We start from the raw sequence: 72,089 nt of genomic DNA, 5'->3' as shown, positions 1-72,089 counted from the left end.
TCACATGTACCCAACGCCAGAACCTCATCCAAAAATCACCCCGCTATGTTATCATAGCCAATACCCTATATCGTCAGGGTTATCATGATACTCTCTCTCGATGTTTAGATGAAAATGAGGCCGCGATGGCATTAAAAGAAGTACATTCTAGACTTTGTGCTACCCACACGAGTGGTATTGTCCTAGCACAACAAATCCTTAGAGTAGGCTACTATTGGCCTACCATTGAAGAAGACTCCTATGACTTTGTCAAAAAGTGTCTCCCATGTCAGTAGCATGCGAATCTCGTGCACGCTCCAGCACAGGATCTACAGCCTATTGCACCACCTTGGCCTTTCGCTTGTTCGGGCCTTGATCTAGTTGGAACTATCATACCTCTCTCATCTGATGGACATAAATGGATAATAATAGCTACAGACTATTTCACTAAGTGGGTCGAAGCAGTCCCCCTAGTCTCAACTATAGGAGTTCAGGTCTCCAAGTTCATCTTGTACCACATTGTTTGCCGCTTTGGCATCCCATCCACCATCTTCACCAACCATGGAGGTAACTTTGAAAATCTCAACATGGAAGAATTATGCACTTCCCTCCACATCCGTCACCACTTTTCTAACCCATATTTCCCACAGGGTAACGGCCAGGCAGAGGCAACTAACAAAACCCTCCTCAAAATCCTAAAGAAAGTTGTCAATGATTTCGGCCGTGATTGGCACCTACAAATAAATCCATCCCTATGGGCCTATTGAACCTCCTTTCGTAGATCCACAGGAACAACTCCATACTCCCTAGTCTATGGTGCCGAAGCAGTACTACCCATAGAGGTTGAACTTCCCTCCTTGCGTATATCTTTGCAGGGGCAAATATCAGATGAAGAATACAAAGTAGCTTGGCTCACCCAGCTAGATCTCTTAGATGAGAAGTGAGAACAAGCCTATGATCATATCATAGTCTATCAAACTCATCTCAAAAGGAATTTCAACAAGAAGGTGCTCCCATGACACTTTTAGCTAGGCGACATGGTCCTCAAAGAAAATATGAAAGTCCAAGCTGATCAAGAAAAGAAAGGCAAGTTTGAACCTACATGGCTTGGTCCTTATGTTGTCACTGCATCCTTTGGCTCCGGAGCCTTTCAGCTATCTACACCAGAAGGAGAACTCTTGAATGATCCTACTAACATCATTCATCTCAAGAAGTTCTATGCTTGAAGATCCTTGGTATACCCAGCTTTTGAAAAATACAAAAAAATAGTAAAGAGAAATAAGCGTCCAATGGTGAAAACTTGGCAATTCAAGTGCCTTGGATAGGTACTTTGGTGAAAACCTGGTAATTTAGGCACCTTGTGTACTAAGACTAATCCATTATCTATCACTATCCTATCCCTCATCCATTCACCCACCATCCCATAACACATCTGCTTGTTCCCTTGGTGTTCCAACCAAATATCCAAAATCTAATGAATCTTGTAAATACCTCATGTACAGCTTGTAAATCTTGTACCTCAGCTTGTAAATCTTGTACCCCAACTTGTAAATCTTGTATCATCCCTTGTACCATAGCTTGTATATCCAAATTTTGTCCAAAGCTTGTACCATATTCCAGCTTGTATTATATGCCAAATTTTGTATCCTAGCTTGTATCCTATCACATGCACACAAAGAATCCCATTTTCCTTAAGCTTTTTGCAAACCATCTACCTATCGTCCTATCAACTATTGTAGACATCCCACCCTTCACGAACATTTCCATCTCACAAAAACAAAAACATGAAAAAACCTTGTACATTTGTAACATATCTTGGTCTGTCAGCTTGTACATCCTCTTTAGCTTAGTACCATTGTATCTATCTAGCTTTGGTGTCAATTCCTCCTTGTGCATCTTGCACACATCACACAACCCTTGGTTAGCTATTCCAATGCATCCTTTAGCTAGATCTCCTGTCACCAAAGTGTTATCCTTCTTAGTTCAGCTTGCCAGATACATCACTCATCCAAATCCATCAGCTTAGGTGCTCTCCGATAGATCCTTGTAAGATATAGCTTTCCTCATGTCTGATCTTGGTCCATTAATACCTCGTCCCACCCATCTTGCTGGCAAACGGTTCTCTTTTGAATTTTCACTTTCTTTTGATTTGGAATCTTCCCTTTTGGGTCTTAAAGTATCTTTTCAAACAATCTTTTTGTTCCCTCCTCAAGGTTGCCACGATCTTCCATATCATGGTATACCCCGAATGGGGCAATCTGAGCATAAGGTCTTGATCAGGTCTTTTGTTTGTTTTTCTTTTCTGCTTGCGGGTTACCCAGTGTCAGTTCCACGTTGCTTCCTCTGGGATTCATGTGTGATGCTGGGGCAATCCTTGCGTGTTTGTTTTGAGTCAGTCCGTCAGTCCTCTAGACAGTTGGTAAAAAGGCCTTGATGTTCTTGGTAACCTTGGCAATTAACCAACAGTCCTATAGCAAATCTAGTGCTCAACTACATGGTGGTACTTCTCTTTGAAGTATCCCCCTGCTCAAAAGAAAAACTTCAATGGTTTCCCTTCATCTCCATTATCCCCCATCCATATCCAGCATCTGTCTCTCCTACCCCAACTTATGCATCAGTGTCTCTTTGAATCAATCTGCACTTTTAGCTTTAGGGATCCACAATCCTAGTCTTAGGGATCCACCAAGCCTCATCTTTCGAGCTCCACAATCCTAGTCCTAGGGATCTCTGAAACCCATCTTTTGCCAATCTGACTCTTTGAAATCCTGTTGCATCAGCTTTATCATCCCATCATCCATCTGCCTATCTTGGATTCCTTTTTATAACGTTCTGCTCCTTCATCCTCTGCAATCCTTAAGATCTTAAGCTTGCTTCCTCTTGTGCCTTTGATTTTCCCTTTATCATTCTCCCGTAGTGAGAGTTTGAGCTAACTAAACTTGTTCTCTTAAGCCAATTTGAGTCTCCTTGCTCATCTTGGATTCTTGTACTTTTGAAGAAGCCGTCGAGCCTCGCTTTCTCTCCCCGCCACCTTCTTGAAGGGGCATCTCGCAATTCATTCTCTCCTCTTTTGGTCTAACCTTGGGCATCTTATTTTCTTATCTTTGATGCTATGCCACTTGCAGCATCACATCAAAGAGGGGCAAAATGTAGACACCTAAATCCTTTAGAAAATAAAGTTTTTTTTTTTTAAAATTTCTGATGACATCATCATTTATTAATTAATTAATTATTTTATTTATTTATTTATTTTTATGCTATTAAATCCCTTTATCTTAATTAAAAATATTTAATTAAGGAATCCCTCCCAAAAATGTTTAAATCTTATTTAAACATTATTTCCTTATTTATTAATTATTTAATTAATAAATTGACCAAAAAACCCAAAAAAAATTTTGCCCAAAACTTGGCCAATTTCCTTAAGACCACTAACCTCTTCCAAAATCTTCTAATCCTTCTTTAATTTTGATCAAAGGCTAATCCCATCATTTCTTACCCCTAATCCCAACTCAAAATATTTAATTAAGATTAAATATTAATCCTCATGTTTATTAAAAAAGTTTTAATAAATATCTCCTCAACCCAAACCCTTGAAATAAATAAAACTTTATTTATTTCTTAAAATCTAATTTATCCTCATCCTAAGAAGTTGTAGACTCTTCTAGAATATATCTTTAAACCTAATCCTAATCCCCTCCTAACCTTGTCACATTCCCTAAACATGGGTTAAGACTTACTAACCCAAGCCAAAGTTAAAAAATATCTCCTCCTTCACCCACCCTCATTAAATGCCATCCACTTTCCTTTCCCTAAGCTAATCCTAAACCATCCTAATCCATCCTCTAATCATTTGCACAATCCTAAGAAAGCTTAAAACCTTCCTAATCAAGCCCAAGTCGAAATTCCTCTCATCTCCCTCAAAATATTCCAACTATAAAACTTTATGAAGCCCACTAGGCCATAAATGACTCTTCCAAGCCCTTTCATTGCTCTTACAAGCCATTATGAGGGTCTTTATGAAGATTTTATCCCTTGAGCCTCCTTTGTTGACTCATCCTTCCCCTTTCCTCCATCCTCTCACCCTGTGACATGTGTCACTCCCTGATTGGTTGTAAGGAAGCACAATCCATGTGCTCTTCTCTCATGCAATCTGAGCCCTCTATGAGCTTTTCCCCATTCTTGCATCTTAGCCCTCAATCCCTCAAGCCTCTTGCCTATAAATTGGATCCTTCCCCTTTTCAAAACAACACAATCCATGAAGTAAAGTCATAATTCCATTTTAAGAAGCCATTTTACATCAAAACCATACACTCACACCCAAATTTCAACTCCATTTGAAGCCCTTTTTGAAGCATAAGCTTGAGCATACATCCTATCTATTTAGACAAAGCCACTCAACAAGAGAGCTTCTTATTGAGAGAGTCCATTAATGGCTCATATTCTCAATTGAGAGCTCATCTTAGTCTATCTTGAAGTTTATGAATTTTGTTTAGTTTGTAGAAGCTTTATTTAAATTTGGTTTCTATTAGCATACTAACATTTCTCATATACACAAATTACCTCACTTTTAAAGATCCATATGCAATGTGCAGAGATGCAATTCTCCCTGACAGAAATGAGTATGAATTGTTTTGGTTTTTCTATAAGAATAGAGTGAAAGAAGTTCCAATTTGTAACACTTGGGTAAGAAATTTGGGAAAATTGATAATGTTAGAGGTATTTGTAGACATGGATTTGATCAAAACATTAATCAAATGTTATAATCCTATAAATAAGTCATTTCATAGGAAGGATAGAAGTGTTTTTCTAGCATTCGATAAAGATATGTTCTTAGAAGCATTTGATTTGGGTGGACCTATGTCATTGCCCATTGATATTAAAGATTTGAATGAGAATTTTAAAAAACATAAGAATTTTTATATGGGTAAAAACATGACCCAACACATTCCCAAGGTGAAGAAGGATGTAGGAGAAGTTCCAAAGAGGAAAGATATTGATGAAGTCATGCCCTTGGATTTCTTTTAAAGACATTTTCATAATACTGTTTTGGTATTGACAAAGTCCTAGGTATAGATGGGATCGTGAATGCTTTAAGGGCATATTATGTCATGGCTTTAAATATTCAAGACCCAAATCACTACATAGGTTATGATTTTGTAGAATACATCATGTTGAGAGTATTCATAAAGAAATTTCTACTATCCAACAAGGAGAACTGAAGGATTTTAAGTTCCTTCATTACTCCCTCCTCGTGCACCTGATTTTGTCAAAGAATGTTGAAATATTTGACCAAAGATTTTTTGAGTCAACACAAGAATGGGGACATAAGTTGCCAGTGCAAAGATGGACACGGGTATGGAAATTATATTATCCATATTCAAATGTTATCTCTTTCTATAATGACTTTGCTTATCCAATTCCGAAGATGATAGGTTGTATAATTGAAAGAGTTCCTAGAAATGTTAGGAAGATTGTTAGACCTAAATGGTGCTTTGATTTAAAAATAAATTGACTCATGATTGGGGTATTTTTTTCTTGTTTGAAGAATTGTTAGTGAACAGATTATCTTCCAAGAAAATACATACAAATCAACTCTAAATGCCTAGATAAGAAGACTTAATTAGCACTAATAGTTGGATAGGTTATCATTGGATTGATAACCTTCCTCTAAATTTTATCGGGTACAACTCCCTATGTAGGATATACAATGAATTTACAAAAATATAAATACAAATGCTTTTAAAAAGAAAGCACAAAAGGCATACAAACATCTATCTGTATACACAACATAGATGCGGAAAGACTAAGTGATTGAAAAGGAAATGAATAGCAAATGACACAAAGTTCATTTTCCTAAATGCTACATTACAAAGAGAATGAAACAAAGAATGTATCTTCCATCCTTCTGAGAAAATGAAGGATTAGAGCTTCAAAGATATCTTGAAACCAATATGTATTCAAGAAATCGAAACATTTAAATACATTTAGAGAAAACTAAAAGCTATACAAAGATCACAATCAGTGGGAAGAAAATTGTCCAAACCCAAAGTTTTGATGTACAGTTATCTTCCAAATCTCCCTTCTCTAAAGTGTAAAAGATAACAAAGATCTTATTAAACATTGCATCAAAATCACAATCTAAAGGAAACACAAATCCCCTCCCCTAAATTACATTTAAAATCAAAATTTCCCCTCTTTTTCTAACACACAGTTCAAAAAAAGGAATGAAGACTATGTTCTTCAATAGCCCCAAAGTCCCCTCTCTCAAAAAAGAAGAACTGAAAAACTCCCTCTAATGTAGCACCAAGTCTATCCTTTCAAAAAGAAAAGTGGAACCCTCAGCATCTCTCCAACTTTGCAATAAATATCCTTAGTTTTTATTCATATTGTGATAACTGTTTCTGGAAACTCAATCCCATCCTTTGCTTCATAAAGTCTTTTTTAGTTATTAAAACTAACTTTTGAAATTCAGTGCATTACATTTAAATTTTTATAAAGGTTTTCTTTTTCAAAAACCCATTTGGAAATTCTAAGTGTCTTTATAATGTTTGTATTAATCAAAACATTATAAGTGGTGCTTGTCTCTCAAATATCATATTCATTTCACTTCTTGAATTCTATGAGTCAAAACTAATGATTGTTGTGTTATTATCTTCACCTTTTGTCTAAACTTGGAGATCTATGTTTGATACTTGAGTGAAAGGCTCAGCTCGAGGGTGTTCATAGGGCATATGTGTGTGTTAAAAACCTTCCATTATTAAAATTTTTGATAAGCAATCTGTGACCATCTTGTCAAGTAGTTCACATGGGGCTTTAATGTATTCACTATCATGTACGGATTCAAAATGTTAGTTACTATACGAAGAAAACCTGATAGGACAATTTGAGATGCAATTCTCCAAATCTCACTTCGATGAACCTTCATAAGTGTTAAAGAGTGGTGTTTTAAGATTACAAAAAATAGTATTATCATCTTACCAAATACTTTACGACATCCTCCATATCCACATACCTGGGCTTGGGCATATGAGAAATAGGTTTTGATGACAAATTCGCCATCAAACAGCACATATTTAATTTGTCATGTGACTCCCTTTGGCTATCACATATACACCGGCGGGTTTTCTTTAATTCACTTATTAAAATGATGAGTGTTGGGTAACATATTTTTTATTGCTTAGATGCTCAGATTGATGGAGTGGTCTCTTTTTCATATTGAATCAAATCAACCTTGAACCATTCTTCTAGTAATCGCCAATGTCATGTAGAAGAAAACTTTTACAACTTTGTGACTTTGGCACATAGGCTCGTCTCGATATCTTTATCCTTGCCGAGAGGAATCATTAGTTTCATTAGAATCATTAATTATGTGATTGCATATAGACCCGACCTAAACTATCACAATTAAACTAATTCATGAGAAAACCATTCAAATGACAACTTTCCCTTAGATTAATGTGTGGCTTTTCTCTTCCATACTGTTTGTGTAATTAGAGGTTGTCTGTTGTGTGTGCTTGCACCCGAGCCTTGCTTTCTCACAAGAGATTCGATGGCATGAGGGAAACTTAGAATTGGAATGCGCCACCTTGGAATTGGATGGAGTCGTGTTGGCTTTGTATTTGACTCATCATTGTAATAGATAGTTTCACCATCTAAAACATGGCTTTCCTTATCACCATGTAATTGAGCTTCTTACAAGACCCTCAACTATTATCTTCCTATTTGACTAGTATAGAATCAAAACTAGAAGCATGAAGGCTTTAGTTTGGCATGTGGCATGGTGAAGGTATCATCTTTCATGATTCAAGATTAGTGAGCTTGTGTTTGAAGATGTGAAAGAGTATGGAGATCGAACATTTTTCATTATGAAATTTGATCAACCAATCATCATACTAAGTTGGGTTTGGCAACTGTGGTGCTTTTCAGGTTCTCCATCCCTTCAAAAATCTTGAGATTTCTCCTTCAATGCATATCCACATGAGATTTTCATGGAGATATGCTCATTGGAATTTTTTCCAATAGTTCATTTATGTTGTTTGTGTCTCTGAGATAAATCTCATGTCCAATATGTTGGTCAAACTATTCCCATCAGTGCCATGCACATAGACTATCCATGTCATTCATACTTGATGATACTCCAAGTTACATAAGTATCCTATTTGGGTTATTTGTTGATGTTGTGGATTGGGGGCGGCATGACTCATTTGATGTAAACCTTGACTCGTTGCTAATGTCAACGAGCCTATATATATCATGAGTGTTTATAATAACACAATTTTCATTTATGAATAACATGACCTTTTAGATTCAAATTGCCACACATTTGAAATGGACACATTAGAATTTCTACTTTTGAATCTACACCACCAAATTTTGGACCTACACTTCTAAGAAAATGGATGTGTCTTTGAGTCCAAACACAAACTTTGAGCCTTTTGAACTTTGAATCATGGATTTGGAGTGTTTGAAACTACATGCTAAAACCTTGAACTTGAAAACTAAACATTGTTGGGCTCTTTGAACATATGGACTTTGAGGTCTTGATCAATGATGGGGTCAATATAAACCTAAATGCTTGAAGCACTAAACTATATTTCAAACTTCACAATGTGAACCTCTGAACCTTTGAATCCTCTCATGTAGATTGAACCACTTTGAACCTTAGTTCAAAGAGGTTCGAGACTCCACATTAAAAGTTTTAATACTAGGTCCTTATTGGATACTAACAGGGGCTCTAACTATAGGACTATTTTTGATGCAAAAACAAAGAACTCTAGCAATCTCTAGCAAAAGACAAGTGCCTTATTCATGCGCAATAGAGTTAACAAGAAGAGAAAACTAGGAGCTTCTTTCAAAGAGGGTGGAGGGGAGAAGGACAAAGACAACCAACCAAAAACACCTAAGCTACTAGCAAGCACAAAGCTTGCACATTATTCAAACTAACACTACGCACACCAAAAACATATTTATAAGGTATATACAAAGGTAGGAAAAGGGCCTACCATAGGAGCCCAAAGTAAGAAAATGAATCACATGAATCCATTTACCAATTGGGAGAAGTAGGAGCCTTTCCACATCAACAAACCATGCCTCAATAGAGCAGCTCCAAACCACTATCTTCTAGCATTATCTTCAATGTTGAAACTCAAGCTCAAGGTATGCAAAATTTTGGCAACCCAACATTTTGTCCTGAACAGCCAAAGCTCATCATAGCATTCTTCTTCTTCATATGGCTTTTCTATATCAACTTTCAAATGAAGAAAGGTTTTGTATTGGAAAGAACAATAATCAGGAAATTCTTCATTAGCTTCTTGACTATAATTTACAATGACCTGCTCATTCTCATAATCTTGAGAACTATGCTTCACATTGACAAACAAATAGAATTCATCTAACATGGGGATCAAATTTATCAAAGCAAATGTCTCCAACTCTATCAAGAATTAGGGCATCATCAAATATGTAAAACATTTGATCTTTCTTTTCTCCCAATGCATCTTCAGATTTCACAATATTATCTTGAGTAGAATCACACCCCAAAGAAAGAAATGAATCACCAAACAAACTCTCACAGCCTATTTGTCTTGTATTCATACCTTGACTATCTAAAGAGAAATCTTTTTGCCCAAGAGATGATAAAAATCTTCTTATGATGTCTTCTTCTTCCTTGTAGATGAGAGTATCACCCAATGTTTCAACAGAGTTGCCAACTAGTTGGGAACCAACTCTAACCTTTCCTCTTTCCATCAATGTTTCAGCATTTTCTAAGGATAGATTTTCATCATTTAATGGTGAATCTTGAGGCTGAAATAGAAGATTTTCCTTGATAGTAGCATTTTCACAAAACCCCACGGGCAAGAAAAGTGGATTGAGTTCACTCCAAGTGACTTTATCTTCCAGATTTTTAGACTTCTTTTCACTCGTTCTTGCTGTTGTTGAATTTGGTTGAAGTCAGATTACCTCCACTTGAAGTGCAACATGATCATCTTCTTGAAAGTTGCCCAACTCTGAAGTGTGTAGATCTATCTTTGTTTCAGCATTATCATCATTTTGAATGAAGGTCTCATGCTGAAACTTATCATCTTCATATTCAGCCGGTGATTCTTGCTTCTCAAAAATAGTGGAAGAATCTTCTCTTTTCTCATCTTCTATGCATGATGTAAGAGACTTTAGCTCTTTACTTTCAGTTGGATCTAAATCAATAACTGAAACATGCTTGAAGGGATTCTCTTAATGACGAAACATTTCCTCTTCTTTATCAAGAAGGAAAATATTAAACATTTCCAACAAGTTATCTATAGGTTGGAAGTTAGTTTTAAGATTTATTTCCTTCTCTTTGATGTCCCGGTTGCTACAAATTTTGCTCTTAGCCCAAGTATTCTCATTATCCCATTTCTGATTTTCTTGTGGATGGGCTATGGTTGTTTGGATTCCTTTCTCACCCAGAACTGAATAATTCATGAGATGAAATGTGAAGATATAACTAGGGCTTCATCATCATCCACCTCTAAATGTGTTCTCAACCGTGATACTTTCTTCTCAAGCTCTTGCAAGTCTTTCAACTTGTGAAATCTTGTGCAGAGGCTTTTCCATAGCAACCAAGATGAGGCATCATCTTCAGACTTATATTATTTTGGATAGATTGAGAAATATTTTCTTTGAAGCTATCCACAAATTCATGAAGTAGTTTATCATCAATTTGAAAAAGTTCTAGGAGAGAAGGGTTTGGCCTTGATCTTCTCATGGCTTTAATATGTGGCATGGTCTTTATGGAGTTGCCAATCTTTTGCACAATGAGATAATTAGAAAACTGAGGAAACAAATATAAATACTAATCCTTATTTCTGGATTATCCAGTAGAGTTGCCAAAAATTTGTTAGCGAACAAGTTGTCTTCCAAGAAAATACATATAGATTAACTCTAAATGCTCAGATAAGAAGACTAAATTAGCACTAACAGTTGGATAGGTGATCATTGGATTGATAACCTTCCTCTAAATTTTACCAGGTACAACTCCCCATGTAGGATATATAATGAATTTACAAAAATGTAAATACAAATGCTTTTAACCAAACAGCACAAAAGGTATACAAACATCTATTTGCAAACATAGCATAGATGTAGAAAGACTAACTGACTAAAAAGGAAATAAACAACAAATGACACAAAGTTCATTTTCTTGAATGCTACATTACAAAGAGAATGTATCTTCCATCCTCCTAAGAAAATGAAGGATTAGAGATTCAAAGATATCTTGAAATCAAGATGTATTTAGGAAACCCGACATTTAAATGCATTTAAAGAAAATTGAAAGTTGTACAAAGATCACAATCAGTGAGAAGAAAATTGTCCAAACCCCAAGTTTTGATGTATAGTTATCTTCCAAATCTCCTTTCTCTAAATTGTAAAAGATAACAAGGATCTTATTACACATTACATCAAAATTACAATCTAAAGGAAACACAAATCCCCTCCCCTGCATTACATTTAAAATCAAAATTTACTCTCTTTTTCTAACACACAATTCAGAAAAATGAATGAAGACTCTATTGTTCAATAGCCCCAAAGTTTGCTCTCTCAGAAAAGAAGAAGAACTGAAAAACTCCCTCTGCTGTAGCACCAAGTCTGCCCTTTTGGAAAGAAAAGTAGAACCCTCGGCATCTCTCCAACTTTGCAATAAATATCCTTAGTTTTTGTTCCTGTTGTGATAACTATTTCTAGAAACTCAATCCCATCATTTGCTCGATAAAGTCTTTTTCAATTATTAAAACTAACTTTTGAAACTGAGTGCATTACATTTAAAATTTTGTAAAGGTCTTCTTTTTCAAAAACCCATTTGGAAATTCTACATGTCTTTATAATGTTTGCATTAATCAAAACATTATAAGTGGCGCTTGTCTCTCAAATATCATATTCATTTCACTTCTTGAATGATACGGGCCAAAACTAATGACTGTTGTGTTATTATCTTCACCTTTTGTCTAAACTTGGAGATCTATGTTTGATGCTTGAGTGAAAGGCTCAGCTCGAGGGTGTTCATAGGGCACATGCGTGTATTAAAAACCTTCCATTATCAAAATTTCTGATAAGCAATCCGTGACCATCTTGTCAAGTAGTTCACATGGGGCTTTAATGTATTCACTATCGTGTACAGATTCAAAACACTGGTTACTATACGAAGAAAACCTGATAGGACAATTTGAGATGCAATTCTCCAAATAGCACTTTGATGAACCTTCATAAGTGTTAAAGAGTGGTGTTTTAAGATTATGGCAATGGTATTATCATCTTACCAAATACTTTACAACACCCTTCATATCCACATACCTGGGCTCGGGCATATGAGAAACAGGTCTTGATGACAAATTTTCCATTCAACAGCACATTTTTAATTTGTCATGTGACTCCCTTTGGCTATCACATATACATCGGTAGGTTTTCTTTAACTCACTTATTAAAATGATGAGCATTGGCGACATATTTTTTATTGTTTAGATGCATGGATTGATGAAGTGGTCTCTTTTTCATACTGAATCAAATCAACCTTGAACCGTTCTTTCTAGTAATTGCCAATGTCGCGTAGAAGAAAGCCTTTACAACTTTGTGACTTCAGCACATAGGCTGGTCTCAACATCTATATCCTTGTTGAGAGGAATCATTAGTTTCATTAGAAATGTTAATTATGTGATTGTATATAGACCCGCGAGTTCCATTCTTCTTCCTTGACTATCACAATCAAACTGATCCACGAACAAAACATTCAAATGACCAACTTTCCCTTAGATTACCGTGCGACTTTTCTCTCCCATACTGTTTGTGTAATCAGAGGTTTTCTGTTGCGTGTGCTTGCACCTGAGCCTTGCTTTCTCACAAGAGACCCGATGGCATGAGAGAAGCTTAGAATTGGAATGCACCACCTTGGAATTGGATGGAGTCTTGCTAGCTTTGTATTTGACTCGTCACTGTAATAGATAGTTTCACCGTCTGAAACATGCCTTTCCTTATTACTGTGCAATTGAGCTTCTTAAAAGACCCTTAATCACTATCTTCCTATTTGACTGGTGTAGAACCGAAAATACAAGCATGAAGGCTTCGATTTGGCATGTGGCACAGTGAAGGTATCATCTTTCACGGTTCAAGATTAGTGAGCTCGTGTTTGACGATGTGCAAGAGCATGGAGATCGAACATTATTCATGATGAAATTTGATCAACCAATCATCATACTAAGTTGGGTCCGGCAATAGTGGTGCTTTTTGAGTTCTCCATCCCTTCGAAAATCTTGAGATTTCTCCTTCAATGTGTATCCACATGAGATTTTTGTGGAGATGTGCTCGTTGGCATTTTGTCTAACAGTTCATATATGTTGTCTATGTCTTTGAGATAAATCCTATGTCCACTATGTTTGTCAACTAGTCCCACAGTGCCATGCACACAGACTATCCATGTCATTCATATTATGATCCTCCAAGTTACATAAGTATCCTATTTGGGTTATCTACTGATCTTGTGGTTTGCAGACAACATAGCTCATTCGATGTAAACCTTGACCTGTTGCTAATGTCAATGAGCCTTTGTGTAACATGAGTGTTTATAATAACACAATTTTCATTTATGAATAACATGACCTCTTAGATTCGAATTGCCACAAATTCGAAATGAACTAATGAGAATTTCTACTTTTGAATATACACCACCAAATTTTGGACTTGCACTTCTAAGACAATGGATATGTCTTTGAGTCCAAACCCAAACTTTGAGCCTTTTGAACTTTGAATCATGGATTTAGAGTGTTTAAAACTACATGTTGAAACCTTGGACTTGAAAACTGAACATTGGTGGGCACTTTGAACATATGAACTTTGAGGTCTTGATCAATGATAGGGTCAATATAAACCTGAATGCCTGAAGCACCTTATTGTATTTCAAACTTGACAATGTGAACCTTTGAACTTGTGAATCTTCTTATGTAGACTGAACCACTTCAAACCACTTCGAACCTTAGTTCAAAGAGGTTCGAGGCTCCACATTAAAAAATTTAATACTGGGTCCTTATTGGGTACCAACAAGAATATATTGTTATAAGAACCTATGGGTGTCCTCAGCCACCCCACATTTTTCCCAAGTATATTCCTAAGAGGTTAGGATTGGTAGAAATTTTTTGGTAGCTAATTTCTTTAAATATGGAGTATTTGGGAAAGGGTGTCAAGAAAGGGACATTTTTATGCAGATGTACTAAAGTAGGAGATTTTGAGATTGTTAAGAATGCTATTGAACAAACTAATTCCTTTTGGCAAAATTATAAGATACCAACTAGGCCAACTAGAACCTATGACCCCTATAATGTAGTAAGGCATGCTTTGAAAAGCATGAGAGGATACAATATGTCCCCTACAACGCCTATGTGGGAAGAGGATATTATTGCTGATGTATTGAGTGAGGATGTTTGTAGGGAAAGAATGATAAATATTAAAGACATTGTCAGCTATGAGCGAGAAATGGGAAAGGCAGACCCATCTTTTAAAGGGTTTTATCCTAATGGGGAATATTGAGTTAGACTGGGCAAGTGTGTTGACAATTTTTATGAGTTGGTAGCTCAAGTCCCTGAGGCAATCAGGAAGAAGATTGATCCAGAGTATGTTGATGATGAATATACAATGGAGGTATCTAATGAAGAGGATCAATCTAAAGATGACTAGCCTAAACAAGATGTTCAAGATGTTCCTAAGAGTTCTACATGGGCAAAACAAAGGCATAAGAAGCAATTGATGGTAGAAATATTAGACCAGGCCCAAAAAAAGGCTCTTCAAATTTTTTGAAAGGGAAAAAAGTACTTTGATGATGTTAGAATAAGATTCCTAATGTCTCAGGCATCTAAAAATGAGAAAAGAGAAAAGAAATTGCAATTAGAAATACAAATGATTGATGATAGAATCATTGAGGCTAAGGAGTTTATGGATGATGATAATTTTATTAAGTTAAATTAATTCAAAAGCTTCCTTTTTAAAATAAAGAGAAATGAATTGAAATTGCAAATGAAGCCTGGAGATTCAAATGAAAAGGTTGCTAGGTTGATACAAAAGTTGCAGGAGTATGACCCTACTAGTGAAACCCCCACTGCTGAAGAGGCTAGAGATCTAGTTAGGAGAATTGGAATGATTATTTTCCTAAGATGGGATCTAAGCTCTTCATTTTTACTTGATCAAATAAGAAGACAAGAGAGATCCATTTCTTTTGAAGATGAAAACCAATATGGGGAGATAATGGGATTAGGGTTTAACATGGATATCTAGACAATGGCTATATGGAGTTTAGCTCTAGAGGATGATAAGCCCACTCTCATGGAAATAAAGGAGTCACCTAGGGGAAATGTTATATTTTGGCATGTGCAATCTACATCCAGTTACCAGATTTTGGGAATGCATACTTTAGTAGCATTAATGAGTAAGCTTAAGATGGACAATCCTTAAGCTCAACTTGAAAAAACCTATGAAAAATTCATGGGGACAAGAAGGAGTTATGAAGAGGAAATGAAGAAGACTTATGTCTTGCAACCAAATGTCATTAAACTAGAAATGGGGGTAGCTTCACTAAAGAAAAATGTTAGAACTGTTACAGAGGTTCATGATAAAGAAGTGCAGATAGAGGGCTAGATATTCGAGATAAGGGAAACATCAGGCCAGGCTATGGACATTGATGAAGAAAAATTAGAAGCTAGTAAGGATGCAAAGATCAGAGTTTTGAAGATTTTATTAGTCCATAAGATCAATGATTGAAGATAGTCTCACAAAATTTGCATGGCAGTTATATTGCCTTAGGAGTGGAATACAAATGTGTAGAGGCAATTGTTCTATTATCTCCATTATTCGGCACATGGGGCCCTTACATTCAATTTCTTAATAGCATAATCACTATACTTCCCTAGAAGAAAGACCTACCAAAGGCAACCATTGTGAATACGAGAAAAATAATTCATAAGGTGAGAGATCTAAATGGTTTCTTTGGGGGGAAGATGCAGCTAGTACAAAGTAAAATGAAAGTAATTGTTGCTAGGATGCCAAATTTTGTGCCTACAATCTTTGATAGTGAAGGAAAAATAAAGGATTGGATTGAATGGTTGTCATCATTTGATAATATCCTTGATCATCCTAGGTTTTTGTCTTTTTGTAACAATGAAGCAGGTGCCACTACTATCTATGATATGATAGACATACTTTATAAGGTAGAAGTAGAGATGTCTAAAGTAGCTTTTGAGGTGTTAGTGAATAGATTGTCTTCTAAGAAAATACATACAAATTAACTCTAAATGCCTAGATAAGAAGACTAAATCAACACTAACATTTGGATAGGTTATCATTGGATTGATAACCTTCCTCTAAATTTTATCGGGTACAACTCCCCATGTAGGGTATACCATGAATCAACTACACTACAACTGATAATGCATTTAACCTGAAAGCAATAAAGGTTTACAAATATCTATCTATAAACACAAAGTAGATGTGGAAAAACTAAGTAACTGAAAGAAAATGAATAGCAAACAACACATAGTTCATTTGCCTGAATGCCACATTACAGAGAGAATGAAAACAAAGAATGTATCTTCCATCCTCCTGAGAAAATGAAGAATTAGAGCTTCAAAGATATCTTGAAATCAAAATGTATTCAAGGAACCACAACATTTAAATGTATTTAGAGAAAACTAAAAGTCATACAAAGATCACAATCAGTAGGAAGAAAACTATCCAAACTCCAAGATTTGATGTACAATTATCTTCCAAACCTCCCTTCTCTAAAGCGTAAAAGATAACAAAGATCTTATTACACACTAGGGTGAACCCACATTAATGGGTTCCACTTTAGTGGAACGAACAAAATTGGCAAAGTTTTTAAAATTTTGAAATTCTATGTGTCGAATGTTCGCACGAACATTATCAACATGTTCGCGCGAACATATCACTCGCACATGTTCATGCGAACATATTAGCGCGTATAATGGTATGTTCGCGCAAACTAATGGAGATAATATGTTCGCATGAACATATATTATGCCAATTTTTGGTGATTAAAAGCGCAGTTTTAACCTTTTATAACTCATTTTTACGACAACTACTGTTCAATTTGAGGGTTGGAGCGAACGCATGATTTGTACTGCCTCCATCAGCATCATCCTGTCACTTTCACTCTGATTCTCATCTCCAGGTATGTCAAAATATTATTAATTTAATGTTTTGAACATTTTTAAAGCATATCCAAATGTTAATTTAATATTTTTATTGTTTATTTATATTAATTTAGAAAAAAATATATATATATTATATAGAAAACATTAGAAAACATTAGGAAAAATAGTAGAAAATTTATAATATAAAATTTAGGAAAAACATTAGAAAACAAATTTAGAAAAAACATTACAAAAACATTAGAGAATTTATAATTTAATATAAAATTTAGAAAACAAATTTAGAAAAAACATTTTAAAAAATTAGAAAAATTATTTAAAAAATTAGAAAATTTAGAAAAAACATTACAAAAATATTAGAAATTTTAGAAAAAAACATTACAAAAACATTAGAAATTTTAGAAAAAACATTACAAAAACATTAGCAAATTTAAAATTTAAAATTAAATTTAGAAAAAATATTTTTAAAAATAAGAAAATTTAGAAAAAAAATATTTTAAAAACATTAGAAAATTTAGACAAAAACATTACAAAATTTAGAAAACAAATTTAGAAAAAACATTAAAAAATATTAGAAAATTTAGAAAAAAAATTTAAAAAATATTTTAAAAGCTATAGAAATTTTTTTTTAAATATTAAAAAAACATTAGAAAACAAATTTAGAAAAACATGAGAAAAAAATTTAAAAATTTATAATTTAATATAAAATTTAGAAAACAATTTTTTTTTTTTTAAATTACAAAAAATTAGAAAACAAATTTTTTTAAAAATTACAAAAACATTAGAAAATTTATAATTTAACATAAATTTTAGAAAACAAATTTAGAAAAAACATTAGAAAAATGTTAGAAAATTTATCATAATATAAATTTTAGAAAACAAATTTAAAAAACATTAGAAAATTTATAATAATATAAAATTTAGAAAATAAATGTAGAAAAACATTAAAAAAAATATTAAAAATATATTAAAAAAAAATATTACAAAATTTATAATAATATAAATTTTAGAAAACAATTTTTTTTTAAATTAGAAAATTTATGTATGTGTGTGTATGTATATATGTATATACATACATACATATGTATATATACATACATACATACATATACACACATGTATGTATATATATGTATATATACATATATACATACATATACACATATACATATATACATACATACATACATATATATAGATATAGATATAGATATAGAAATAGATATAGATATAGATATAGATATAGATATAGATATGTGTGTGTGTGTGTGTGTGTGTTTTAATGTTAAATGTAGACATGTATGTTTTCGATATTAATGTTTATGTATATATGTCAAATTCACCTTAATGTCTTAATCTTAAAAGTTTAATTAAATGACATATCTTAAGGGTCTAGATCCTAAATTGTACATGTAACAATATAGATTAGAATGTATAATTTTTTATTTTGAATATAGATGTACATGTATATTTGTTCATGGTTAAAAGTAGATGCATGTACATGCTTTTAATAAATTCACATTTGTGTGTGTGTGTGTGTGTTAACTATTGATCTTAATTCATCTTATAACTAAGTGTACAATTAACTATATTTAATGACACATGTCTTAACTTGGGAGATCCTAAATTATGTATGTATAAGAATGTAGATTAAAATGTATATTTTATTTCATAAATGTACATGTAAATATGTTCATGTGTTAGATATAAACATGCATACATGTATGTGTTCAATATTCATGTTTAAATGTGTAATTATTTTTAATGTCTTAATAATCTAAGTATATAATTAACTATATAATTTTCAATGACATATAACTTAGAATGTGTATGACGTAAAGAATACATGTTACAACATTTAATTAATAAAAATTTTAATGATAATCTAACATAACCTGATTATAATATATACAAACATAAAGAATGTGTACATCATGTATATTAGAACATGTAAAGATCTTATATATAACTTAAATTTTAACTCTTAAACCTTAATTTTAAACAATAGGACCCTAAATACTAAACATGGTCATAAGATCTTAACTGCAAAACCATAAATTTCATAAATTATAACCCCTAATCTTAGATGCTTAACCATAACTCCTAAATTTCAATTTGAACCGTAGACCTAAATGATAAACCCCAACATTAAATCTAGTATTTAATCATAATACTTGATCCTAACTTTAATTATAAATATTAAAACTGTGTGTTAAAACCATAATCCAAAATATGATCCCTAATACAAATCCTAACCCTCTAAACATACTAAGTATATAATTAACTATATAATATAATTCAATGACATTTCTTAAGGGGAGATCCTAAATTATACATATACAAGAATGTAGATTAATTTGCATATCTACCTAGTACATGAATATATAATACATGTACATCCAAACCCTAACCCTAACCATTATCAAAACCCTAACCTAATCAAACCCTAACTAGGTAACCTTGATCTTAAAATTTAATTTCTAAACCCACTTGATTATAAATGATAATAAATATCCCTAAATCATAATCTTGAACCAAATCATAAACTTCATATGCTAAGTTCCCTTATCCTAAATTCTTAACCATGGACCTTAATATTAACCCCTAAATTTAATGCTAATTAATAATATGTAAGTTTGTATAAACCCTAACAATGTCATAAGGTCTTAAATCTTACCCTAAAATTGAGCCTAAATATAACCTTTACACTAAAACCCTATTTCAAGACCTAATTGAGGCCTAACTTACATAAAATTAAAACAAGTTGACCCTAATCCTAAATTGTTAAAAATTACATTTGAGATACATGCACATACATTTAAACACATGTATGTTACATGAAGTATGACTCTTTTTTTACATGAACTTGAAACCTAAACCTTGAAACATTATCCTTTAAGAGTAATATAAATAATTTATTACCCTTTAATTGAATTCTCTAATAATATACCCCCCAAAGTATAATAAAACCATATAACAATAAATTAAATGTAACCATAACCAAACTCTCAACTTTAAAATTATCTTCAACCCTAACTATAAATCAAAGACTTTCGGGCCTCTAATTTGCACCTTATCCTACTTGCTAGTTACCTTAACTCTAACCTTAATTTTCCTTAAATCATAACATTAATTAAACTAATATATATCCCTATTTTAAGGTCCTAACTATAATATAATCTATATGAAAATTTGGAGATCTATATAGATGGTTAAAAAGTTAGTATGATAAAAAAATTGAGTGTGTGCACATATGCATTTTTTATTTCATAAATCTAAATTATAATTTACAACATCTTTAATCAAATGTTATACTATTTTCACTTGTTTGAAAATAACACATTAAAAAACATTATTATATATATTAATGTTGTATTATTTCTATTTAACTTGGAAAATATAGAAAATCTAGCTAATTAATTTTTAAAACACATTTTTAATTAATAATAAGTAAATATATTATTGAATTTTCAAGTATTATATATGATTGAAACTTGTTTATTTTGAATATTAGGGTTTAGTATTTAGGATCATGGTTTAACATTTATGATTTATGATTATGATTAGGGTTAAGGTTACATCCTTAAATCCTAAATTATAAGCCCTTATACTAAACTAAAAGTTTGTATAAAGATTAGGGTTTAGTATTTAGGGTCATGGTTTAACAAGTTTATGGTTTATGATCTTATGATTAGGGTTAGATCTAGGTTAAATGGGTTTACATCATTGTTAGAAGTATGGTTTAAAGAGGGTTAGTGTATGGGTTTATGTCATTGTTAGTTCAGTATGGTTAGAGGGTTAGGATTTGTATTAGGGATAAGATTTTGGATTATGGTTTTAACACGCAGTTTTAATATTTATAATTAAAGTTGGGATCAAATATTATGATTAAATGCTACATTTAATGTTGGGGTTTATCATTTAGGTCTATAGTTCAAATTGAAATTTAGGAGTTATGGTTGAGCATCTAAGATTAAGGGTTATAATTTATGAAATTTAGGATTCTGCAGTTAGGATAATATGACCAGGTTTAGTATTTAGGACTATTGTTTAGCATTAAAGTTTAAGAGTTAAAATTTAAGTTATATATATATATATATATATATATATATATATATATATATATATATATATATATATATATATATATATATATATATATATAAGATCTTTACATGTTCAAATATATGATGTACATTCTTTATGTTTGTATAAATTATAATCAAGTTATGTTAAAGATTATAATTAACTTTTATTAATTAAATGTTGTAAGATATATTCTAAGTTAGGTCATACACATGTTCTAAGTTATATGTTTAAATATATTTACATGTGTATGTTATATTCTTACCTATATGCAAATTAATCTAAGTCCATGTGTTACAGATTATCTAGGTCCATGATGTGCGATGTATGTTCAATTACATACATGTGTATAATTTTTAATTTTAAAAATAAAAAAATTGTGTGTACAGTAGGTAGTTTAGTGAGCTTCATACATTTCTACAGATATGGCTTCACATGATCAGTTTGATGCAGTTCCTAGTGCGGCTCCTATTGTGGCACAGGTTGATGTGGTTCCTGTTGTAGCACCTGATGTAGTTCCTAATCTGGCTCCTCATGCAACTCATCATGTTGCTCGTGGTGGGGCTCATGCTACAACTCATGGTGTACCTTGATGTAGGGCTCATTGTGCAACTCATGTTTCGGCTCCTAGTACGGCTCCAGGTGGTGTAGGTCCTACTGTGGGTCTTGGTGTAGCTCTTGTTCCAAGTTAGGCTACACCTGCAACTCTTGTTGGAGGTCTTGCTGCACCACCTCCATGCATCAATACTGATGCTCTATTTGCATTTTCAGAGCAGGAGATTGCTATATTACAGCACTCTATATCAACCTCTGATGATGGTCTTTATAGAGACATATGTACTACGATATGTAGGAGTTTACAGGATTTGACAGCTAGATTTAGAGCTCACCATTCATTTACTCCTTCCATATCAGCTTCCATATCTAGGGAGCTTAGGGCTGAGGTCTCAGGACATGCATCTTTCGATGATGTCAAGAGGGTAGCCCCCAAAGACGTCATCAAGAGAGATCTCTTTCCAACGTATGAGAGTACACAGGGTAGGGTGAGAGGTTATAGAATCACACGATGCAGAGACCCTATTATTGCTAGTATGTCTATCCATGATTTTTAGCAGCACATGGTCGTTATCCTAATAATGATCAAATACCCCTTTATTTTTCATAGTAGTTGTATGTTGAGTTCCGTATAGGGCTTAACTTCAACTACTTGGATATTCCTGATTATAGTGGACAGGGGCGTGGTTGGATCACAGAACATGACCAGTACCGCAGTGCACATCGTCTACCACCTGCAGATGTTAGACAGTTTGTTGGACAGAGGATTCCTCCTGTGACTCCTACACATGTGCCTATTGCAGATAGAGTCGTCATTGCTTCCTAGAGGGGAGAAATTGACACTATTGGGCACATTACATCTACGGCATCTAGTATCACATCACATTCTATTGGTCATTATCTTCATAGTCGATGTCCTCATCCACTTGGTCGACCATCTTCATAGGCATCTAGTAGCACTTCAGGTGCCTCCTCTGATGATGCATATAGAGTTGTTGGGCTACCACTGCCAGGCGATATTCATTGTCTTTTAGGACAACAGACACATATGGATATGGCACTATATTTTTTGGAGGATATGTTGCATATTATCAACTATATTTTTGATACATAGGGGATTTCGGTACACTCGGTGATGGATGTTGTTAGACAGCATCAAAGCCCTGGCATGGTTCCACGGACACAAGTCGCCACACCAATGACAGATGATACACCTGTGCGTAGCTCACAGTATTCGGTACCAAGCTCACGACACTCTACAGATGACTCAAGCATATAAGTTGGAGATGTCCAGATCACAGCTGAGGGTCTTGATGAGTTTGGTGAGCAGTTGCGAGGCTTGTTTGAGATTGATGCTAGTTTGAGCCTAGGTATTTCATCGTACATGGACCTGTTGTTCCGACCTGGCAGCATTGATTCTACACCATTACCTAGCCAAGTACACAGTCCACTTCACTTAGATTTACTAGTAGTTGGACATGGTGCTAAGGGAGGTTCAGTAGGTGTTAGAGTTTCAAGCTCGGGTGCATCAGTAGATGATACAATGGAGTCTGTTGATCATCCTCCACCTCCAAAGACCCAAGTACATATATAATTTAATTTTAATTTAAAATATATATGAAATTAAAAAATATGTTCATTTATTAAAAAATTCAGTTCAAATATATATCTAGAATATTTAATTTGATATTTAACTCATAATAAATCATGTAGGCATAGGTCGCTGAGTACATGGTTACACATACTGTTGGTTCAAGGCATCATGTATGTGAGAGAGATGATTCTATTGAGGCACTCAACAGTGCTCAGGTACTTAAGTTTTAAATAGTTTGTTTAAAGTTATCTAAATGTTTTGAAAACTAGATATATGTCTATATATATGCAAATTCGTATTTAATTTGAATGTACATGTACATGTGTATGTATATATATGCTTTAAAGATAGAACTCTAACATGTATATATATATATATATTTGCAGGGCTCGGTTGATGCATCTCAGCGAGAGGATGTACAGGAGACTCTATCAGAAAGTTGTTACGTTCGTATGCGTCTTGAGGGTCCCTCCAGTAGTAGATCAAATATATATATATATATATATATATATAGATATATATATATATGTACATATATACATATATGTACATACATATATGTACATATATGTACATATATGTATGTACATATATGTATATATATGTACATATATGTATATATGTACATACATATATGTACATATATGTATATATATGTACATACATATATGTACATATATGTATATATATGTACATATATGTATATATGTACATATATATATGTATATATGTACATATATGTATGTACATATATATATATGTACATATATGTATGTACATATATACATATATGTACATATATACATATATGTACATATATGTATGTACATATATATACATATATGTACATATATGTATGTACATATATGTATATATGTACATATATATATATATATACATATATATATATATATGTACATATATACATATATGTACATACATATATGTACATATATGTATATATATGTAGATATATATATATATGTGTATATATATATATGTACATATATATATATGTATATATGTACATATATGTATATATATATATGTACATATATATATATATAGATATGTACATATATATATATATATATGTACATATATATATATATATATATGTACATATATATATATATATGTACATATCTATATATATGTACATATATATATATATATATATATGTACATATATATATATATATGTACATATATATATATATGTACATATCTATATATATGTACATATATATATATATATATATGTACATATATATATATGTATATATGTACATATATATATATATATGTACATATATATATATATATATATATGTACATATATACATATATATATATGTACATATATATATATATATATGTACATATATATATATATATATATATATATTAATGCATTTATATATTGGAGACAGTTTACATGTACACATGTGTATTTAAGTACCTTGATGACATACATGTACTTTCACTATTTATTTGATTATTGCGTACTTCAGTAGTTAGATACCATCACATGTATGTATATATAACTTTTTATATTTTGCTATGTACATGTATTTATTCGAGATTTATAGTTTGTATTTCAGTTACATAGAGATATATTAGATCTGTAGATGTTTATTCTTGAGATGTGTATATGTGTACATATGTGTATTTTTTTTGTGTTATAGTTATAGAACATGATCTTGAGATGTGTGTACATGTATATCAATTATCAATTAGTAGGAAGTTAGAAAGATATATAATTCTTAAATTATTAATTACTAACCCGCTAAAGATAAATATTAGTTTTATGTGGATAAAAATATGTTAATTAGGTAAGCCAATACATTATTTTATAATTTTTTTACAAAATATAATATTTTAAAAGTGCATATTAATTTAAACTAATTTAAACTTTAAGAGTACATGACCGTAGATGTAATAAAGTAACATTAAAATATATAGTTTTTTAATAAACTAACCTAAATGATAACTATGAACTTATAATCTTACAATTTTAAAAACACATTTAATTTTCACTTATGAAATTCAATCTATTTTGAAAAAAAGTTGATCTAAATGAATTTAAATTCATCCATGGTACAATTAATTTAAATTATTAAATTATATAGTTTTTTAATAAACTAATGATAATTAAGAACTTACATGATTGTACTTGATTAAAAACACATTTAATTTAAGATGAAATTCAATAATTTGAAAAGAAGTTGATATTTAAGAATTGTAAGATATTAAATTATTTTTGATATATATCTATAGCTAATGATTGCGTAAGTTTGAACCAACTTAAAGCCTATTTATATCAAGTTGTTAAATTATTAAATTCATCCATGTGGTACAATTAATTAAAATTATCAAATTATATAGTTTTTTAATAAATTAATGAAAATTAAGAACTTGCGATTGTACAATTAATTTAAACACATTTAATTCAAGATGAAATTCAATAGTTTGAAAAGAAGTTGATATTTAAGAATTGTAACATATTAAATTATTTTTGATATGTACATCTATAGATAATGAAATTGTGTAAGTTCGAACTAACTTCTAGCCTATTTATATCAAGTTGTTAAATCATTACATTCATCCATAGTACAATTAATATTATAGTTTTTAAATAAACTAATGATAACTAAGACTATGATTGTACGATTAAAAACACATTTCATCAAAGTTGATATTCAAATTATTATAAAATAAATCTCAAAGGTCTAATCAACCATGATGTACACCTTCATGATTTCCAAGCTCAGCAATCACTGCAAAGACATCTCCTGCATAACAAGTACATACATGAATGTATGTGTATTTGAAATTGATAATTAAATAACAAGTTGAGATTAATTGGTATGATACTCACCCACTTTTACCAATCCAAAGATATGATTATAATCATTAGAAATCAATGGAATATCATCAAAATTTTCATATTTATTAAATGTATCGGTAACATCAAGTGGTACCAAAATCCATGCACCTATATATCCACGTGTCTAATTGATGCATTCTTCATAGTCTTCATCAATGTAGGTGTCACAAAAACATGAGTATTCTCTTGTCTTCAATGTCCAATTGCAATTATTTGTACTCATGACTGAATGTAAGGAACGTGTCTTTTCTATCCTCTTGCAACCATGCATGTTTTTTCTATTAACACCTGAAAGTTCATTAAATTGAAAATATAGACAAATTAAATTTAAACTTCAACGAATTCAAAAATAAAACTTAACAATAAAATTTTATAAATTAATTGCATAAAAGTTAAATAGACGTACACATGTCCATACCTGTTATCTCCCAAAAGACTCTATATGGTACGTGTCAACTCGTTATTGATGATGTCCCAACCTCATCTAATGCAAAATGAGTCTTACACCATTCAACAACATCATGTGCATCATTTACACGAACTCCCTGATAATTCATTTGATACTTTCGCAAAGCACGTTTGATGCAAGTTCCAGCATCATCATGTCCACCTTTTCCATGGCCACTCTCGAAGAAATTCCATATGTGTTTTATAGTCTCATTGCGATGATATCCACACAATGCATAAAATGGTCTAGATGATTTAAACTGTGTGGCACATCCATCAAACCAAACATAATGTTTATCAATATTTATGTTTCTTTCTTTCAAATAAGAAAAGAACATATTGAAGTAATGTTCTACATAGTGAATGTCATGTTCTTTATCATCACTTATATAAAAATGATATTCCTTTATAATTACTCGTGCTTGAACTGTACTCTAAACACCATCCAAATCTAACTATGCATGTCTATAAAAAACATGTACCATAATAGTAACCTGCTTATTAAAGTAATAATCTGATTGAATTTCTTTATGATGAACAAATGAATAGTTCTCCACAAAATCAACAACTAATACAATTGTTCCAAGTGGAAAATTATCTCTCAGAGTTTGAAACTGTTGTGCTTGCCACTTTGCAAAAATGCATGATGAATATAAGGTTGAATCAATTTCTTAAATCTGTCCATAAATGTTAGAACAGGCAACTCTTCTTCAATATATTCCAACCTTTTTGTTTCTTTCCCCAACTTTGTTTCATTCTTGACATACTTGTAACTTTTGCAATTCAATATTTTTGTTACATCAATATTTTCAGTTTTCAAAGGAAATGGAGCCAATTCACCACATGTTTCACATAATCCTTTGATACAATTTATTTTACCAGCTGGATCATCTATGTTGTCACACAAAATGGATGATATAAAATCACTTCTCCTACTAGGAGGAGCAGCATGAAAACCATATGTGTCTTCTACAAACTTGTGAAATACCTGATAGTGAAGATCAAACTCAATACGATAATGACAACAACAAGTTTCAAATACTTTGTTTGACCTCACAAAGTATGGCTTCAATTTTTCAAACAATGTTTGCCCAACTTTTACATTAGGATGTTCACTACAAAATGACACATATAACCCATGTTGTGTTGTGTCCAACCAATGTTTTGTATGATGTTCATATTGATCAGGTGCAATCCTATGCCTGATAACATCTCTACTATTTGATGAAGGATGAGTGTTATCAATCTAAAATGATATGACTAATTTTTTTAAGAACTCTTCAATCCTATCAGAATGAGGTGCTCTACAAATGATTACCAAGTTGCCCTAAATAGTACTGTCATCCATAATTAATCTTCTCTTAACATATTGTCTCATTATTTTCCTACTAAAACCCATTTCAGATGAAATTGAAGATATTTGTCTATTTTGAGTCATATTCTTACTTACAACAGACATCAACATCACTTTTCTTGCCACAGACTTATCTTTAGTTCGAGAGTGTTTTCCTATGTTTCTCAAACCTTGTTTAACATTTTCAATCAAATCAGTTTGCATGCTAGAAAATCTTCTCTTCTTTGATGTTGTGTCTACACCTAACAATTTCAATGCCTCTTGCAACTTTTTTTGTGTAAGCAAAAGTGAAAGCAACTGACTTGTTCAAGTGTTTCAGTGTTATCAAATTGAGTCATAATTTCTCTTATCTTCTTATTCATTGACCTTTTCTTAAACAAACTTAATGGTTGAACACTAGCTACAAGTTTTCTCAATTTATCCACATCCATTTTAAGTAAATGATCTAAATTCTTATGAGAAATATCAATCTTTATAGATTGGGCAATATTTTAGAGTTCATCTATACTAGTTCCTGCACCTGATCTCGACCCTTCTCTGACTTCTATTACTAGAATTTCCATAGGGACTGATCTTGAGCCTTCTCCAACATCCATTGTTTGAGATTCAGCAAGGAAAGATTCAGACTCTTCTCCAACTTTTGTTATTTGAACCTTTGTAGGGAGTGATCTCAAACCTTCTTCAACATTCATTGTTTGAGATTTCGTAGGGAGTGTTCCTGACCTCTCTCCCATATGCACTGCTTCTACTTCTATTGAGCCTTCTTCAACATTTCTTTCACCTTATTTAATTTGATGATAATGTGTCGCAGTCTTCTAAATATTTCTTTGTTCTACTTCATCAGATCTCTTCTGTGCATATTTGTTTTGCCTTCCTTTTTTGTTTCCTATTATAAAATCAAAAAAAAATAAAAAATTATCCCTTACTAAAAGATAAATTTCGAGCAATAATCAGATAAAAAAATTGATGTATGGATTTGTTTGTCGCTGTCACAATTTTTAAAGAGTATGTCAGAAGCTGACGTTAGCTTTTTTTCTTTTTCATATGTTCGGGCGAACATAAAAGAAAGCACATGTTTGCACGAACATGTCATGTTAATTTTTCGTCAGCCAGGAAAGTTAAGTGTGCATGTTTGTGTGAACATGTGTTCATGCAAACATGCATAATATGTTTGGGCGAACATAATGTTCGCACAAACACACAAAATCAAGAATTTTGCAAACCTTTTTTCATATTTTATTTTTTTTTTGCTTTTGACACCCTTAATTGTAGGAGAATGATCTCCTATTGTAAAATAAATAATATTAAAATATGCTACTCGGAGCAAGCTTTCCAATGACTATAATTATAATACATATTTTAGTCATTAAGACTTTCAAATATGAGTTTAACTCATTATAGGTTCATTTCCAATTGAGCATCAACCAACTTCGACACCTCGGAAAAATTAGTAAATTAGGTTTAAAAAATTTTGAAAAATATGTAGGAACTAGCTTATTGAGATACCTTTCTATTCAAAAATAAATAAAGGTTTTTGATAAATTGACTTCAAATTATCTGTGTCAAATGGAACATATGTCTAAATTATGATTTTTGTCATTCAAAACTTCATAAACTATACAATATTCAACCAAAATGAATCAAAACAAATGCATCCTCTGGATATTGATGTTATGAATCTAAAACCAAAAGAATTACGTCATTATCATTTCTAGAAAAAAAGTTATGTGTGTCAAACGAACTATCACTCTTTAAAAATATTGAATTTTATTATGTACCACTTTTCGAAGGAGATGAAAAAATTGACCTAAATTAAAAAAAAAATCAGATTAAAAAATATGGTTAAAAAGTAGGAATAGAGTACTCAAAATCATTAGTTTATGTCATCTTGAAATTATTTATAGTTTTCGAGATATAGTTAGTTGAACGTGACATTTGTTGCAAAAATATTGATTTCAATGTCAAAATTGGTCAAAAAATGGAAACCATTATTGTGGGATTACCCACTACCCCAAAATCACAATCTAAAAGGAAATATAAATCCCTCCCCTGCATTACATTCAAAATCAACATCTTCCCTATTTTTCTAACACATAGTTCAAAAAAATAAAAGCTCTGGTCCCCTACAACCACCAAAGTATGCTTTCTCGAAAAAGAAGAAGAACTAAAGAACTAGAAAATTCTTCCCTCTTATTGTAGCACACCGTCTACCCTCGGGAAAGAAAAATGGAACCCAAAAAAAAAAAACCCTTTCCTTTGGCTCCCTACCCCTTATATAAGTTCTCATCTTTATGATGGGTCTTATCAGTTATAATAACTGATTCTTGAAAGAAAACCATCTCTCTTTGTCCTCTTATACTTCTATCCTTTACATGTGTAATGTTTAATTCATAATTAAACATTTTATTATGATTCACTTTTAGCATTACATTTGCTTTTTGTATGGAATGGATAGCATCTTCAGATTTATATTTGGTTAGGAAATAAGTAATCACACATGTTTAAAGGAATATCTACACTTTACATGTTCACCCCCACATGTTATTGTTTATCGACACCACATCTTCTCCTTACCACATTCCTCGGGTTCTCACAACTTCTGATTTGTGACAGTCATCTTTTGATGAGGAATACAAGGCTCAACTTTGGTGAGGGTGAATTCTATTATTATCATGCTCCATAGATCATGATTCCTTTGAATCTTTAACAACTTGACCTGTCAACATCAAAGCCTCCCTTTTGAAATTGTGCAATTTGTTTGGTGTCATGACTTCATCACCTCTTCTTCATTATGGGTGATTGTGGAGATGATAGACAAAAATTGTCTGTGATAGAAGATGATAAGTTTCCATGAGTTGTGGCTATTGGCATTTAGTCAAATGGTTCAGCTACACTGTTCATGCTTTCTCTTCATCATGTTTAACGTCCTTCATTGTGACCTATCATGAAAAACTCCCGCCCTCTATCTGAATGCCATGACTTTGAGTCTTTATGTGTTGGCTTGGTATTTGAGCATCTTGACTAACAATTCATATGTATGTTCTACATATCATATTCAAGAAGTCTTGATCAGTTTAGTCCCAGTAAATGCCTTGTACCTTCATCTATCGTGGCTTGATAATGTATCTGAAGCTGCCAACATTCACAATGAAACTTGATCTCCATATATTTAAGAACCTTCGTATCCACACACATTATTTTTACTTTGTTTACGGGTTCTTCTAGGGTCAAATCGTGTTCAATGTGAGTGCACAGGTGTTTTATCAAAACACTTGATGGGTGCAGGTTAAAATCTTCATTTTGTCTATGCGAGGCTTGGCTAGTGGTGTTCGATCCAATTCCATCAATGGAGAGTGTACATCACCGGTATTCAAAGGAAGAATCATCATAATCATTCCTTGCTTAAGTTCAATTTAATGATCTTTTTCTACACTTAGGTTATTGGCTTTGTCTTTAAACCCATAGTTGTGCCTTTATGAGCTCTTAAATGGATGTGACTTTGGCCTATTTATATCAAAGACCTATATGTTGATCACATCTCCATCATGGCTAAATTTGTGTTTTAATATTTGGAAGAATCATGGGGCCCTCAAGCTTCACCCTCAATGCAACCTTCCCATTCAAGATATGATGCTTCACTTCTTTCATCCATTGCAAATCTTTTTGAAGATTTTAATTTGCCACTCTTGCCAATGACTTGTGTGTTGTTTTATATAAGCCACCAGTAGTGTGTACAAGATAGTTTTTGCATAAGTTGGGCCTTATCACTTTTAGTGGCTGCAAAACATGCACTCAGTTTTGATATATAGTTATTTCCATTTTAATAGTCTTTAGATTCATAGATACTTATTCTAATTGTATCATGTCAAGGTATTCATTGTCTAAATTTTGAATTTGTATTTGAATTCTCCAACCATACAATGATGACATTGAATCTCCTCACAATCTGAGGTAATCGGGTATGGTTATATCTTTCTATTATCACTATCACTAGAGCATTTAAATGAGAATTATTGGTTGAAACCTAGAGTGTGAATCTTAACCTCTCTTTGGACCCAAGCTTGAATTTACACTTTCAAAGATGATTTTCCCAAACCTCATACTTTGAATTTGAACCAAAAAATCTCACTCTAACAACTTGAATGGGAACTTGAATCATAGACATCTGAAATCTCTAACTAAGACCTTAGGAAAAACTTTGAAGCATTTAAATAACATCACTCTGGTGAATGTGAGCCTTGAGGCCTTGAACCTAGAAACTGGCATCCTTGAATCTAGATTGTACTTTTGAAATACTGCACTTGATATTTTGACCATAACCTAGCAGATTCTGATAACAACCCTTTGAACACATCCATTGTGACACATTGAACCAATCAAGCTTGTAGAACCATTTGAACCATTGAACCACTTCAAACTACTTTGAACCTTAGTTTGAAGGAGTTCAAGACTAAAAACTAAAAATTTAAAATTGTGTCCATATTGGGTACCAACATGAGGTTAAAGCTATAACTAATGCTAAGTGGATCAAATTCCTAAAGGAGCTAGACACAATCAAAGATACCACATGACTTGACATTGATACAGACATCACTATTTGGGAATTGACTATAGATATCAAGGCACTTCCAGTCGGTGATAGTGACTAAATATAGTTGAGATGTAGTTCAAAGAAAGAAATGGTAAAGAAAAGGCATGGATGGTGATAGGAACTAAAAGACAAATTTTATTTGTTGAAAAGATATTCGTTGACAAATGCCACCTACCAATTTTTGTAACTGCGTCTTAATTTTGGGACCAAGTACAAAGAATATTTTACATCTAACAAATAGGAATATCTATGTACCTATTTTTTATTAAAATTTTGGCAAGTGTCCTCCCATCTGAAGCTTGTTGCAATCCTTTCTATAAAAGGATTCCCAAGATGTGGAGTAAATGCTTGGTTTTATGGTATAACTTTTAGTTCTACTAGTCTATTTTGGTCCATTTTTTCTTGATGTCAACTCTTTGATGTATTTGCTCTACAAATCTAAGAATACATTAATTTTCAAGGATCATGGTGTCTTATTGTGAATAGTTTTGCGCTCTATTCCAAAGTTATATAATTTTCAAATAAAATTAATACAAAGATGAACTATCACCATATCTTTTCTCTTTGAATTTTATCTCCATTTTTATTGACTGGTTATTTTGAGGTTACCTGGGAAAATCCTTTCTCGATTGAATGCAACTAGGATAGGTTGCATATCAGTTCACTATCTCTTTTAATTCAATGGATTAATTAAATGCTTTAGTGAATATGATAGGATTTGCAAGCAGTAACAAGGATATACATAAGAATGAGTTTTAGGAGGAATTAGAGATGATATTGATTGCAATTCAGTCAATTAGGTCAAGAAGTTTGATAGACTCTGAACTCCAATGGATGAGGCACTGATAAACTAATTTTGTTTGTATATGAAGAAATCATGGATAGACATCAAGCACAATCATAAAATTAAAATCAATTTTACTTTGAATGTATGAAGAATGTCATAGTTGATCAATATTTGTTTGCATTTAGTCTCTAAGTTATAGTTAGTTGTTGTTACTTGGAATTACTTGTAAATCTGAGAAGAATTATGACCGATCTACTGTAGGGGATGAAATTTGTAATAAAATGTTATTGAGAATAAAATGTAAATGTAGTACCAAGTTCTGAATCTTTTATCCCTAAGGTGCACCTGCCTTGGTTTTGCAAAGCCAAAAGAGTAGAAAATCCTTGATGATTTTGTTGAAGTTGGATCCAGATCTAAAGATCATTTAGTTGATCATGGGAAATAGCTAATACTTAGGGTATTTTGATCTTTACCATCTTGGTATTAAGTATTTTATTTCTTAGTAGTGTAAAAACACCAACAAGATGCCTTAGCTACAAGACACTCCTCCAATCATCACTGCAAAATGATAACTTTAGGAGACAAATATTCTCTAAGAATAGAGAATTTCTTTATTACCTTCTCCTTTTCAAATTCAATGCATCTAATAGCATTGTGAACTAATTCCATTTCAGCTTCAATGCCTTCAATACTTGTGTCAGGTTGTTGTAATCTAATTGTGAGTGTTTGAAGCTCACTCATTTTGTCTTTGATCTGGACGTCAAAATCTGAAAAGTAATTGTATGAAAATGTGCATTTTCCATACATTTTATTTCCTTCATCTAAGCTCATCCTCAGCTTCTTTATGCAAACATTCAAGTTTTGCAAGTCATTCCTAACATTAGTGCATATCATATCAAATAGTGATGATCATGCTTAGTCTGAGCTTACACAAAGGAAATATTAGACAAGGTGGTGAGTTCAGTATCAAAATATCTCATCATTTATTTTGTCTTCTTCTAAATATCTAGTTCTACAATAGTGATCTACACTACACATCATTTCCAAAACTTCTACTAATGTTCTCTCTAAAGTCTTCACAAACTTGTTCTTCTTCTTGTTATTTTGTGGTGACTAATCAGGCAAGTACTGTGTGATGTGAAAATACTTGTATAAAAGGGCTTAGGGTTAGGGATTTTCATAGGGTGTGATGTGAAAATTTCTACTTGTAGCGCTATTGAGTTGTATGGGATTACAGATTGTAATCAGGCTGTAATTACCAGATCATTATAATATTGGACTTATTGTTTGGTGGACGTATTAGGGGAATTGGGTGAACCATGTTAAATCTTGGTGTCTTGTGTTCTCTTCTATGTAATTTATTATTTTTTGATATTGTTTATATTTGCATGTAATTATTATTTATGTCTATGGTTTATCCTAATAAGTGGTATCAGAGTGAGGTTAATTTTTAGTTATCCTTTCTGAGAAAATCTCATAATTGAGTGAGAGTCTCATGGTTGAGTGGGAGTGATGGAAAATGAGGGTAAGCTAAAGGTTGACTAGTTCAATGGAAAGAACTTTCAGTTATGGAAAATGCAAATGGAGGGCTATCTTTATCAAAAGGATTTATGGAAGCCATTGGAAGGAAAAGCTAAGAAATAGGGAATTATGACAGATGAGGACTGGGATATCTTAGACAAAAAGGAACTTGGAAGCATTCAATTATGCTTGGCACCATTGATGGCATTCAACATTACAAAAGAGAATGTGTCGAATGAGTTGATGGAAACCCTAGCAATACTATATGAAAAGCCCTCCACTTTGAATAAGGTATTTCTCATGAATCTTTTATTTAATATGAATATGGTAGAAGGTGGATCTATTGTAGATCAATTAACTAAATTTAATATTGTTACTAGTTAGTTATCTTCTATGAATGTCAGTTTTGATGAAGAAATTAAGGCTCTCTTGATTTTGTGTTCTTTTTTGAAAAGATGGAATGGCTTGGTAATGGTTGTGAGTAATTATATTTTTGGATCTAGTATCCTAAAATTTGATGATGTGATTGGTGTTATTTTGAGTGAGGAAACTATTAGAAATATATAATACTGAGAGGGGGTGGGGCGGTGAATCGGTATTCTATAAACTTTTTCCCATAGTTGTATATTGTTAATTACTTTATAACTCAAATAGGAAAGTAAACCAACAATGTTGAATAGTAAATATAACCGTGCACATAGATAACTCATAACACCATTATTTTTTAACTAGGGAAACCTTGGCCAAGGGAAAACCCTAGTGGGGATGATACCCACTAGATGGTTCATTAAACAATAGGATCCTATTAAGGATATTGACCCTATTAGGAGTTTATGAAATACATATAGTGTCTCGAGTCCTTGTTAGGAGACTAAGCCTTGTTAGAAGTCTTAACCCTATTAGGAGTTGGTAGAACAAATACAATGTATGTAAGAAGAGCTCACTACCCTAACATGCAATGATACAATTCAGTTCTTTACAAGATACGTATATATATGACACTTTCTTTTTTGTGGTAACTCACACTTTCTCTAATCAAACATCATATCTTGCATCACATAAGGATTTCATAATAGTTCACATCACAATTACAACATCTCATGACTTCACAATAACTACACAATATAAGATCTTTACTTGTACCTTGCACATTCACAAAACTCTGCTCAGTTGGCCTTCATGTGTTCACACGCTTGACATAATATAAAATTACTTATAGATTAATATCTACATGGTTGGATCATTATAACTTAGTAATTATTTTGTAACCAAAATAATTTCTCAAGTCATATAGCTATGTTTATTGATATGCTCTATTTTGCTCTATTAAATACCTACACTGGTATTTTAATCATAACTTGTGTTGTATTGTTCATACACATTTGCACACTTAACCACATCATCATGATATTATCATGAAGCTTTCCTCAAATACACATAAGATAACTCTCAATGAGTCATCCATACTCATAAGATCTATTCTTCGTACTATTGAAAACTATCTAACACTTAGACAATTTTCTAACACTAAATGCATAAATAAAATATTGAATGCATGTTTCCATAAATGATAACTATTAGGACATCTATCTAACCATATTTCCAACAATATCCCCCTTTTGCATTGATGGAAACATTTGGGAAAATTGGATAAGTCTCAAAATGATGTCATACATATACAAAAACAAAAAATAAAGTAACTACGAGAAAATAACTTCAAAACATAACAACTTTATTCATGTTTTGATAGATCATACATTATCTATCACTCCTTTACCTTGATATATGCATAAGCTCTCCCTTACATATACATTTACATCTATACAATTTTCTCTACATAATACTCTCCTTTTGACATCGATGACAAAGGTGTCAAAATTGTATCACAAAACTTGTTGCATGTTGATGATCAGCTCGTCATTCTGAATATACAATTTGCAAAATCAATCTTTGTCCTATCTATGTCCTTCTTCCAGTTGCCTTGGACTATATCTAATATACTAATGAGTGTGAAAAGTGCATAAGATGCCACTTCAACTATGCTCAAGTAAGTATAAGCAAATTTTTCATAGGATATCTTCGCCACAAGACATTCCTACAATTGCCTTTACAAAATGACAACTTTGGGTGTCAAATATTCTCTAAGAATAGAGAATCTCCATATTACCTTGTCCTTGTTAGACTCAATACCTCTAATAGCATTGTTGATCTTCTCAATTTTGATTTTAGAATCTTCAATTCTAACCTCTAGTTACTGCAATCTAGTACTGAGTGTCTAAAGCTCACTCATATGGCCTTTGATCTTTGCATCAAAATCTGATAAGTAATTGTAAGACACTACACACTATCCTTACAACTTCTTACCATCATCTAAGATCTTCCTTAGCTCATTAGATCCTTATTTCTAAGAATCTAGTGTTTTTTTTTTTGGGCAAAAGGTGGCAAGCCATCAAAAATATAATTATATTAATAAAGCTAGTTCAAAGGTTTGTGAAGGGAAGAACTCAGCACGAAACCCTTCAGTTTTTACCCAAATTACAATACTTTCTTGGAGTATAACTAAACAATTCTACAATACTGATACCTTTACTAAAAGTTACATTTGTGAATGATAAAATTCACACATCTACAAAAAGCATTGAATTCATACTGAGAACATAACTGTGTTTTTCTCACTAATGCCAAAGGGGGAGATTGTTGACATTAAGTCAAGTTTGTTATTAGTGACAACACTTATTCAGGTTTTGTGTGATTACCAATCTTCACAGTTCAAACCAAGTTAGTAGTTCATTAGAAGTGAAGTTAGTATTAATCAAGCTATGTGATGATCAATATTTACCGAGTTCAAGTATGATAAAAGTGTAATTCAGTTTCTACCAAGTTACATAGTGTCTACTGAGTCGACAATGTAGACTGAGTTTGAGACTACTTTGAGATGATTAGTATGGACTAAGCTTCTACTTCTACCAAATGCATGATGATTTTGAGTAATGACAGTGGACATCGTGTATCAAAACTTCACCATGTCAGTCTTTAGAACCTGAGTGTCTCCGTTTGAGCCGACTTTGTAGTATTGGTGTTAACTTTTTTATTGGTCGACTTTGTAGTTTTGTAAATTGGATTGATATGTATGTAATGTATTGTATCATATCCAATAGAACATGTGTGAAGGAATGAATAGATGAATATATGACTTTGCTACTCCTTTGCTGATATGGCAAGAATCTAGTGTTGTATTGTAAGACCAAGCACATTTCTATCAAGTATCACATGTTGAGAGAAAGTTGTAGAAAAGGAAATTAGATTGGAGTATGTAAAAACCAAAGAGAAGATTGTAGATATCTTCACTAATCCTCTTCCCAATGAGACTTTTGAGTATTTGCGAGGTAAGCTAGGGGTTATGCCCCTTCCTGTATCAGAGTAGATGATGCAAGTGTGCATCAGTCTAGTGTAACAGAGTGCTATTTTTTTCTGGACTGAATGTTGATGCTTCCTGTATGGGGGAGTATCTGTGATGGATAGAGTCATCTAGGACTCTTGTTGGATGTTGTTTTTTAACAGTATCTTTGGACACTTGAGCTAGTCAGAAATAGTTGTTGTAGAGCTTGATGTTTGCTAAAACCTTTGACATTGATGTCAATGGGGGAGAAGTACAACATGGAAAAATAGTTTGGAATGCATGGAAAACAAGTACAACATGATCAAAAAATTAGTTGGAAAGAAGTACTGCATGAAAAGTGCAGCATGGAAAACTAGTTTGATGTAAAGCACATTGAGGTATATCAATGGGGAGAATGATTGAAGAAGAGGATTTGAAAATGATTGATGAAGAGGATTTGAAAAGAAAGACTAACAGTCTTTCACAATTTGTATTCTTGGAACTAAATGTTTTCATCTATGTTGCCATCAATGCCAAAAGGGGAGATTGTTGGAGGCATGAATGCTGATGATATTCCTATGGGGGAGTATAGTAAAAACATGATTAGATCATTATCATGATGATATGTTACATTCGTGATCGTGTTTGTCATTGATGTCAACATAGTAGTTTTTGGTGGTATCTAACAGAAGAATAGCGGTAAAGATCAAGTCAGTATAGACAAATTTTTGAGTACTTTTAGTAGCAACATTAAAGGGAGATTATGATATGTGTCTAGTATATGTAGCTAACCTCAGAAGCATAAGATATTAAGTCTAGAAGAAGTTATACAAGTTTTAGTGAAGATTGTTCTGAGATAGATTTTACAGAGTCATGTTTTGGTAAACTTGTTATATCTCTTAGCAGAGTTGTTATTCTAAGAAGCTAAAGTTAAAGATGTGAAGAAGACATTTTGGTGATGACATAGCTAAGATCACTCATCATAGTGTTATGTGTATAGAAATTTATTTAAGTTGCAAGGTGAAACATTAATGTTATCACTAAGTGTAACATGTTCTTAATGTGGTCCTATAATAATTAACTGAGACAGTGTAATAGTCAACTCAAGGAATTATTTTATGGATTTGGTATAAAGGAAGGAAATTTTCCTTTATCATGTATGATGGATGTATGGAGGAATGTGAATGGTTGTAAGTAGCACAAAGAGTAGAATACAAAGATAAGTAGAGTAGAGAAAAGGTAAAGGAAACTTTGTAGCCAAGGTTTTATTGTGTGATTCAAAGTTGGATACTTGGATCTGAGGTTTGTGACCTAGTCTATAATGTCTGATAGTGATTGGTCTAGTTGATAGGATAGAGGAAAGAAGTTAAAGTATAGTACATACAATTATTCTTCAAGGAATAGTTGAAAGATCAATTTGACAATGAGTTTAGTGGTCTTGCCCCAAAATTTGTTTGGATAGTGGATCCTTTTGTCTTCCAAAACTCCTAATAGGTTTGGAATCTTCTAACAAGGATTCAAAGTCTCCTAAAAGGGACTCATATGTACTAAATGTTGTACTAGACTCCTAACAGGGTCCATCCTCTAACAAGGAATATTTATATTAGTACATCATCTTGTGGGCATCATTCCCACCAGGGTTTTCCCTCTGATCAAGGGTTTCCCTAATTAACATACCTAGTGTAATTGTCTATGTGCATCTTGTTATGGTTGTTTTTTGCTTTGGTTGAATGGATAAGATTGTTTAAGGTTTATAAATGTTTTAATTATTGGATAGCTGATTCACACCCTCCCCCCTAACTTAGTTATCTTGGTGGACTATTATTTCTAATAGGTCCCTCTACTCCTTTGGGTTGTGGTATTCTAGAGAAAGTATGGATTGGTAAGAAGGTGAGTTATTCTTTTCTCAAAACCTTTGATTGTGAAGCATTTGCATATATAGATTTTGAAAATACAACCAAGCTCAAAGCTAAGTCAAAAAAATGTATATTTTTTGGATATGGCATTGATGAATTTAGGTATAGGCTTTAAAATTTTGAAAATTGTAAAATTGTGAGAAGCAACGATGTCATATTCAATGAGAAAGTGTTGTACAAAGATGTGTTGCAGCAACATGAGAACAAAGAATATGATTATGTAGTGCTAGTTGATACTCCAAAAGATGATGTTCCAACAATTCCTCATGATCTACAACTACTACAACAAAAAAATACCACACACCCAAGTGAATGTTAGATGGTCAACAAGGCTAAGTAGACCTCCAAAAAGATTTTCTCCCTCCTTGTACTCTATTTTACTCATAGATGTTGGTGAGCCTAAATGTTATGATGAAGTTGTGCGGGTGGATACTAAGATTTAGTGGGAGTTTGCAATGGCAGACTTAATGGACTACTTGCTAAAAAATAAGAATTGGGATTTATGCAAGTTACTTGCAAGTAAATGAGCTTTGCAAAATAAATGGGTTTACAAGTTAAAAGAAGAGGATGGAGGTAAGAAACTATTTAAAATTATGTTAGATATTCTCTCCTGTTGTAAAAATGACCTATATTCGCACTGTTTTAAGTATTGTGGCTACTAAAAAATAGCATTTGGAGTAGCTTAATGTTAAAATAGCCTTTCTTCATGGTGATTTGGATGAAGAGTTATTTATGGCACAACCACAAGGATTTGAGGTGAAAGGTAAGAACTTAGTGTGCAAATTGCAAAAAAGTTTATAAGGCTTAAAGCAAGCACCTTAGAAATGGTATCTAAAATTTGATAGTTTTATGCATGAGCATGTATATGGTAGGTGTCATTTAGATCATTGTGTTTATTTTAAGAGGTTGGATGATGATAGATAAATTATTTTATGTTCATATATTGATGATATGCTTGTAGCTAGGTCTAACATGGATCACATTAAGGGGTTGAAATGCCAGTTATCACATTCATTTGCTATAAAGGATTTGGGGGAAGCAAAAAAAATCCTTGGTGTGAAAATTTGTAGAGATAGGAAGAATAGAAAATTGACTTTATCTCAAGTTGATTATATTGCAAAAGTGTTGCAACACTTCTCTGTGGAGGATGCTAAAGTTGTTAGCACACCTTTACCTAGTCATTTGAAGTTGACTAAGGAGATGTGTCCAAAGACACAAGAAGAGGAGGATAAGATGTCGAAGGTACCTTATGCTTCAGCTATAGGAAGCTTGACGTATGCTATGGTATGTACAAGGCTAGATATTGCACATGTAGTAGGTTAGCAAGTATATGAGTCATCCAATGCTTGAGCATTGGAATGAAGTAAAATAGGTTCTTAGATATTTGAGAGGAACATCCAGTAAGTGTTTACATTTTGGGGGCTCTACTACTAATTTACAGGGCTATGTCAACTCAGATTTGGTAGGGGATATTGACACCAGGTAGAGTACTACTGATTATGTATTTATTGTTGGTGGGGTAGCAATGAGATGGGTTTCTAGGTTATAGAAGGTGAATGCTTTATCCACTACAGAGGCAAAGTATGTTGTTTCTACACAGGTAGCCAAGGAGATGATGTGACTTTAGTTCTTCCTAAAAGAATTGGGATACCCTCAGAAGGATAATTATTTGTTTATAGATAGTCAGAGTACCATTCATCTTGCAAGTAAATTATGCTCTATATTCAAAGACAAAACACATACTATTGTGGTACCATTTCATTTGATCAATTTTGGATGATGGATAGTTAAAGTTGGACAAGATACATATAGATGACAATCCATTGGATATGTTCACAAAGGTAGTGAGAAGGGAGAAGTTAAACTCCTCTTCAACTTCAATTGGTCTTCTAGACTGGATAGAATAAAAGAACAACAGAGTCTAGGGTAGTTAGATCCATTGGAAGCCTCATGGAGTAGCAGCATAGCTACATAATCAATCTCCAAGTGGGAGGTTATTGTCTAGTGGGCAGCCTAATCAGTCTCCAAGTGGGAGATTGTTAGTTTGTGGTGATTGATCAGGGAAGTATTGTACATACTCCATAATTCCTTGTGCCAACATGTTGTAACTATAAGAATTAGGTATAGCTCTGATACCATGTAAGAATTTTCCTCAGGCAAGAATTAAATGCCAAGATCTAGAAGCTCAAGAGATAGCACAAGAGAGACAAGATATGATCAAATGAGAATTGATTGATTAGATAATTAGATGAATACATCATAGAAGTGCCTTGTATATAAAGGAAACTAATATGACTAGGAGTCAACAAAGAGATAAGCATACCAACTAAGCACATGTCCACCAAGAGTGGATTATCTCCATTGTGCATGAATGTACGTGCAACAATGAGAGGATAAGAATGTAAAGGTGCACCTCATAAAGAGATGTAGTAGACAACATGTGCTCAATTAGAGTGCAAACTATTGTGTTATCTACATGACTACTCATATGAATATGCAAACTCCTAGGTGTCTACATGACAACTAATATGAAAATGCATTAACCTAAGTAAACTTAAGTAAAGTGTAAATAGTAAAAACTTATTTACACCAACACCCCTTCTTAAGTGCAACTTAGGAGAATGTACTTAAACTCACAAAATCTAGATAATAATGCAAGATGGGTCCCAACTACTTGGCCATGTTAGGTACCCATGTACAATAAGCAAGTGCAAAGATATGCAATGCAAGCTCTCATAAAGTGGAGAAAGAGGGAAAACCACATGGGAAAAACCCCCCTCCAAAAAGAGAGATAAGTACAATAAAAGAAAATAAGAGAGAAGAAGACCTCATTTGAGGAAAAGATCCCCCCCATAAGAGGGAAGAAGAGGAAGATATACAAAGTACCCTCCCCTGAATGTAGAATGTACCTATGGTAGATGCACAAGGCTCAATGTAGAAACTCCTCCATGAGCGTAGAACAACATTCCTCCCCTTAGGAAGGAAAAAAACCAAAGGTGTACCAATGAAGCCTCTCCCATCTGTAGGAAGAAAGCTCAAAATGTATGGAATCTCTAAAACCTTCTCAAGTGTTACCATGTCAATACTAAAAGGTGCTTCCTCCAAATCATGTGTACAATGCCACTCTGCTAAAAAAAAAAAATCAGGCTCAACTAAGGATGAATGTAGAACATGTATCAAGGACTCAAATATCTCCTCTGAAAATAAAGTGACCTCCTCCAACTATTGTATCAAAGGATCTACCATCATGTCAACCTCAAAAGATTGGTCAAGTAGAGAATGAAGATGAGGGTCAGCATGCTCCCTCCCAACAACTAAAGAAGGATCATCTTTACCAAAGAGAAGATGAATATGATCAATAGTGTCTCCCAAATCTATAATGTAGGACTCCACAAACAAACTGGAAATGTGTGTCAAGTAGTCATCCCATAGAACTGAGTTTGGAAGACAATGAATATCCTACTGCTTTGAATCACTTGAATCCATGGCAATGTGAATACAACTATCGTTAGGAACAATAGTAGATGGAATATCAATAAGGGGAGAAGAAATGGATGGCTTGAGAACTTGATTACATGTGAGAACACCCAAGTTTAAGTAGCTAAAGTTCTCCTCAAAATCTGAACCATCACTAGAAGTGTGATCAAAATCTATTAAAAAATAACTATCATCATCATGACCAAAGTTTGAGAAGTAGTATAGCATAGATGCGTGATCAACCACCCCTATAGAAATGATCGGTCTAGTCTCCAAGTCTCTGATAAAAATTGAATTAGGTGTGAATTCCACAGTCCTTCCTCTATCTCCATGAGTGATTTGATAGATGGAAAGAATATTATAACTTAGATGAGGTACACACAACACATCTTTGAAGTATCCCTCCCCCTTATTAATAGTTCCTTTCCCAATCAAATTCATGTAAGTATGATTTCCCATCAAAATAGGTGGAGTATGACAAGGGTCAAATGATGAAAACATAGACTATGAAGATGTCATTTGATGAGAAGCCCCTGAATCTAGAAGCCATCTCCCTAAATCTTGAGTTGAAGTAGCTACTAAGGCTTGACCTTTGCCCATGTGATCCTTTCCTTTATCAAAATTTGAATGTGAAGAAGAGGGTGATGTAGTCATTCTTGAAGGTAGACTAATTTGATTCTTCTTAAGGATATTATTGAGTTCATCTATCTCCTTCTTATAACAATAATGTTCTTCATGTCCATTCTTCTTGCAATATGCAGAAGTAAGAAAATCCTTCTTGGATGATTTTCCCTTATTGTTGGAGTTGTCTTGTGGTGAGGAGGTTGAGTGTTCTTTCTCTTGTTGTGAATTTTTTGGCCATGATTTCTACTTCTTGTTAGACCCTTTTCCTTGATTCCCTTTACTAGCTACCAATGCTTTGGATTATGAAGACTTGAGAATCCCCATGCTCATCAAAGTTGATTGTTATAACATCAACATCTGTGTGAAGGAATAAAATAAAGGCATGGTTTAGGAAGTGTATGCACCCAAAAATGGTCGCCTAGACTATGGGCCCCCATTATTCAATTTATCAATTTATCAAATTTTCTGAATCAATGGTTTGTAATATTTTATTAAATCAATTCAAATCAATTTCCTTGATAAAATTTGATTTATTTCATTTCTAAGATTGATCATTTTATTCCAAGTCTTATTTAATTAAAAGAAAATCTTCTCTTTTAATTAAATAAAATAAAATCCCCATTTAACTAAAAGAAAACCTCTCTTTTAATTAAACAGTTCATCCACATTTAATTAATTAAGAGAAAAACCTCTCTTTTAATTTAATTAAATATCTTCTATTTAATTGAAAAGAACTTGCTCCCTTTTAATTAAATAAAAATCCCACTTAAATATCTCTTTTGATGAAAAAAGGAAATAAAATAAATTCTTTTTATTTAATTTCTCTACACTTAAAAATGTGATCTAAGTGGGATTTATCTTTCCACTTTCTCCTCAACCACTCCTCTTTTCTAATTGGTGGAATCTTGTCTCACATGGATCACCACTTTCTTCTCAACCACTCCTCTTTTCTCATTGGTGAAATTTTGTCTCACATGGATCAAGCTCTATTATCCCATATTGGTTGTGAGAAGCCTCTCACCTCCATAATTTCCTTTATAAGGGAGAGCCCTCTCCTCATGTTAGACACCCATGATTATGCTATCGTTATGCTGCAGGTTTGAAGACCAATTTTTGAAGGAGTTTGAATACAAAAGCTTTTTGTGGAGAACTTCTATTTTCTTGTCTTTTTCTGTCTTGCACCCATCATGGGCTTTTAGCTTAGATCTTGCATTTATAGATTAGATTTTGCTTTCATAGATTAGATCTTATTTTCATAGCTTAGATTTTGCATTGATAGATTAGATCTTGCTTTCATGCATATTTGAAGATCATGGAGACTAGCATTCTTTCTTTTTCCTCTTTGAATCTCTCATCTCATGGTGTACTTGCATGGGCACAAAAATAGGTCAAACTGAGGGCCTCCATTGCAAACCCTTGCAATCTATGAGTAGAGAGCTATGGATCGATTTGTGAGGGCTCATTCTTGAGTTTTCTTACATGTAATGATTCATAGAAGTGTGGCAACATTTTAGCACACAGGAAGTACCTAAGGTTAACTTATGAGTGCTAAAGCTCAAAACAAATCATGCATACTCTGGAGGAATTTTTCTTGTCAAATTATAGATCAATTTTTCATGCTCTATGGTAATTCCACAATCCTTAACCATTGACCTTAGCTCATGTGCTTTAGTGATATAGTCTTGAATTGTGTCAAACTCCTTTGGATCTAATGACATGATATTTTCATCATGTTCAAAATGCCTAGGTTTGTCTACTTTTGCATACAAGCTAGCAAACTTATCTCATGCTTCCTTTACTATTTTGCAGTTATCAATATGGAAGATAAGGTCTTCATTTATACTTCCTCAAAGTACCAATAGCAAGCTTATTGTTATGATTCCATTCATTTAGCTTATCAAGATCAAATGGTGTACCAATGGTTCCATCAACATAATCAATTAAACCTTTTTCCATCATTTTACTCCATGCTCTAACTTTCCATGTAGCATAATTATGTGGAGTTAAAAGTGGAAAGCTAGGAGAACCCATGATGCAAAATAAAAAAACACAAGAGAAAGATAAGTGCAAACACTCAAGACACACCCCCCAAATCACTCAATCAAATACCCCTCCCCCCACCCCCCCCCCCCCCCCCCCCCCCCCACCCAAAAAAAAATGTCCACGTGTCAAAATGAACCAAAGTGGGCTTTTGATTTTGATGGTTACAACAACAAATATGAATCTATATCAAACTCAACAAGATCTCTCAAGGATCTAATTAATTACAAGTGCAAAAATAGGCAAATGACCAAATTTTGAAAGTATTATGTCTACTTAGAGTTACTCAAACTTATACCAGATCTGGAAAGTAGACAGAAAATCATGCACTTTCAAAAAAAATAGAACCTGAATATGTGTCTAGATGAGCCCAAACGAAGCCTTTGAAGTTGCAAAAATTGGGATTTATGATTTTCAAAAAACTTCGAGGACATGGATTGCAAACAACTTGCAGCAATGTGTAGATCATAAAATTCTACCCCAAAACAAAAAAAATTGCTCGAAAAAAGGAGTTTGTATGAGGGAGATATCATTGTTTAAAAATCTCTGTAATTATTTTTTCTGAATCACCACCATCGCATCTCCAAAAATCAAATGACTCTAGATTTCACCTCAGATGTCCAATTTTGATGAAAAATCAATTTGGGGGTTTTTTTACCCTTTGAATGTGATGCCAACATCTCATTTGCACCAACAAGCTCCAATCTTGACCTATAAAAAAATATTCTCTCCAATGGCTATGAAATGAAACTCCTATGGCTCTGATACATGTAAGAATTTGGTATAGCTCTGATACCATGTAAGAATTTTCTTGAGGCAAGAGTGAAATGCCAAGATCTAGAAGCTCAAGAGATGGCACAAGAGAGACAAGATATGATCAAATGAGAATTGATTGATCAGATAATTGGATGAATACATCATAGAAGTGTCTTGTATATAAAGGCAACTGATATGACTAGGAGTCACCAAAGAGATAAGCATACCAACTAAGCACATGTCCACCAAGAGTGGATTATCCTTCATTGTGCATGAATGTATGTGCAACAATGAGAGAATAAGAATGTAAAGGTGTACCTCATAAAGAGTTGTAGTAGACAACATGTGCTCAATTGGAATGCAAACTACTGTGTTGTCTACATGACAACTCATATGAATATGCAAACTCCTAGGTGTCTACATGAAAACTAATATGAAAATGCATTAACCTAAGTAAACTTATGTAAAGTGTAAATAGTAAATACTTATTTACACCAACAGTAACTAATTTTAACCCTAAAGCAACAAAAATACTTGTATAAAAGGGCTTAAGGTGAGGGATTTTCATAAGGTATGATGCAAAAATTGCTTCTTGTGGTGGTATTGAGTTGTAAGGGATTATATATTGTAATCAGGTTGTAATCACTAGATCATAATAATAATGGACTTTTTGTTTGGTGGGCGTAGCCCAAGAATTAGGTGAACCATGTTAAATCTTGGTGTCTTGTGTTCTCTTCTATGTGATTTATTATTTCCTAATATTGTTTATATATGCATGTAATTGTTATTTATGCTCATGGTTTATCCTAACATATCAGACAAGGTGTTGAATTTTTCATCAAAGGATCTTATAATTTATTTTTCCTTCTTCTAAATATTTGGTTTTGTAACAATGATCTACACTACCTTCTACATTATTTCCAAAACTTTTGCTAATTTTCTCTCTAAAGTCTTCATAGTCTTGTTCTTGCTTAAGGAGATCATCAGACCTTTATGATCATTGTATTCACCAAATACTATAGGAAATATAGTAACTGTTGCTATTGTTGCTGCTAGGGTAGTTGTTGGAGTGGGTGTGACTGCTTTTAGTTCAGTACTTTTCTTCTCCTTCTCTTCTTCTTTCATTCTTTCTTCCTTGGCTTTTTTTTCCTCTTCCTCTTTTCTTTTCTCATCTTCAACTTTCTTCCTTTCTTTCCCTTTCCTTATTTCTTCTTTTCTCTTGTCTTCTTTCTTTCTTTTCTCTTCCTCTACCTTCTTCTTTTTTGTGCTTTCATCCTCTTCGTATGAGTTGGAATAAGCAATAATATTGCCAACAATATTGGTCCCATATTCTACAAAAGGATTTTCTTTAGCATCTATAGGTATATAAATACTATCCACTTGCATGGATTCAATACCAATAACTATATGTGGAGGTGAGTTAATTTGTTGAGATTCCTTAACCTCTTCTTCATTATCTGTAGGTGTAGTGGCGTCAATGTACATTGGGCTTGCACTTTCTGGTTGCACACTCTCCTTAGTGGCTCTAGGCATTGAAGTCATATACTTAACTATGGATTCTTTAGTTTTGTTATTACCTCATCATAATTACCTCCCATAAGAAGAATTTCTCTTCTCTTGTTCCTTAGCAAAGGTTCAATACCTTTCAAAATTCTTTTTGTATCTTCATCTGTGTTGACTTCACATAATTTCTTAATCATACTTTCTCTCAATTTTGTATCTTCCTCTACCACTGTTCTTTTTTTGTTAAGTAATCTATTTTACAAGTCTTCAAGTATCTTATTTTGAATACTATCAAATCTTTTCTTCCTCAAAATCATGTTCCTCACTATAGCATTTTCTAACTTTCTTCTATCCATGTTACTGTACAAACTGTAATACTTATTTAAATGAACAAAATTGTCATTCTCAATAGTCTGCATATTCAAATTTTAAATCTTAAGTTTCAAAGATTTCTTACCAGATGGTGTTCTTTCTCCTCTACCTACCTATTCCACAACTTTATCCTCAATTTCTTCCTCAGATTTGTCAAACTCATTGATCTGTAATGTTTTCCTTCTCTTTCCTAGGCCACTGGTGGTTTTCTTTGTCCTCATTCTAAGGGATGGTTTACCTTTACCAATCTATCATATTTCCTCTATGCACATATTATTGTTATCACATATTCATTAGGTTTCTTCTTTTGATGTCTAAGATGCTCCTTTACTGGTTGTACTTATGCAACTACTCAATATGGTGTAGTAGGCATATGTGAAGTAGATCTTGCTACTGTCACTCCTTCTGAAGGTGTTGTAATGGTAATAGGTGTAGCTACTAATACGTTTGATTTCCCATTGGCCTTCATTTCCAAAGCTATAGCTTTTATCTCATCAAATTCTTGTCTTGTCATACTTGATTCCTTGAGAATGGATTCTATCCTTTTCTCCACATTCTTCTTGATTTCTTTGCCATGAAGTTCAGAGTGAACTTCCTTCATCCTTTCATCATATGTCCTAGTTTGCCATGAAGTTTAGAGTGAACTTCCTTCATCCTTTCATCATATGTCCCCCATCTAGGACATTTAGTATCTCTTTCTGATTGCAATATGATCTTTGTGTAATCTTTAATGAGTTCTTCACTCATTGCATAGCCCATAGGTTCTATAAATTTCACTCTTGGCTCTACTACCTCCATAAAAATTGTCTCAATTTCTACCATAAAACATATTTCATCCTTGTAATTTTCTACCATAGTAGTAGGGAATCTATATCTCTACATCATTTCCACTTGAAAACTCTTCATCATTCTGTCAATGTCTCTATCTATGACATCTTCAAGTCTGGTCCTATAACACTAGGTGACCATCTTCATAGTACATTTCTCACTATCCCAATTTGTCATTCAAGGAAATTGCTTGGTTACATAAAAAACAAATGTGTCAACAAAGATTCAAATCTAAACACTGCATTCTTAGATTTCTTCAACTTAGCAATGTTATCCAACAATTGTACTCTGACAATCTCACACATATTTACTTTTGTCTTTTCAATAACCATCACATATGTTGCATCTAGAAATCCCACTAGCATGAAATTTACCCTTGAACTGTGCTTAAGCTTATATCCAATAATATTTCTCAACAATCTAACTACAATATTCTCAATTAGGTCAACCTTCATATTTCTTCCATCAAACTTTGTCTTTAAGTTTGTCTCAATAATCTTCTTGACATTTCTGTCATTTATTGAATTACAACCTTCATTGCTCAATCCACTAACCTTATGAATTAGGTCATTTTCAATTTTTGAATTTCATAAAAGATCAACCCACAACTCCTAAGAATCACTTGCATGTAAACACCTATCACAGAAAGAGAGAAGGAAAAGCTATGGAGGTTGGAATTCCATAGATAAGACATTCTTGATAAGCAAAAAAAAGATCCATAGATAAGACATTCTTGATGAGCAAAAAAAAGATTGCTATTATCAAAAGTGAATGAATAAATTACAAAGAGATCAATCCTTATAAAGAGAGATCAAAAACCTAACAGGTAAAACCTAGGTTGCATGATAATAATTAATCAAAGAATTAATTATTATATGCCTAAAGGTTAGCTTAAGTAAACTAGAGATAATAAGTGACTTAATAATGAAATCAATATGATTTAATTAATAAGAAAATTCTTTATTAATCTAACACCCCCCATTAAGATAAACTTAGGGAGTAGCTAAAATCCTAGAAGCTACTACTGAAAGGAAAAATGGGTCTTGACAACAAGGCCTAATGAGGTACTTGTTGTCATAAAATCGTGCACCCATGTCCAAAGTTTTTACCTAAGGACAACATTGTAAAATATGGAAACAACCTCCAAGTTGTGGGACTTGAACTATGAGGTTGAGTCTCTAGAGAAGGTCGACTTCCTTTGCTACCAAGGTGCACCTAATTAACTACACTTGGAGAGGAAAAGGGTGAAGGAATACATGAAAGAAAATCTACCTATCCTAACGTAAAAGGGTGATGCACCAAAATAGATTGTTCAAACTAATCTTTGCCCATAAATGCACTTATGAACAATCATGACACCAAAAGATATACACATCCAGACTTGTTTTGATCAAACAATCACATGCAAATTAGAAAACCCAAATAAATGACACCAGGAAGAAGAGAATTCACTTATATATCATTGATAGTACAAAAAGAGATACAATCATGTAAGATTGTTGATATCCACAATACACTAATGAGAGGCAAATAGGTCTTGCACAATACATCAATGATTGGAGGAGATAAGGTAGAATGTGATATAAGTTCAGAGGCAAAGGGAATTTACAATGAACTTGCAGAGCAATATCAGAGAAAATAGAGAAAAGTCAACCCTAACAAGATTTTCAAAAAACCACCTTTATAGCTTAGGCATAACTGAGATATTTTCTATCCTAAACCAAACTCAACCACTAACATTTAAGATTGCAGAGAACAATCATGCAGATATGGAGAAAATATGATCTTGGCACGGATTCAAATACAAAGAAATCCAACATTTTTCCAAAAAAAGCCTTGAGAAGATAGAACAATGCCATTAAATTACTCTGACCAAGTAGATGGATAAAACCAGAGGTGGTGAATTGTTTTCCTTCATTCACTGAGTGCAGCATTCAATGGAAAGTGGTTGGAATCAATCATGAAGATTGGATTGTGCAAGAAACCCTATCTTTCTCATTTCTGGCTTTACAAATCAGTGAGGTCAACAAGTCAACCTATTCAAGCAATCAAAAACCTCCATGTGGACCAACCATATCATTTCCTTTTGCCACCTTGTGGATTCCTTATGTGTTTGACCACCATATCACCTTGATAGCGCCACCCTCCAACTTAATCGCAATGTCACATAACGGTTAGCCTTAACTATGATTGCCTTTTTGGGCCCACTGGGACATGTGGCAAGATGTTTCTATGTCACTATAGTTAAAGGTTGATCATTTACCCATAGCAACAAAGTGAGAGATGCCAATCTTCCTCCATCTAATGGCCTCAAAGGTACAACCAACTTGTTAGTGCACTAACCAATAGAAACACGACCCTTTGCCAACCCATCTAACACTGACCCACCACACCACAGCCCACAAAAGGAACGAATCCACCTGCCACATGGAAACTCATCACTTTGTTGCTATAACTAAAGATTGAGAAACTTCTCAAAGCAACAAAGTGACCGCCCTTGATCTATTTGCATTGGATGGTGGAAGGTATAATCTGAGAACATGTGGCCCACAACCTAGACACGTCAGAGGCTTGGCATTTGAAGATTCCACCATACAACATCTCAATCTGACTCACCAAAGGAACTTAGACCCACACAAACATGTGGCATGATGCCGCTATGTCACATAAGTAATTGGTGTGCAACTCTACATAGCGACAAGGCGACCACCCTAGATGATGAAAGATCTGACAATAGGGAATTTGCGAGAAGGAACTAGCCCACATACCTTGCATAGTCATATTATGGCCAATGAGAAACCAGCAAAATGTTGGCGTGCTCTAACAACTGCCCAGCTATTTTGACAAGAAAGGGGGTCCACTGAGCCATTTCTATGTCACATGGAATAAAGGTCGTGCAACTCTACATAGCGACAAAGTGACCACCATAGATGATGAAGGATCTGATAGCGAGTACGATATAGGTCCATAGAATATTAAAGTGTGCAGTCACTTAGGAAATAAATTATAACCTAAAGTTTTATATGAAATATTTCTATACCCCACTTTATTCAAATTTTAAAATATGCGGATGTTACAATGTTTAAATTCAAATATGGAAATTTTGGTGGGAAGGCAAAAATGACCAACAATTCTAGTGACTCAGGGGGGATGCAAACCTACTATGCATATGACTAGTGACCTTATGCATCCATTGTGCTATAGAGTCATAAAACATGAAGATATGAACATAGTAAAACACCATAGCCCTACCCTTGTTTCTCTGCAACCACAAAACTTTAAAACTTGCTATCCTCTAGAAGGACAACCTGTGTTTGTGAACTTATTGGAAAGTAAGAAAAGAACAAACAAAAAACTACTCTACTATGTACAAGTGTTTACATATATGCAAGTTTAAACAAACCCATTGACTGGTTTGTTGAATTAGCTCCCTTTCCTCACTAGTTGATTTCTTCTTTCATACAAAAGGGTAGCTGAAAATGACAGTAAGTATGACAAACATGTTGTTTCATGGAACACATCCTTCCCAATGCTAAAAATAATGAAGCTTTCTAGCACTGGGGTGTTTCCTTGTGGAGCAAAACATACTTGCTCTTCTTTGTGATCTTCCTCCTCATGTTTAGGTATAAGCATGATAGGGGGAAACTTGCCAATTTGTTGCAAAGCTAGGTGTCTTATGGGGCATCCTCTTGATGGTGTAGGGTCAAAGGAATCATCCTTAACTGTTTGATTGTCCTTTACAATGGTAGTATCTTGTTGGTTTGGAAGTGGCTCCTCCTTTTGTGAAGAGAATTTTTCCACATCTTGTTAATGTTGTTCATAGACCACTTCCTTTGGAGCTACTAGTATAGTGAAATTTTCCACTTGTTGTACTGGAACATGCTCCTCATATGCAGGAGATGATGATTCAATATATATGGAAGAGCAGATAGCATCCAACTCATCCAAAAGATCATCTTCATCATTGATCTCCTCTATTATATTTGCAAAGACATGCATAGGTTGAGGGGCAACCTCATGTAGGTTAGCATATTCCTCCTCAAGGATAGAGCTATCCTTGAGGTTCTCTTTTCCATCCTTCACATCATGGAGGGTTGTTTGCTGCAACAAATGGTTCTCTTCTTGCTCAACTTGCAACAGATCCTCATTCTTTGGCAAGGGCTCGAAAGCCATGATTTTTTCCTCAAAGAAAGGAACAACCTCTTCTTATTTTTCTTCCTCAAAAAAAGAGGGAAGCTCATCAAATAAGAGGATTGGGTCCTCTTCCTTATTATCAACTACAACCTCCTTGTTCTCCTCAACAAACTGCAACTCCTTTCTTTGTAGGCTTGTGGGTTTGGATTCATTCTCCTAAAACTCCTTATTTGCACCATCAGGAGTCCATACAATCGGTCCATCTCAAAATAGGGAAATAGTAATAGATCTAGGGGGGTCATGACCAATTAAAATCTCTTTTATAGGGGGTGGAGGGGCTACAAAAAGAGGTTCTTGTGAGGGAGGGGGATTCTTAAAGCTTGGAATCACATACCTTGGAGAAGGGGTTCTCTCTTCTTCCTTTGTTTGAAAGTGAACCAGTTGTAGCCTCATTTCCTCCTCTCTTGTTGTAGTAGCTTGCATAGCAATTCTCTCCTTAGTATGTCTCTATCTCTCCCTCTCGTTTTCTTGTTCTTGTTGGAGATAGGTCTCGTAGGCCATCTCCTCTTATTGTCTTTCTATTTCTTGTTGCCTTGCAATCTCATCAAGTTTCCTATTAATCTCCTCAAGCTGCCTATCCCAGGTCAACCATTGCTTATCTTGTTTATGAAGCTTGGCCTCCACACTCTTTTGGAATTCCAAAACCATATCCTTAAAATAGGTCCATATGAGGATTGAGGGATAGCCTTTTCATGATATGGGGGGGAATAGTACTTTTTTCTATGAAATAGGTCCATGATTAAAGCTTCATAAAAAATACAAACTCATAGAAAACCTAAAAATCACAAAGATCAAGGGTGATCTTTTACATATCAACACTTTGTCTATATGAAACCAAAAGATGTGCACTAGAGTCACCATGGTGTTTGATTAAATGCCTCCAAAGGTTGATGGGATTAAGATTAACACCCAAATTCTTAATTTATCTAGATCACCTTGCTAACCAGTGGACTTATATAGTTGAATCTTCTTTGTCCCACTGAGCATGCTAAAAATTGTTGTCACAAAAACTTGCACCCATGTCCAAAGTTTTTACCTAGGGACAACCTTGTGAAACATGGAAACAACCTCCAAGATGTGGGACTTGAACTATGAGGTTGAGTCTCTGGAGAAGGCCAACTTCCTTTGCTATCAGGGTGCACCTAACTACACTTGGAGAGGAAAAGGGTGAAGGAATGCATGAAAGCAAATCTACCTATTGTAACCTAAATGGGTGATGCACCAAAATAGAGTGTTCAAACTAATCTCCACCCATACATGCACTTATGAACCATAATGACACCAAAAGATATACACATCAAGACTTGTTTTAATCTAAAAATCACATGCAGATAAAAAAACCTAAATAAATGACACAAGGAAGAAGAGAATTCACTTATATATCATTCATAGGCCAAAAAGAGATAGAGTTATCTAAGATTGCAGATATCCACAATACACTAATGAGAGGCAAATAGGTCTTGCACAATACATCAATGGATGGAGGAGATAAGGTAGAATGTCATATTAGTTTAGAGGCAAAGGGAATTTATAGTGAACTTGTAGAGCAATATCAGAGAAAACAGAGAAGAGTTGACCCTAACAAGATTTACAAAAACTGCCTTTATAGCTCAAGCATAACTAAGTTGTTTTTTATCCTAAACCAAACTCAACCACTACCATTTAAGATTTCAAATAAAAATCATGTAGATTTGGAGAAAATCTGATCTTGGCACGAATTCAAATACAAAGAAATCCAACATTTTGCCAAATAGAGCCTTGAGAAGATAGAAAAGCACCATTAAATTACTCTAACCAAGTAGATAGATAGAACCAGAGTTGGTGGAGTTTTTTATCTTCATTCACTAAGCACAACATTCATTGGAAAGTGGTTGGAATCAATCATGAAGATTAAATCATGCAAGAAACCCTATCTTTCTCATTTTTGGCTTTACAAATCAATGAGGTCAATAGGTCAACTTGGTCAAGCAACCAAAAACCTCCATGTGGACCAACCATATCATTTCCTTTTGCCACCTCATGGAGTCCTCATGCGCTTGACCACCATATCACCTTGACTATGCCATCCTCCAACTTAACCACAATGTCACATAATGGTTAGCCTTAACTGTGACTACCTTTCTGGGCCTATCAGGACACCTGCCAAGACCTTGCTATGTCACTATAGCTAGAGGTCGATCATTTTCCATAGCAACAAAGTGAAAGATGTCGATCTTCCTCCTTCTAATAGCCTCAAAGGTACACCCAACCTATCAGTGCACCAACCAATAGAAACATGGCCCTTTTCCAACCTATCAGACACTAACCCACCACACTATGACACACAAAAGGAACGGACCCACCTACTACATGGAAACTCGTCGCTTTGTCTCAATAACTAAAGATTAAGAAAATTCTCAAAGTGACAAAGTGACCACCATTGATCTATTTGCATCAAACGGTGGAATGTATAAACTGTGAACATGTGGCCCACAACCTAGACACATCAGAGGCTCAACCAATGAAGTTTTTGTCACACGCCATCTTAGTTTGACTCACAAAAGGAACTCAGACCCACACAAACATGCGACATGATGTTGTTATGTCGCATGAAGTAATGGGCATGCAACTTTGCATAGTGACAAGGCAACCACCCTAGATGATGAAAGATCTGATGATGGGGAATTTATGGGAAGGAACTAGCCCACACACCTTGCACAGTTATATCATGGCCAATAAGAAACCAACAAAATGCTAACATGCTCTAAAAACTACCTGGCTATTCTGATAGGAAAGGGGGTCTACTGAGCTGTTGCTATGTCACATGAAATAAAGGTCATGCAACTTTGCATAGTGACAAAGTGACCACTGTGGATGATGAAGGATCTGATGGTGAGTAAGGTGTAAGTTTGTGGAATATTAAAGTGCACAATCACTTAGGAAATAAATTATAACCAAAAGTTTTATATGAAATATTTCTATGCCCCAATTTATTCAAATTTTAAAATATGCAAACATTACCATGTTTAAATTCAAATATGGCAATTTTTGCAAGAAGGAAAAAATGACCAACAGTACCCAAGCACAACCAAATCTTTGAAAAGAAGAGAAATGGAGATAACCACATGGGAAAAAACCTATTCCAAAAAGAGATTGAAAGAATACTAAAAGACATAGCAAAGGATTGAAGAAGCCTCCAAACTAGGGAATATCCCAGAAGATAAGAACAAAAGATGGCCATGAAGAACACCACTGAAGCATGAAGCTACAAACACTGCCAAACTATTGATCTAAAGAACCTCCACTATATAGAACATGACCAGGTAGAGAAGACTAAGTCTGAAGAGATTATCAATCAAAGATAGAAGGTATCTTCATGGCCTCCAAAAATAGGAATGAAAGAATGTCTATATGGTAAATGATCAATCTCACCAAAATGCATAGGCTAGTACATAGGATCAAATATTGAATACATAGCTCACTCTATCAAACCAAGAAAGTAATATAACCAACATAACCCCCTATAATGCTGAGAAGTAAGACATGAACACTGAAACTAAATGCAATATCTCTTGCAGAAAGAAGAACCAGGAATATTGAAAGTGCAAAAGAAGTACAAACACTTATAATGGCAAGTGTCATCAACACATCATGACGTTAATGTCATGGAAGGAAAACTCACTTGAAAAAGGAAGATGGTGAGTATGGCCAACACGAAACCCCCCAAGGCACTTTATAATGTAGTGCGAGTACAAAAAAGTACAAAGATGTGCAAGATCCCAAAATGCAATAGAGTGGCACTTTATTAAGCAGTGTGTTTGCAAAAATACTACAAAAGGATGTCAACAAAGATCAAAAGAGACAAAGGCTAATACAAGAGATAATAAAACCCATGAAAAATCATCTGAAGCAACAAAAATGATCTTTGGGGTTGAAACAACCAAGATATCCACAAAAATGCAAAAAAGCAAAAAAATGAATGGGATATGCCTGGAGCATAATTTGGAAAAAAGAATGTCTCAAGATACATCTCCTGAAGTGAAAAATAGAACCTTTGACTTTGACTACATAAATAGGCAACAAAATAACATAAAAAAATCTAAATAAACTACACTATTATGATAGGATCGGAACCAACTTTTCAGTGATATTTTGTTTACTAAAAACAAAGTCCAAATGAGTAAGTTATGGCCAAAAAACCATAGGTAGGTCAAAAAAAGCATTGAAAAAGGAAAAAAAATCACTACCTCAGGATTCATGCTAGAATGCACCAAAATGTGTGCCCACTAGTATTAGAAATTACCTTAGGATTCATGCCAAAATAATTTTATTACCATACTAAATTACCTCAATTTTTGTGCAAAATCTCATTTTTTGCACCAAAAAATCTCAATTTGTATTTCGAAAAAATCTCAAGATGCATGCCAAAATCTTGAACTATGTGCCAAACAATCATTGAATTTTGCAAAGATCTTGGTTTGCACACAAAAATTCTCAATTTGTGTGCCCAAAAATCTTGATTTTCATGCAAAAAATCTTGATTTCTATGGCAAAATTAGCAAAATCATTGCCTCAAGAAATGTGCCCAATTTGGAAGCAATAATTGTTGCCTCAAATTTTAACTGTGTCCAAATCAGACAAATTTTATATGAAAATAGGGGTTTTTGGATGGTCTGAGCTCAACGATGATGTCTCTTTAGGCTCAAAGTGACCTAAAAATCACTAACCCCCAAATTCAATACAAACTAACTCTAAAAAATGATACCTTATAAAAGAAAAAACATAGATCTGAAAGCCAAGCCAAACCTCTCATAAATAGAACAAGGGCATGAGAATCTGGAGCTCTAATACCATGTTGAAGTTGATGAAAGATCAACCCCACAACTCCCAAAAAATAACCTACATTTAAACACCTATCATAGAAAGAGAGAAGGAAAAGCTATCAAGGTTGGATTTCCCAGATCCATAGATGAGACATTCTTGATGAGCAAAAAGATGATTGTTATTATCAAAAGTGAATGAATAAATTACAAAGAGATCAAGCCTCATAAAAGGAGATTAAAACCATAACAGGTAAAACCTAGGTTGCATGGTAATAATTAATAAAAGAATTAATTATTATATACCAAAAGTTTAGCTTAAGTAAACTAGAGATAATAAGTGACTTAATAATTAAATCAATTTGGTTTAATTAATAAGAAAATACTTTATTAATCTAACATTAATTATGATAGGTATATCACCTTGCCAAAATATTTCTACATTTACCCTACTCAGGATAATCCTACTCCACTCATGATTATCAAATTCCCTATAAAAAATATACTTGATTAGATTCAACTCATTCAAGTATATATACTCAGGTTTAAGGGTTAGGTCTCCATTGCACACAACTCCTAAATCCTTATGAATGTCTTCATCACCATTACTCTCAAATTTATAGTGAATGTAGCTTCGTACATCTTCTACATGAAGTACATTAGGTGGGATTTGAGAAAATTCTCCCAAAGGATCATCAACAAGAGAAACAAATGGGTGCTTCTTAAACTTGTACCTTAGTCTCTCACTAACATTACATATTGACTCATTTTCCATAATGCTAATAGATTATGCTAAAAATTCTAATTAAAAGATTCGTAAAATACCTTAGTTATTGTGTATTTAGGGCTTCTACAATTTCACACTTTTGGATGCTTTGATTCTATTCGCTCCTAATTTAACAGCTTTGAAAATAACCAAGAAACTAAACCAATGCATCTAAGGCTAGCAAATTCTTATGATGGATACACTCGATTGCAATCTTGGGCCAACTCTAAGGCATAACTTCTTCACTTCAAGCTCTGCAAGACCTAGGTGAGTTAACCTTGAGGTTCTGATATATGGTACTAGTGTAATTAAAACATAAATCTGAACCTATTAATAGCAGCTGCAACCCTTTTTATCTTCTGATACTTATACAATGACATAGAAATGAGATAGCTACAAATCATATCCTATGAATCCATAAGCTAAGTGACAGTTAATTCCTTTCACCCTACCACAAAACATGAAAATCTGAATTGATTTTGATTAAAAGATTTGTGCAAATGAACTTCATATCAACTTGCATATGATTTAGTGATCAGTGCCTTATCTATTGAAACATAGAGTCATTACTAGCAGGATGACCTAACTTGATTGCCTTACAATTAAGTTTGTCAACCAAAATCCCCAAATCTCATTCTTACGAAATATCCCCTTCATACACCCAAAAACCCTATTAGAACACTGAAGCATTTACTTAACTCCTTGAGTCAAAAGCAACAATAGATCTAACATAAAACTCATCCAAGCTACCTTAAATTGAATAAACCTTATTCATTCAATTAAAAAGTCAATAGTATATGAAGAATTAGGAGACAAGATAAGAAAACCCAAATAAATCATGTAAATTCCCTTTTATATTCATCCTTGGGAAGATATAATACATAAACTAGTAAAACTAAATGAACCTCTAGATAATTCACATGATCTAGCATCAATTTCCATTGTCTCAGAATAGCAATACATGAAATGAATTGAAAATCTACACAAGAGCAGATGTGTGGCCTTCACTGCTAGAGCTCTACTCAATTAGACAGGAAGCAAAACCATCAACAACCCTAGTTTCACAGTCGAACACTGGAACCCTACTAGTTTCACCAGAGAAAACTACAACCCTTACAATGAAAGAAAGAAAGAATGATATAGGAGAGAAAGAATTCTCAGATCTATTCTATGTTTGACATTTGTCCACTTGGAAAACCTCCTTAAGAAGTTAAAATCATCTCTCTAATCTCATTTTGCAACTGGTGAATCAAATCCTTAATCATTTTGCCTTCCAAAAGCATAATGTATCTCAGATATTTGATGGAAATCATAACTGATTGCAAAAGACAAAGAACTTGAGAAATTCCATCAAAATCAAGCCAATTGTTAACTACTTGAAGCAAAACACATCATTATCCACCAAAATTCGAATAAACTGAGCCAACAAAGCATATCAAATGCATCCCAACTGAATTCTCTAACTGTAATGATGAAATTATTGCCTGTAACTGAGCATTTCATTGAAAACACAAAACTCCATGCAGCGCACACCAGTGATATCTTGTGCAAAAACCAACCTCATATTTGGATAGCTTGTTTCCTCTCAGTTTTGATGGTATATTGAAGCACCCATTTCGATGAACAAATGCCCCTGTTATGCCCCTCTGAAGTTCAAGCTCCTGTTTAGTATTCCACAACTGCACCTCAAATATTTAACCTTTTCAAAGGCTTGAACTATGTATAAACTCCAACTTTATTTAAAATGAACTGCATGTGATTTTTAGGAAAGATATTTAAAAATAACATTTAAAAATATTTTTATTTTTTTCCCTTATCTTCCATTTTGGGTCAACCATGTTTGACCAAGGTGCCACATGTCAACCTCTGATTGTCTCATCTCTTGCATAGTCATCTAACCCTCCAATTGAGCACTACGTGTCATCATCAGACTCATCCACCTCACTGCCAACTCATGCCATGTCAGCATCTCATTAGGCCACTTCCTGCATAGTTAGCACCACATCATCATGCACCTCAACAGTCGCTATGTCGCCATGTTAAACAGTGTGCAACTTTGTCTTGGTGACATAGCGACATCCATTAGATCTGCCACGTAGCACAATCTAGTGCATCATTGAACTTAGACTGCCACATCACTACTTGCTTTATCAATCTGCCATCACATGTTTCCACTTGTCAATTTTTGGTTCATCATCGGATCTATAGGCGGGACCCACATTCTTATCTTGCCTTTGCTGGATTTATGAGCTTTTCGGGCTAGATTTGTGATTTTTCAGCAAGTCACCATGTCGCTTGCTGGAAAATCTCACCCTTTTCTGGTGGCAACATGGCGAACACCAAAAATCTCCACTTTTCCAACGATGCAACTTTTTCGACGAGCTTTTTTTGCTTTGGTTGTTAAAATTTTGTTCTAGGCATGAGCTAGCTGTCTATAGGTTGGGTCCACCATGCATTTGCTTTGCCTTCAAAAGGCCCCATGTCTTGAAGACAACTACAAAATATTACACAATTTAATTTAAACATCAAATAAATAGCCCCACGGCCAATGTGGGACAATTACCTTTCTATACTTCTTCCTTGCTCTACGCCTTGTTTTTTCATGGCATTCCATCATAGCATTTCAGCCGATAAGGAATTTTGTGTGAGTCATTGTTGCAAACTCTGCCCTGTTCCAAAACTCATGTATTCCCCTTTCACCTATGGTTTTTCTTTAACCAGCACTGCCCTACATTTTAACATGCTCACTTGGCGTGGTCTTCTGCTTCACGAAAACATCCTCTTTTGCCATCAAAATCCAAAACTTAAAGCTAGGATTGGCTGGCAAACACAGACCTTCTAAGAAAATTGGAAGTTGCTATACCCAATTTAGTCTTCATAAATAGAGCTCTACTTCCACATAACACATGAGTCAATGTCGTAATGACTCTTTCATTCCCATTTTGAAAAAACCTACCTTGCTCATCCTCTATTGTTGTCTGTGAACTGTTATCTACTAATACCTCTCTCTGCATCTAGTTTTCAAATAAGAGCTTGTCTAAGATCTATATACTTTTTATTTGGCTTGCGTCAAAACTCACTAGATTTGCTTTGGGAGCACTCGAAATGAGGTCATTTTCCTTTGTTGGGACCCTATCATGCCTTCTCCTTTTTTGATTGTACGTGGTCTCTTATTTATGTGTGGATCTGTACTTCCACACACTCCCATTATTGATGCGGCTCCCCTGCTACTTATGCCCTGCGTGGACTTTTATGGATTTTCTTTGACTTCTCCATACCTTTGATATAAATATAGAGCTCAAATATTGTACAAGGACCTCTAATATGTCGACTCCATACATATCGGCTAGCATTAGTCCCTTTGAAAGAAAGTTCATTTTCTCAATCTTTATAGACTCCATGAAAGAGAAAATTGGTCTTGCTATTTTAACCAACTTCCTCCACCTCCATACCCTATGGAATGTAGCATTAAACATTAATGGTGGCTTCTCCACTAACCACCTCATCTTTGTCATGGTCATAAGAAAAAGTTTGTATAATAGATCCCACATGGAGGAGAGATGCGTCTTTGGTTGCATGGATCATTGATCTACAAATTCCTCAATAGATTACATTTTTCAGAGCACCATTGAAAAGTGACATGGATGTTGATTAAAGAGCTATTAGTCACAATTAGACTATGCAATTGTTGTAGAGGCTTATTTGTGAGGATAAAACCTCATGTTCGTTCCTTGTAAAGATATCAGTCCATTAGCACTCTTATGAGAAGATAATTCAATCACTGGTTTCCTACTTATAGAGATTAGACAATATTCCATCCCACTCTACCATATTGTAACTTCCAATTTCTTCTGATTGTACATGATGGTTATTATTTTTTCAAACACATACGCGAGCTTACACAAGGATCAATATTTTTGTTCAACTCCAAGTTGTTTAAAACTTTGGGATCCCTCTTGGTATGTTCAAAAATTACTTTTATGATCATTGTGAATTAGAAAACCATACAATTCTCTTTGATTCACAAAGTTTTGCATTCTTACTAAGATGATGTAATAATCAGGAATGTCCTATTATTACTCAAACATCCTCCATTTTCAATCCATATCTTAGCATTCTGATGCAACTAGTCGAGCCCCAAGTGGGTCCGGCTAAAAAAAAAATCATTTTCAAACAATTGAGATGCCAAACTGATCCATAAAACATATTATACTGATTCAAAATGAATTTGATTGCTAAACCTTCAATCAAAGATCATTTTACCATTAATCTTCAAACTGTCAATTTAATGCCAGAGGGTCCTTTGACCGGCTTTAAAAATTGACCCAAACACCTGACTAAGCTCTAAAATTAGACACACTGATTCCCTATTCCACACACTTTTACCTAGTCAAATCTCATCTCACGATGAATTCTCAGTCAAAAGATATTGACTGCCAAAGTTTCTTACTTAAAATCACCTACACATAAACATGTCACAAAACACTAAATTGCATTCGGATTTGGCTTCAAAAACTAGGCAAACTGACACTTGGGGAAACAAAAACTGTGACATTGGTTCACTATCATGAGGAGAACATGGATCTAGGATTTGGGCTCATGATGAATAATAGGATGCAAATGGCACGCAGTCAAATTGGGCTACTCAGAATTTGTTGACTAGGAACAATGGTAGAAAAACATTTTTTGCAAATGGAATTGACTTGGAAAAGTGTGTAGACGGATTCATCAAGACTTGAAAATTGGCACACTTGAAGTATTTTTAGAGTACAATGCAGTGGTACAATCCATTCAATCTCATCTATTATAAATTTTAATTTATGACATCCCGAACAGGGGTTTCAACAAATTTGCACTTCTTGACACCAGTAGAAAGTTACAAGTTGCATTTGGATATGCATTCGAAAACGTATCAAACGGATTTGTCATAAGCTCAAACTTGAAACATAGAAACTCTCTAACCCCTAGAATATGATACAAAAGGTAAGTTCTCATTTGGGTCAACTAGGTCAAAATCATAACAAGTCAAACAGGGCTTTCCAAAATTCTATATAAATTGCATCAGCATGACAATAATAAATGACCGACTTTGAGGGATTCAAAACCTAGTCAAATAGATTCAAAATGACTCAAAATCTAAAACATAGGCTCTATGGTATGGACACTAAACACTCCCAAAGTGGCGAGTTATGACACATTATCAGGTGCGATATATTCAATTGCAAACACAGTCTCCTGTCGTTGTTTGACACTTAAGAAAAAATATAGATATGGAGATTGCTCAAAACAGGACTTCACGAAATGGCTCGAAATGTCAATTTATCTTTATGGAACATGTGGATATGCTGAATGAAAGGTGTTAGAAACATTAAACACCTCATGGGCCTCAAATGGATAGCCGGGTATATATGCATTAAAGAGCACTTATAGGGCTTAATTTTCTTAGTGGTACTCAAAATCAAGGCTACAATTTTGAGCACCAACAATGGCTTTGTCTGGGTATGCATGTCCCTTGTGGGCATGGCAAGGATTTATATCTCTAGAAGAAGAATACCATTCCCCAAAATTCTGTCAAATAGATTTTATTGAAAGCAAGAAAACTACTCTTACTATGTACAAATGATGGCCCCGAGCCACCGAAGTTCAAATTTTTTTTTTACCTCTATCATTAATCTAATTCTCATTTGAACTTGCATGAGGTAAATTGAAATTCTCATTCTCCTTTGATTCACCCAACACATCAACACTTTCAATCACTTTGTTAGGAAAAACAAAACTATTATCATTATCTTCATAGTGCATGTACAAATCAACATAAATTTCTTCATCTTGCTCACTATGAAAATATGAATCAGTGTGATCATAACTATTGATATCTAACTGAAACTAATCATAACTAACTGACTCATGGACACCTTCAATCAGAAACACACAAACTTGGTATTCTACTTCATTCAACAAGTTACATGAATCAGACGGTAACTCACCTTGTGCATCCGAATATGAAGAAAATGTAAAATCTGACTTCTCCTCATTTGCAATATAGTACTCCATAAATTAGACTAAAAATACACTACATTTTTTTCACATTCCAACAAATGATTAGATAGCAAATCACAAGAATCATCATGAAATTGCCTTCTCACAATATGTTGATCTGTATCAATGTTTTCCTTAAATAACTCATTAGAATGAACTAATTCATTACTATTTCTTTCCTCATCACATGAGAAATTTGAATGTGTCTCGGCCTCATGAAAACAAGAAAACAATGAACTAGCAACATACCTTATCTCTATATTTTCATTCTCAACATAGAAGTTGTCATGTGCATTGATATACAGATTATCATCACATACACCTCCCAAACTTGACAGAGCATATTCTAAAACTACATCTTCTTCAACATAAAATTTAGGGGAAATGACTTCATCATATGAAATTGCAAAATTTGGCAAAGCACAAGAATCCTTGGATAGATTAGTATACCTTTCAAAATCATGAGCCAACAAATCGAAAATCTCATCAACACTTAATAAGACTTCATTACTAGTTTCTTTTCCTTGGCTATGATTATTATTTGGATAGCTTGACACATTTATAATAGTAGACTCATTAGTAATACATCCTGAAGAATCAAAAATTTGATCATTCCATACATCTTCTTCTTTAGACAATACCTCAACAACCGGTATCGTAACATATTCACATTCATCACTAGAAGAAAGACTAATACTGTTGTTACACTTTTCCTCTTCTTTATACTCATCATCATAAAAAGATGAACCCACATTAAACATGTGATCACACTGCTAATTACTATCCTTTGATTCATAAAACTGAGACTCTTCATCTTTAACATCATTTTCAATGGATTCATTTAATCCATTATCATTAGATTCATTAGCATGCAAGGCACTTTCAATCTACATGATAAAATCTTGGATTTCACAAATCTTATCTAATCTTGACTTTGCTAACCAATCAATCAAATGTCGCATAAAAAATTCTAATAGTACCACTAGCCATGAAGACTCCTCGGGTCTAAAAAACTCATCAAGATTCATAACTACTAATTTAAACTTCATGTAAATTTGAAATCCACTAAGACCCTTAATATCACCAATTGTCTCTCTTAACATTATGACAGTCTTATCATGAATCTTTATTTTCAACCTACCAATATTTGCACAAACACTTTCAAGAGTTGGCACATCATTTTCAGACCTAGAATTTGAATCCATCTCTTGAAATAAAATTTCTACCTCTATTTTCTTAGTGTTGAAACCACTAGATGGAGGCAACCATTTTGTTCATTCAACTTTCATGAAGGAAAAATACATGAAAATTGAAAATACCTTTATGTGTTGCTATTAAAACCTCTGATCTACTGATTGGCATAGGTGCAAACATGAAATCCTTCACACCATAGATAGAATCCTTGTAGAGTCGCCATCTCCTTGAAGAGGAAAATGAAATCACAATAGTGATTCACCTTTTGAAATCAATTACTTCAGCAAATACAAACAACCACATAAACCATTAAACAAGAACTTTATACTTACTCTTTCCCAACAAACTAGATCTTCCCACAAATACTAAAAGCCTCTGATATTAAAATAAACCATGCACTAGTATAGAGATTTAAATCAGAGTTGCCACTCACACTTAGTGAGAAAAGATTTGAGACAATTTTACCACTTGTACATTCTAAACCAAAGTTTCAATATGGAAAACTTGCAGATCGATAACACCTTGGAAAGAGAATACACTTCATAAATCGATTCTTGACTCTGAACCTTTTGCAACAACAATTGCAAAGATCGAATTGATTGAAGATAGACTTATAATAGTCATAGAACACAATTTACATCCAATCTTACAACCTACTGTTGTCCATGAACAAAGCTTAAATGGGGAACACAAAATTCAGCAAGGATATAAAAAGAACATCACAATTACCTCAATGTTGTAGCAAGTTCTTCTTGCTATATTTAATCCTCTTTAAATTCTCAAAGTTTGTCTACTATTCAGATTCAATACAGTCCCCAGTAGAGTCGCCATTTTGTTGGCTCCTGATTTAACAACTTTGAAAATAACCAAGAAACTAGACCAATGGATCTAAGGCTAGAAAATTCCTATGATAGATACACTTGACTACAATCCTAGGCCAACTATAAGGCATAACTCCTTCTTCACTTTAGGCTCTGCAAGACCTAGGCGGGTTAACCTTGAGGTTCTGATATATGGTACCAGTGCAATTAAAACATAAATCTAAACCCATTAACAACAGATGCAACCCTTTTTATCTTCTGATACTTATGGAATGACATAGAAATGAGATAGCTACAAATCATATCCTATGAACCCATAAGCTAAGTGAGGGTTAATTCCTTTCACCCCACCACAAAACATGAAAAATTGAATTGATTTTGATTAAAAGATTTGTGCAAATGAACTTCATATCAGCTTGCATCTGATTTAGTGATCAGTGCCTTATCCATTGAAACATAGAGTCATTACCAACAAGATGACCTAACTTGATTGCCTTACAATTAATTTTGTCAACTGAAATCCCCAAATCCCACTCTTACGAAATATCCCCTTCATACACCCAGAAACCCTATCAAAACACTGAAGCATTTACTTAACTCCTTGAGTCAAAAGCAACAATAGATCTGACATACAACTCATCCAAGCTGCCTTAAATTGAATAAACCTTATTCATTCAATTACAAAGTCACTAGCATATGAAGAATTAGGAGATAGAATAAGAAAACCCAGTAAAACTAAATGGACCTCTAGATAATTCACATGATCTAGCATCAATTTCCATTATCTCAAAATAACAATACATAAAATGAACTAAAAATCTGCACAAGAGTGGATGTGTGGCCTTCACTACTAGAGCTCTACTCAATTAGACAAGAAGCAAAACCATCAACAACCCTAGTTTCACAGTAGAACACTAGAACCCTGCTGGTTTCCCAAGAGAAAACTGCCAACCCTTACAATGAAAGAAAGAAAGAATGATATAGGAGAGAAAGAATTCTCAGATCTATTCTGTGTTTGACATCTATCCACTTGGAAAACCTCCTCAAGAAGTTAAAAGCATCTCTCTAATCTCTCTCTGCAACTTGTGAATCAAATCATTAATAAGTTTTCCTTCCAAAAGCATAAAGTATCTCAGATATTTGATGGAAATCATAACTGATTGCAAAAGACAAATAATTCTGAGAAATTCCATCAAAATCAAGCCAATTGTGAACTACTTGAAGCAAAACACATTATTATGCACCAAAATTTGAATAAACTGAGCCAACAAAGCATATCAAATGCATCCCAACTAAATTCTATAACTACAATGATGAAATTATTGCTTGTAACTGAGCATTTCATTGAAAACACAAAACTCCCTATAGTGCGCACTAGTGATATCGTATGCAAAAACCAACCTCATAATTGGATAGCTTGTTTCCTCCTAATTCTGATGGTATATTAGAGTGCCCATTTTGGTGAAAAAATGTCCCTATTATGCCCCTCTAAAGTTTAGGCTCTCGTTTAGTATTCCACAACTACACCTCAAATATTTAACCTTTTCAAAGGTTTCAACTATGTAATAAACTCCAACTTTATTTAAAATGAAATACATGTGATTTTTAGGGAAGATATTTTAAAATAACATTTAAATTTATTTATTTTTTCCCTTATCTTCCATTTTGGGTCAACCTTGTTAGACCAAGGTGCCACGTGTTGACCTCTGATTGGCTCATCTCTTGCACAATCATTTGACCCTCTAGCTAAGCACCACATGTCATCGTCAAATTTTTCCACCTCACCGCTAGCTCACTGCCATGTCAGCATCTCATTGGGTCACTTCCTACACAGCTGGTGCCACCTCAGCAGTCGCTAGGTCGCCATGTTAACTAATGTGCAACTTTGTCTTGGTGACATAGCAACATCCATTAGATCTGCCATGTGGCACAATCTAGTGCATCATTGAACTCAGACTACCACATCACTACTTGGTTCATCAATTTTTCATCACATGCTACCACTTGTCAATTTTTGGTTTGTCATTAGATCTATAGGTAGGACCCACGTTCTTATCTTGCCTTTGCCAGATTTATGAGTTTTTCGAGCCATATTTGTGATTTTCTAACAATTCGCCATGTCGCTTGTTAGAAAATATCACCCTTTTCTGGTGGCGACATGGCGACCACTAGAAATCTCCACTTTTTTGGTGACTTTCCCAGTGATGCAACTTTTTCGGCGAGCTTTTTTGCTTTGGTTGTTAAATTTTTGGTTTGGGCATGAGCTAGCTGTCTATGGGTTGGGTCCACCATGCATTTACTTTGCCTTCAAAAGGCCCCATGTCTTGAAGACAACTACAGTATATTACACAATTTAATTTAAACATTAAAGAAATAGCCCCACGGCCAATGTGGGACAATTAACTTTCTATACTTCTTCCTTCCTCTGCACCTTGTTTTTTCATGGCACTTCCATCATAGTGTTTCAATTGATAAGGAATTTTGTGTGAGTAACTGTTGCAAACTCTACCCTATTCCAAAACTCACGTATTCCCCTTTTACCTATGATTTTTCTTTAATTGGTGTTGCCCTACATTTTAACGTGCTCCCTTGGTGTGGTCTTCTACTTCACAAAATCATCGTCTTTGCCATCAAACTCCAAAACTTAAAGTTGGGATTGGTTGGCAAACATAGACCTTCTAAGAAAATTGGAGTTGTTATACCCAATTTGGTCTTCATAAATAGAGCTTTGCTTCCACATAACACATGAGTCAATGTCGTAATGACTCTTTCATTCCCATTCTGAAAAAACCTGCCTTGCTCATCCTCTATTGTTGTTTATGAATCGCTATCTACTGATACCTCTCTCTACATCTAGTTTTCAAATTAGAGCTTGTCTAAGATCTATATCCTTTTTATTTTCCTTGGGTTAGAACTCACTAGATGTGCTTTGGGAGCACTTGAAATGAGGTCATTTTCCTTTGTTGGGCCCCTATCATGCTGTCTCCTTTTTAAACTACTACGTGGTCTTTCTTTTTTATGTGTGGATCTCTACTTCCACATGTTGTCATTATTGATGTGGCTCCCCTACTATGTATGCCCTGCGTGGACTTTTATGGCTTTGCTTTGACTTGTCCATACATCTGATATAAATATAGAGCTTAAATATTATACAAGGACTTTTGATCTGTCGACTCCATACATATTTTCCAGCAATAGTCCCTTTGAAAGAAAGTTCATTTTCTCAATCTTTACAGACTCGATGAAAGAGAAAAATGGTCTTGCTATTTTAACTAGCTTTCTCCACCTCCATACGCTATGGACTGTAGCATTAACATTAATGGTGGCTTCTCCACTAACCACCTCATCTTTGTCGTGGTCATAAGAAAAGGTTTGTATAATAGATCCCATGTGGAGAAGAGATGGGTCTTTGGTTGCATGGATCATTGATCTTCAACTTCCTCAATAGATTACATTTGTCAAAGCACCATTAAAAAGCAACATGGATGCTGATTAAAGAGCTATTAATCACAATTAGATTGTACAATGGTTGTAAAGGATTATTTTTGAGGATAAAACCTCATGTTCATTCCTTATAAAATATGAGTCCATTAGCACTCTTATGAGAAGATAATTCAATCATTGGTTTCCTACTTATAGAGATTAGACAATATTCCATCCCACTCTGCCAGATTGTAACTTCCAATTTCTTCTGATTGTATATGATGGCTATCATTTTGTCAAACACATACTCAAGCTTACAAAAGGATCAATATTTATGTTCAACTCCAAGTTGTTTAAAACTTTGGGATCCCTCTTGGTGTGTTCAAAAATTACTTTTATGATCATTGTGAATTAGAAAACCATACAATTCTCTTTGACTCATAGATTTTTGCATTCTTACTAAGATGATGTAATAATTAGGAATGTCTTATTATTACTCAAACATCCTCCATTTCCAATCCATATCTCAGCATTCTGATGCAATTAGTCGGGCCCCAAGTGGGTCCAGCTTAAAAAAAAAATCATTTCTAAACAATTGAGATGCCAAACTGATCCATAAAACATCTTATACTGATTCAAAACAAATTTGATCACTGAACCATCAATTAAAGATCATTTTACCATTAATCTACAAACTCTCGATTTAATGCCAGCGGGTTCTTTGATCGGCTTTAGAAACTAACCCAAACACCTAACTAGGCTCTGAAATCAGACACACTAATTCTGTGTTCCACACACTTTTACCCAGTCGAATCTCGTCTCATAAAAAATTCTCGGTCAAAAGATATTGACTATCAAAGTTGCTTACTTAAAATCACCTGCACATAAACATGTCACAAAACACTAAATTGCATTCAGATTTGGCTTCAGAAACTAGGCAAACTGACACTTGGGGAAACAAAAACTGGGGCATTGGT

Source organism: Cupressus sempervirens, chromosome 10, assembly GCF_028749045.1.
Source record: "Cupressus sempervirens isolate cs-2001-9-10 chromosome 10, ASM2874904v1, whole genome shotgun sequence".
Classification (NCBI taxonomy): Eukaryota; Viridiplantae; Streptophyta; class Pinopsida; order Cupressales; family Cupressaceae; genus Cupressus; species Cupressus sempervirens.
Note: the sequence above shows the minus strand (reverse complement) of the source record.